At 34.8% G+C, this 72,089-nt stretch overlaps 4 protein-coding genes and 1 non-coding gene across 7 annotated transcripts; 4 read left to right on the top strand and 1 right to left on the bottom strand.

The window, feature by feature from the left end:
* Window positions 1-26,747: 26,747 nt before the first annotated feature.
* On the bottom strand, window positions 26,748-26,819 carry TRNAD-GUC. Its single transcript has one exon. It is a non-coding gene; the product is annotated as a tRNA-Asp (tRNA).
* A 5,752-nt stretch (window positions 26,820-32,571) lies between these two features.
* LOC116127805 (protein DEFECTIVE IN MERISTEM SILENCING 3-like) lies at window positions 32,572-35,429 on the top strand. Its single transcript, XM_031413466.1, has 3 exons — window positions 32,572-32,780; window positions 33,520-33,745; window positions 35,048-35,429. The coding sequence occupies exons 1-3, from the start codon at window positions 32,572-32,574 to the stop codon at window positions 35,081-35,083; spliced, it is 471 nt and encodes a 156-aa protein (XP_031269326.1). The 3' UTR covers window positions 35,084-35,429.
* A 4,748-nt stretch (window positions 35,430-40,177) lies between these two features.
* Window positions 40,178-42,252, top strand: LOC116127801. Its single transcript, XM_031413462.1, has 2 exons — window positions 40,178-40,234; window positions 41,634-42,252. The coding sequence occupies exon 2, from the start codon at window positions 41,646-41,648 to the stop codon at window positions 42,051-42,053; it is 408 nt and encodes a 135-aa protein (XP_031269322.1). The 5' UTR covers window positions 40,178-40,234; window positions 41,634-41,645; the 3' UTR covers window positions 42,054-42,252.
* Window positions 42,253-47,455: 5,203 nt separating this feature from the next.
* Window positions 47,456-58,279, top strand: LOC116127730. Of its 2 annotated transcripts, none has more exons than XM_031413374.1 (12): window positions 47,456-49,554; window positions 50,061-50,191; window positions 50,554-50,653; window positions 50,755-50,884; window positions 50,982-51,045; window positions 51,978-52,704; window positions 53,403-53,729; window positions 55,106-56,074; window positions 56,154-56,226; window positions 56,305-56,390; window positions 57,077-57,196; window positions 57,397-58,279. In XM_031413374.1, exons 1-12 carry the CDS (start codon window positions 47,626-47,628, stop codon window positions 57,469-57,471), a joined length of 4,731 nt encoding a protein of 1,576 aa, XP_031269234.1. In that variant the 5' UTR covers window positions 47,456-47,625; the 3' UTR covers window positions 57,472-58,279. The 2 variants fall into 2 exon arrangements, with proteins under 2 accessions (XP_031269234.1, XP_031269233.1); XM_031413373.1 differs by having other exon boundaries at window positions 50,755-50,887.
* Window positions 58,280-59,314: 1,035 nt separating this feature from the next.
* Window positions 59,315-67,500, top strand: LOC116127774 (CLP protease regulatory subunit CLPX1, mitochondrial). 2 transcript variants are annotated; one of them, XM_031413419.1, is made up of 15 exons: window positions 59,315-60,211; window positions 60,853-60,914; window positions 61,490-61,590; window positions 62,291-62,370; window positions 63,247-63,297; window positions 64,663-64,737; window positions 64,841-64,918; window positions 65,239-65,295; window positions 65,445-65,515; window positions 65,614-65,713; window positions 65,821-65,925; window positions 66,405-66,467; window positions 66,670-66,792; window positions 66,985-67,140; window positions 67,244-67,500. In XM_031413419.1, exons 1-15 carry the CDS (start codon window positions 59,702-59,704, stop codon window positions 67,316-67,318), a joined length of 1,707 nt encoding a protein of 568 aa, XP_031269279.1. In that variant the 5' UTR covers window positions 59,315-59,701; the 3' UTR covers window positions 67,319-67,500. The 2 variants fall into 2 exon arrangements, with proteins under 2 accessions (XP_031269279.1, XP_031269280.1); XM_031413420.1 differs by having other exon boundaries at window positions 60,078-60,211; window positions 61,486-61,590.
* The last annotated feature ends 4,589 nt before the right edge of the window (window positions 67,501-72,089 follow it).

The raw sequence follows: 72,089 nt of genomic DNA, 5'->3' as shown, positions 1-72,089 counted from the left end.
ATAGTGTTAGACATGGAGGAAGATAGGGAAATACCTTTAATTTTAGGACGACATTTTCTAGCCATGGGTAGAACATTGATTGATGTCCACCAAGGGAAATTAATCTTAAAGGTAGAAGATGAGCAAGTAGAATTTCATGTTTTTTAATCTATGAAGCGTCCATCTGAATTAGACTCATGTTTTAAGATTGATGTTCTCGACACCATAGTGGAGCAGAATTTTGAAAAGAGCTACCCCATTTTTCCTTTAGAGAATTGTTTGATGAATTCTAGAGATCAAGAGGATGAAGTTGATAGTGAAGAGATAAGGGAGTGTTTAAGATACTTAAATGCTCTACCACTCTTGGTTCGTCCTGAAGCTAATTCAATCAGAGAAATTATAGCTGTGGTGTCTCAGTCAACTTTACCAATTACAAAGGCACCTACACTTGAGCTCAAGCAACTACCATCTCATTTAAGGTATGCATTTTTAGAAGAGGGTAAATTTTTTCCAGTCATTATTAATGCTTCTTTGAGTGTTGTAGAGGAAGAAAGTTGTTGCGCATATTGAGAAAATACAAGAAGGCCATTGGATGGACAATTACGGATATAAAAGGTATCAGTCCTTCAATTTGCACGCACAAGATCCTAATGGAGGAAAGTTATAAGCCTACCGTCCAACCACAAAGAAGATTGAATCCATCAATTCAAGAAGTGGTCAAGAAGGAGGTGTTGAAGCTCTTAGATGCAGGAATTATATATCCAATTTCAGATAGTGCATGGGTAAGTCCAGTCCAAGTAGTGCCAAAGAAGGAAGGAATGACAGTGGTCTGTAATGATAACAATGAGCTAATTCCAACATGAACAGTCACGGGATGGAGAATATGTATCGACTATCACAAACTGAATTCCGTGACTCGTAAGGACCATTTTCCATTGCCATTCATCGATCAAATGTTGGAGAGGTTAGCTGGCCATGAGTTCTATTGTTTCTTAGACGGATATTCAGGCTACAATCAAATTGCTATAGCGCCAGAAGATCAAGAGTAAACGACTTTCACGTGCCCATACGGAACATTCACCTATCGAAGAATGCCTTTTGGCTTGTGCAACGCTCCTACAACTTTTCAACGTTGCATGATCTCAATATTCTCTAATATGGTTGAAAAGTCCATTGAAGTTTTCATGGACGATTTTTCTATTTTTGGAGATTCTTTTGATGATTATTTAACTAACTTACCTAATGTTTTGTAGAGATGTGTTGACACTAACTTAGTGCTAAATTGGAAAAAATGTCATTTCATGATACGAGATGGGATTGTGTTAGGTCATCGGATGTCCACGAATGAAATTGAGGTGGATCAAGCAAAGATTGAAGTTATTGGGAAACTACCACCTCCAAACTCAGTGAAGGTTGTCAGAAGTTTCCTTGGGCATGCGGTTTTTATAGGAGATTCATACAGGACTTCTCTAAAATCTCTAAACCTCTCTGTGATTTATTAGCTAAGGATGTTCCTTTTAATTTTAGTCAAGAGTGTTTAGGTGCATTTAAATGTTTAAAAGCAAAATTAATTTCTGCTTCTATTATTGTTGTGCCCGATTGGGAACTGCCTTTTGAACTCATTTGTGATGCAAGTGACTACGCTTTAGGGGCTGTTTTAGGACAGCAAAAAGGTAAGGTTTTGCATGTGATTTATTATGCCAGCAAGACTTTAACGGGACCACAGTTAAATTATGCTACTACTGAAAAAGAATTGTTAGCATTAGTATTCTCTACTGATAAATTTCGTTCTTATTTACTAGGTACCAAGGTTATTGTGTACACTGACCATGCTACATTGAAATGCCTCCTAGCAAAACGGGATTCCAAGCCAAGATTATTGCGATGGGTATTGCTTTTATAGGAATTTGACTTGGAGATTATGGACAAGAAAGGAATGAAAAATCAAGTGGCTGACTATTTATCCCAATTAGAGTCCAATGAAGAAGTTCGAGAGGAAGAAAAGCCAATCAACGAATACTTCCCGAATGAGCAATTGTTTGCTATTCAAGAAGGGTCGTGGTTTGTAGATATTGCTAATTATTTGGTGCAGAAAGTATTGCCTCCTGGAATGAACTCCCAAAAACGAAAGAAATTCTTTGCAGAGTTAAAGTACTACTTTTGGGAGGATCCATTTTTGTACAAGCATTACGCCGATCAAATGATAAGAAGACGTGTGCCAGAAGAATAGATGACAAATATTCTTCGTCATTGTCATTCAATGGAAGTTGGTGGTCATTTTGGTTCGACAAAGACCGCCGCTAAAGTTCTTCAATCAAGATTTTTGCGGCGACAAAGTCCATCACCGCAGTGACAAAGTCCATGGCCGTAGCAATTGCAACAGCCAACGCGATATTGCGTTTATAACAGATCTTCAATCACATTTCATCACTTCCCTTTTCTCTCTACAGTTCTTTGCCCTCTCACCAATTTCTCTTCCTCTCTATACAACAATCTAACCATCACCTCCTTCAACCAATTTTCATTTTTTTTTCTCTCAATTTCACATCATAATTCGCAGATCAAAGGAAACAAGTGGAATTTTCGCAAAAATCAAAGTTAGGGTTCCAAAAAGAGAAATTGGGGGTTTTCAAAAATTAAGCTAATCCATACCAATTCAAGCCACATTTGGACAGAATAAGGCTCAAATTGGTAGAAATTGATTTGAATTTCATGGGAGCTTGTGGTTATTTTCGTGGTTGTTGCTTGATTGAATAAGAGAAGTTATAGTTTTGTGGGAGTGTAGTGATTTTCGTTAGTTATTGAGATTGGTTTAATTGTTTGTTTGGGTTAAGTGAGAAACAGTTATAATGGCACCCAAAAGAAAGCCAGGAAGTGATAGGAGATAAAAAGGAAAAGGGCAGGCCTCCAGTGATATCCGGTTTATTAGTCAGGCTACCCAGGAAAGATATGAGAATTTTACAAAGAAACCGGGTGGATTTATTGAAGAAAGAGGGCTGGTGTTTACAAAAGATTTTAGGGGAATAATTGATGTAATTCAAGCTCTGGGTTGGGAGATATTTTGCAAAGAACCCCCGGCTCTTGTTGTTGCCTCTATGGTAAAAGAGTTTTATGCCAACGTTCCTGATAGCGTTGATGGGAGGACAATGATAAGAGGTAAAGAGGTAGTATTTACTGTAGCTACTATTAATCAGTTTTATGGGCTGTCGCAAGTTAAGATAGATGAGGATGCCTATGTCGCATACAAGCAAGAAGTGGATTATGACGCAGTGATTAATTTTCTGACTGAAGGGAAAGCTACATGGTTTATTGCGGCTAGGGAACACATCCGTTTTGAAAGTAAGTTTTTAGACTCAACTTCACGCATGTGATTGTATTTTGTGAGCTCTAGAATGATGCCCTCAAAGCACATGAGCACTGTTAGCAAAGCTAGGGCGATTTTGATGTACGCTATCCACCACAAGATGAGGATGAATATGGGTGAGATTATTTTTCAAGAGATTACCCATTTGGCAAAGCGTAACAAGACTGGTTTTTACTTCCCTCACATGATTACTGAATTATGTAAGCAAGCTCAAATGCCTTTGAATGCTGAAGAAGTTTTAATCCCGGAATGAGTGTGTCTTACAATGCAATTTATGCAAAATCTCACCAGTAGGGGTAGAGTAGAAGTATCCAGGACCAAAGCCTCTTCATCGATGAAGCTATCCCAAAGAGATCAATTGTCGAAGTTGAATGAAGATGTTGAAAAGTTGAAAAAGCAACAGAATCGTCAAGCAGCCTAGATGACATGGATGAGTGGGCAAATGAGGGTGCAATATGAGATGCAAAGATTGCAACTTGCCCATGCTGGGATAGCAGCACCAGGGTCTGAATGGACTGATTTTGTGTACCAAGCGAATGAGGAGCAAGGCGATGCTCCTAATGATGATTCTGAGGACAGTACGGAGGAGTAGATTGAAATTTCAGTTGTGTTTTTGTTTAATGTTGTCAGTGTAGTTTGTTTTGATGTACTTGCATTTTGTTACTGTGTGTTCATTAAGTCTTTGTGAACTGTTATTCCATCTTTATTGTTAATGCTCTTTATATCCATTATTTTTTTTGCATAACAATGATGGCCAACAAGGTCTGTTTAGTGTTTTTTTTTTTTTTAAGAACGAATTTGGCGTATACGACTGGACAGCCTTATTACATTGAGGAATGAGGTAACGTTCTCTTTCTCTTATTCCTACTCTTAACATTGAGGACAATGTTGACTTTATGGTTGGGGGTAGGAATTTAAGGAATTTAATTTGAGCAGAATTTTTTTATGGATTTAGAGAGCAGTTTTGTTTGTTCTTTTGTTTTATGTTGTGAGTTTTATTTTATTTTATTTTCTCTTGGATGAAGTCATATGTCTATGATAGGAATGTGATTGCAATAACATAGAACTAATGGAGGACATTAATTTTTACCTCTAATTACGGATGTTTGTGAAGGTTAATGACATTTAGTTTGAGACCCTAGTGAATTGTGGATTGAAAGTGGTTCAGTTTACCTACTTAAAGACATGTTATGTGTGAATTTTTCATGAACATTGTTGTGATCTCAACAAACTTTAGAACTCAGTTGACAATCACTCAAGGTGAAATCCTAAAGTTCACATCACTTAGGAAATGATTTAGGCTGTTTTTGGACCGATTGAGCCTTTCAAGCCAACCATTTTTAGTTAACCCTTTTGAGCCTTTAAACACAATTTTGCCCTGTTTTTCTTTCTTTGAACTAAATTTTTACCCTACCCTGAATATAAGCCTAAAACACAATCTTACTCATTTTTCCTTAAGAGACTTAATTGTTGTTCAAGCTTAACACGAGTGTTGGTAAGGAAGTGTAGTTTTGCCATAACCCAAATTTATGCGAAGAAATTGGTTGGAGGTTGTGGAGTGCTTGTAAGATTAGTGGGGCTATGTGTATGTTTTCTACTTTCTTATTATTTTCTTTTTTTAAAAAAAAAAAAAGTGGGCGTTGAAAAGCATTGTGAAGAGTTGGAATTATGAATGAGTATATTACTGTCAAAAAGAAAGAGCTCGATAAAGGTTGGGAAGCTACTAAGTGAAAAAGGGAAGTGTTGTGTGTGTTAGTAATAAGAATGAATAAAAATTAAGTCTCTTAATTTGATTTTTGTTAATTTCCCTTTTCATTCCTTCATGAACTCATACACTAGCCTAACGTTACAACCTTTACAAAAACCTATTGATCCAAGATAATGTGAAATTCTACATTAGTGGAAAGTGGTTTGAAAAGTGAGCCTATGGAGTTTGATTCCATGATTCACATATAAGTCATAACCTGAATACTGAGATCAAAATCTTGTTCATGAATGTTATGCATAAAACTATCCGAGTTTGTAGACTAATGGTTTGTGGTTGTATGGATGTTCTAGGGTCAATAACGAAAATGAAATTGATGTTTGTATTGTCTATGAGTTTAGGTGATTTTTAATTATTCTAGTTGTTTTGTGTATATGCGATTTTTGAGACACTTCTATGAATTGATCCAAGAAATTTTGTTAGTTTTTGTTCTTTTTATGTTTATGTTTAGCTTTGTTTTTGAAGTTTAGGATAAGTTTAGTGTGGATGTTTGTGGGTATCATCTCTGGAAACCCTCACGAGACTACAACTCGTCCAACTAGGGCCGCCTAGGGGTTTAAAGGCTTGTTGCATACACTAAATGCAATCATGTCAATCTACGAAAGTAATTTAGGATAGTTTAGATATAGGCTTTTAATTGGTTGTTTTATTTTCAAGCTTAGAGACTTATTTTATCGCTTAGTTTGCTAGAGACTAGCAAAAATTTGGTTGGGGGTTGTGATAAGAGCTTGAAAGTTTATATTTTGTTAGTGATGGAACTGGATTATTTATGGAAAAATGAGTTTAAATTGTGGAATTTCAATTAATTCTTTCATAAATGCCTTTTACGGGATCACGGGTGTATTTTGAGTGTTTTTAGGCTCAAACAGATATTTGAAGGAAAAGAATGATGTCGATGGAATTCATGACGCATAGGAACAAACGGTACAAGAATCGGAGTTGAACGAGAAAGTTGTGACGCGTCGAAGATATAACGTAAAATTTGGAAATCCTTCAAGATGAGCATGCTTCGATGTTTCTATCATAACTTAAGCTGTAGAAATCAGAATTCAACGATTCTGGTGGCGTTGGAAATATTATTCAGAGATCTACAAAGTTTATGTTGATGACTTTTTCAAATTCTAAATATCACGGATGCCTTGGACAAAAGGAATGATCGCCACAACTATTGTTCTTACCACCGCGGCGATTGGTCACGGGCTTGTTAGGTTAATGCATTATCCTAATCTGAATCTGAATGGGCTAAGGCATTTACTCTTTTCCTAAGTAAGATCAAAACCCTATGACTATAAAGAATGGTCTTTAAGAAGTTTTAAGGGAAATTCCATAGAACTTAATGGTCTCTTAGCTTCTAAATCCAACTTAGAGATATTTTGGGTTGTTGTTTAAGGGTTAATTCACTAATTGTTTGAGAGAAAATTAGGGGAATATTAAGGAGTTTGGCCTTTAGAATAAGCTTAATTAGGTTAGTAATAATCATCAATACATAGGATTAAATTGGTGTGAAATCTGTGCCCTAGGGTTTAGCCATATTGATTTTTATACCAAAGTCATTCTAAAATTCTGATTTCGTTTAGATTTTAATTTGTTTTCTTTTTCATTAAAGTCATTCATAAAATTTTGTTTCATCAAATAGCAATAAAATAGAATAGTTTGGTACTTGGTAGGTAGTTCTCTTGAGATTCGACACTCATTTACTTGAGCTTTATTACTTGCACGATTTCGTACACTTGCGAATAGCCTGTCACCTACTCTCATGTTCTATTAAAATTGTACGTTTTGATGGTGGTGGAGAGTTTGATAACAAACTGTTTCATTCACTTCTTAAGTCCTATGGTATTACCCATCAACTATCATGTCCTTACTCTCGTACCCAAAATGGTATCGTTGAGCAGAAACATCGTGATATAGTGGAAAAAGAAAGTTGCCTTTTATTACAAGTTGCCTACACCAGTGCTCAAGCATCACTGTCCTTTTGAAGTTCTCTTTCGGTGATCTCCTGACTATAGCTTCCTGCGGACTTTTGGTTGCACTAGTTATCCACTGCTCCCCCCGACTACTACTTACAAATTAGCCCTATGCTCTACTCTTTGCATTTTTCTGGGGTATGACTTGTCATATCGTGGGTACTAGTGCCTCCATATTCCTATTGGTCGTGTATATATTTCTCAACATGTGGTGTTTCATGAGACAACATTTCCTGGTTATGTCACTGCTACCATTTCAACGCCACTTCATTCAGATTTTTTACCTTTGTCTGTTCCATCCACAGTGCTCCAACCTTTCAATCTCTTAATTCTAGGTTTGTCTCTCCATCTGCACCAGCCAGGCCACCATCCTCTACCACTATAGATAAATCTTTCGATTCAGTTCCATCCTACTCCACTGGTCTTCCTCAATCCTCAGCTATTAGTCATTCTTCTTCCACCGAGGATTCCCAATCGTCTCTCTTGTCATCTCTCTTGACGCTTACAGATTATATGCCTCCCTGTTCTGCAACACCACTAGCACCCATCCGTCAAAGGTATTGTAGTCTCTATGATATTATGGCCTCCTTACCTCATGTGCTTCCGCATGCTCTTACTGTAGAGACACTGGATCCTATGTTGCATGAGCCAACATCCTCCAAGCAAGCACAATATGTTTGTCATTGCCGTCAACCAATGTGTGAAGAGTATAATGCCCTTCTATAGAATAATACTTGGGTCTTGTTCCACCTAGTCCTCATCAGAATCTTATTGGTTGTCGTTAGGTGTACAAAGTTAAATGTCAAGTTGATGGGTCTGTTGAATGATACAAGACTCGTCTAGTTGCGAAAGGTTTTCACCAATAGCCTGGTGTGGACTTTGCTGATACTTTCAATCTCGTTGTTAAGCCCATCACTATACGCACTTTTCTTGCTCTTGTCATAATGGATGGTTGGGCGCTTCGTCAACTTGATTGCAAGAACGTATTTCTCCAGGGTTATCCAACTAAAGAAGTATTCATGGAGCAACCTCCCAGTTTCATTGATTCGCAGCAACCGTCTCATGTCTGTCGACTCATTAAAGCTATCTATGGTCTTAAGCAAGCTCCTCGTGCATGGTACCATCATCTATACTCCTTTTTTGATTGATACCGGATTTACCAATAGCTACTCTGACTCCTCTCTCTTCATCCGCCGCACATCTGGATTGTTGTGATTTTTCTTGTCTATGTGGATGATCTGGTTGTCACTAGTTCAGACCCTCTACTATCACAGATTGTGTCTCTTCGTTATGCTCTGCATTTACATGCCGAGACTTGGGCTTCCTTGGCATGGAAGTTGTTTCGGATAATACTATCCTGTATCTATCTTAGTGACGTTATATGGTAGACTTACTTTGATGCTTCCAACTTGATTCTTGTGCTCAATGTTACACCCTTTGGCTCTTTCAAAGCATCCCAATCCCTGGATGATAACTATTTTCTGGATATGACTCTTTATCTCAATATGGTTGGTGGTCTTCAATATCTCACACTCACTAGGGCGAACATTTCCTTTGCTGTGAATCGGGTTGCTCAACAACTGTTTGCTCCCACTCAATGGGATATGTGTTCTGTCAAGCGAATTTTGTGTTCTGACTTTTCATCACGACCCTAGCCTTCATCTTCTTACATATTCTGATGTTGATTGGGCTGCTGATGTAGCTACTCATCGTTCTATCTTTGGTGGTTGTGTTTTTCTTGGTTGCAATCTGATATCTTGGACTGCTAAGAAGCAATCTAATGTGTCTCACTCCAGTGTTGAATCTAAGTATCATGCTCTTGCCCATGTTGCTGCTGATGTTCGGTGGTTTTGTTATTTACTGCGTGAGTTGGGCATTCCCTTGTATTCTTCTCCGTTGCTTCTCTATGACAATCAATCCACTCTACATATGGCAGCTAATTCTGTCTTTCATGCTTGCACTCGGCATATCGATATCGACCTGCACTTCATTTGTGAGTTGGTTGCCCGTGGAGCTTAGAGATGGGCACAGGCCGGGCTGGGCAGGGCCGGGTCGAGGCTGGAGACCCCATTCCCCATTCCTGTTACCCATTCCCATGACCGTCCCTGGCCCGTGGGGATGGAATCACTCCCATCCCCATCTTGGCCCGACCCGATGAATGGGGCTTCGCGGGGAATTTCCCCCCGCAGGGATTTTTGTCCCGTGTAGATTAAAACTTTCTACATGTTCTCACAACAATGATATTAAATTATTTTAATTGTGAGAAACTAACACGTTGGTAGGCACTATATTTGACTGCTTAATTTTAGTAGTTAATTCATTAAAAAGACTGAATTTAAGGTAAGAAAATATAAAATCAACAATTTCTTGTAAAATTTAAATTAAGATTTAAAAAGCAATACATAACTACCACCATAAACTAATTTAATTGTTACTAATTTAGTGACACCTTTTCTATACAGTATTAAATAGAGGAATTTATATTCCACATTGTAATGCTTTATGTTGCTGAGGCATTGTAATGTTCGACTGAAATAGTCTTATCTACTAAAATTCATAAATAAATACCTGAAAGAAAATTTCGCTGTGAATTGATACGAATATGGTGAATAACAAAAATTTCTTTGCAAAAATTCGAACATGCTCATGAATTTCAAAGCAATAAAATATAAATATCCTTCAGACTGCGACATAAACCTCATAATATGCTCAAATCATCCATTGTGACATAAACCTCATAATATATTGGTTTGGTAAATTGTAATAATCTAATCAAATTTATTTTTGGGCCATGTATTATTATTTTGTGAAATTCACAAAGTAATAATACATATATTTAATTATTAGACTCCCTCGTTTAAATTATTTTTCTATAAATTTAATACAAACATTAGAAAGTATTATAAAAGTAAATATCATAAATTTAGATATATTACCTAAAACCATGATTTAAACTCTAATTTTATATACAATCTCGCAAAGGGAACAAAAAAAAAACATAAAATTCTCAAAAAAGTGGGGTGGGGTGGGGTGGGCGGGGCTCCACGGGGATGGGGCGAGCTGGGGATTGCACTATCCCCTCTCCCGGCCCATCCCTGAGTGCGGGGATTGTTCTGAGGACCATTCCCGGCCCTATCCCTAAATTTTCTGGGGATTCCCCGCTCCACTCGGGCTGGATAGAGTCGGATCCCCGCGGGGCCAAGGCAAACGCCCATCTCTAGTGGGGCTTCGTCTTTGCCATGTCCCTAGGGGTGGAAAAAACCAATTAACTGAATCAGTTTACCCTAAACTTGAACCAAACCGGTTTTTCAGTTTTCTTAAAAAATTGAATCGAAACCAGTCTGGTTTTCTTTGTAAATTGGTTTCTAACCAGACCAAAAATTCGGTCTGGTTAACCGATTAACTCAAATGGGTTGGATAATTCGGCCTAATTCAATCAAACCCACCACTTTGGCCCAATTTTTTTTTTTTTTTTACAGGTTTATTCAAATGGACCACCTGCTGTTGTGTGTTCTCAAGTGAAGATTCACGAAGGGCAAGTGACGACGGTCAAAGGTAACTAGAACAACGGTAGACGGCAGTTGTACCTAAAATGAATTGAAATTCGGTTTAGGTTTTTAGCAAAAGAGACAAGGTTTCAGAGAGAAATGAGAATAAATCGGGAGTATTATTGCTGTAGTGCTGCTACTGTGTGTCACTGTATTGTCAAGTAAACACGGAGGGCGACCAATGACGGGAACTAGTGATTAGAAAGACGGCAACTGCAGCTTGCAGTGAACTGAGATGAAAATCAGTGGGCACAAACAACAGACCTCTAAGACAAAATGCAAAAATGGGAGAGGGTTAGACAATGTCAAGCGAAGGTTCACGCCTCACGGAGGTTGAGCAACGAAGGTGGACGGTGACTGGAAAGACGGCAACGGCAACTGGTAGTGAACTGAGATGCAAATGGGAGAGGGCTAGACAATGTCAACTAAAGGTTCAGTGGTTCATAGAGGTTGAGCGATGATGGTCGACAGTGACTGGAAATATGGGCGACAGTAGGCGGCAACTGGCAGTGAGCTAAAAATGGAATTATTTGGCAACAGCGCAAAAGAAGTTTTCTAAAAAGTGCCACTTGGAATGGAAAATGCACATTAGTGCAGACCTAGGGATAAATTTTTTAAAAATTAAAAAATATAAAATTATTTTTTATTCATTAAACCGGTTTAAAAATCCAGTTTCAGTTAATTGTTTTGGTTATTTCAAAAAACCTAAACCAAACCGAAACCCCAAAAAAAAGGAATTTTTGGTCCGGTTTTCGGTTTTCTTTTTCCACCCCTACATGTCCCTATTGCCTTTCAACTTGCGGATATATTCATGAAAGGCCTATCTCATGAGCGATTTTAGTCACTTTGTCTTCAATTGCAGCTCCGATATCTACCGCTTCAATTGCGAGAGACTATTAAGGAATAAAATTATTCTTATTTTCTTTCCTTATTATCATGATTATTATGATATTATCTTTTCTTATGGTCATGATTAATTGCATTATTAGGATGATTGTATTTCCTAGTACAGATTATGTTGAAGCTATATATTATACACTTTTCTCAATATTGAATATACAAGTAATTACACAATTCTACAGTATTCCCAGGACAATCGCCTAGTATTTTTTTTTCCCTTGAAGTATAAATATAAGGAACCGCGCCGAGCAATTTAATGACAAATCAGACATTGATTGTAAACTTGTTTCATTAACCACATTTACTTTATGTTTCAATAAATGAATTGACTTTCTGCGATAAACATGAATTGACTTTCTGTGATTGTAACAGAATCATAAATTCAAGTACTAGCTAGCATGGCTAGGAAATTCAAGATCTGCTTATTAAGAGAAAAAAACAGTCCCAAAATGCTCTGATGTGCTTTAGAAACTAACCAACCTGATCCTTGGGGCGTGAGATAAACCATGAGAGTTCTCTCTGGTCCTCTTCTGAATTCTGACACTATTCTTAACTGTCTGAAGGTCGATTTATCTGTTGGTGTCATTAGATACAACATTAGAGTAAAGTACTCCACTAAGGCAAGAGATACCTTTTTAGGTTGAAATTGAGAAAAAGAAACTTACACTTTAATGGTGCCTTAATGTTAGACAATCCTCCATGATAAAATCTTCTATAGATGGAATTTGATGTAAGAGAATAAAATAAGTTAATAAAAGAGAATAAAATAAGTTGACATGAGGCATCTTTTGATGGAGAAACGGGTATATTAAGAACCTTGATTCTGTCAGGCTTGTGTCACACTTTAGCTTTGACATTGACTTCGAAAAGAAATTCATGGCAAGTTAAACTTGTTAAATAATGAATATGTTTTGATATAAGGGAATCGTGCCGCAGCACAATGCCGCAACACACAAGTAGAAGGGAAGCATACCGCGGCACAGAAGAAGAAGCTGGAACTTAAAAATTCCAGAATGCTTGAAGCCTAGGCACGTTTTAATAAATTCAGTTACGTCCAGATTTGAGAAAACAGTTTGTTTTTAGTTTAAATTGCAAATGTCAAAACTGAGAATTTAAGTTATTTAATGTTATCTTGTTTAGTTATGTAAGTTGTTTAAAGTTATCCCTTTGCAAGTCTATAAAAGGGGAATTAGAGTTGTATTTTAATGTGAAGATTATATGAAGTTTATGTTGAAATAAAAGTTTTCTATCTGCAGTTCACAAGCGTTCATTTTTTTTAAGTCCAGATTTTATTTTTCACTTCTCCGATTTCTAACAACTGGTATCAGAGCAAAGTTTTCTTAAGGGATTTGTGGAAGTGTTTGTTATTTAGATTTGTGAGAATACACTAGAGAGAAAGAAAGGGTAGAAGAAAGCTTGAATTGCATAACGGCTTTATCAAATTCTTCATTGCCACTAGTTCTATTTTTTACAGGAATTCACTACCATATTTGGGCAGTGAAAAAGAAAGGTTTTTTACAAGCTACTTTGTGGGATGTCACCGAGACAGGAGGAGATTTTCCTGAAGAGCGAGAGGATCCAACAGTTGTGCAGTTACAATTGTATACAGCAGAAAGCAGGAAAAGATCAAGGGCCCTATCTCACTTGCATTATGTCATTTCAAACTCAATTTTCATGAAGATCATGGCCTGTACTACCGCTAAAGAAGTTTGGGATAAATTGCAGGCAGAGTATCACGGTCCTAAGAAGACAAGGAACATGAAGATCATCATGTTGAAAAGGCAACTTGAAAATATGAAAATGGAAGAGACGAAGAGTGTATTAAAGTATTTAGATCGGTTGATGAAGCTTGTGAACGAAATAAGGATCTTGGGAGAAGATCTTTCAGAAAAAAGGATTTTAGAGAAAGTCCTGGTAAGTTTGCCGGAGAAGTTCGAATCGAAGTTTCGTCTCTTGAAGATTCAAGAGATATTAAAGCCATGACGTTGGCTGATTTGATGAGTTCTCTTAAGGCGCAAGAGCAGAGAAGAAAAATAAGAGATGAGAGGGGTATTGAGATTGCTTTACAGACTAAGGCAGTGATCAACCCGAATTTCTCAAAAGAAGGAAGAAAATCGAGTTATGGTTCGAGAAAGACAAACTCCAAGAAGAAGGACTGAAGTCAATTCTCTTGTGGTAATTGCAAGTGAAAAATCATTCAAAGGTCGAATGCTGGTATAAGGGGAATACTCTACCACCCCAGAAATGCAAATTTTGTAATGAGGCCAGTCACTTTGATAGAAATTGTTACCAGAAGCAGTCGCAACACCAGCAACAACTACAAACTAATGTTGCTGAGAACGAAGAGTTTTTATTCTAGGCCTTGAAGAAAAGCCCACACTCAAAGCATGTAAGAGTGTTTGGTTGAATTTGTTGTAAAACATGCTTTTAAGACTTAAGTTGAAACTTGGAGGGTGATGAAGTTTGCAGCATGATTGTCTGCAAGGATGCCAGTGAGAGGACTCTAAAGATGTCCTGAGATTCCAGTTGAACCTTGGAGGTAGATGAAGAATTGCAGCATGATTGTTTGCAATGTTGCTAGCAAGAGGACTCTAATAATGTCCTGAAAGAAGCATGTAGTAGAACATGCTTTCAACAAATTGAAGTTGTGAGAGACTCCAATTGAAATTTGGAGAAGAAGAAACCAACACTTAAAGCATGTAAAAGTGTTTTGTTTTATGCTTACACGAGAGGAGTAAGCTTGATGAAGGCTGTAATCATGCCACTTCAGAATATGCTTTGAAATTGCTGCCAAAATGGTTCAAGGAGGAGTGTTAAATAAAGAAACGTTTTGCTAGAAGGGAATCGTGTCGCGACACAATTCTATAGCACACAAGTAGAAGGGAAGCATGCCACGACACAGAAGAAGAAGCTGGAACTTAAAAATTCCAGAATGCTTGATGCCTAGGCACGTTTTAAGAAATTCAGTTCCGTCCAGATTTGAGACAACAATTTGTATTTAGTTTAAATTGCAACTGTCAAAACTAACGATTTGAGTTATTTAATGTGATCTTGTTTAGTTATGTAAGTTGTTTTACACTCACGGACCAAGCATATTTCACTGAAGTTCTTTTACACTCACGAACTCCATAAAATCGAGAGATTGATATCAAACAAATACACTCAAGTGATAATCTTGTAGATTTATTCACTAAGGTCTTACCGACATCAACATTTAAAAAGTTAGTGTATAGCATCGGTAAGCGGCAACTCAATAAGTTACTAAATTAATTCTGCCATCATGACGGGTCATGACAGGGAACATTGATCCAGAAGAGCATCGATTAAAGAGAGTTTTTTAGAAAAGGTTTATTGTACTAGACAGATGTGCACTGTGTTTTTTTTTTTTTCCTTGATCAAATTTTGTCCCACTGGGTTTTCCTGACAAGGTTTTTAACGAGGCACTATTCCGTACGTTCAACACCATTATACAGTTCATCATGTAATTTTGTTTCTTTGCTTAAGGTTTTTGTCCCACTGAGTTTTTTCTAAGTAAAGTCAACTATAATCGTCTATAAGCAGTGGATTTTATTTGATGGAGATCCAAGGGAAAGTGTTGTAAAGAAATATGGATCTACCATAGTTTGACACCTTTCATACCATCGCCATCTCTAGACACATGGCAAAAGGTGGCAACAATTTGCGGCACCTAACTGCTAAATGACAAGTTTTGATTAGTTTGGGGGTAGCAAGAATTATTATATAAACCCTTCCCTCCTCTGTAATTTTATAGTACTAATATAAGAAGATAATAAATATCAACCCCTTTACTGTTCTTCTATTTCAATAGTCCCTTATCTTTCATTTGTTATGCATCAATCCTTGAGCCGACGGTGGGCCGTGTCGGCCCATGGCACAGCTCAGCACGATAAAAAGCACGGCAAAGCATGAAAATATGTGGGTCGTTCCGTGGGCCTTAAAAAAGCCCATGGGCCCCTCAATGCAAGGGGGTAACGGCTATTTTAAAATAATTGTTACCCCCCTACGCCCCGCCGGGGGGGAGGGGGGTTGTAACGGCTATTATAAGTTTAAAATAACCTCCCTGTGTAGTGGGGTAACAGCTATTTTAAAATAGTTGTTACCCCTTTGTGCAGGGGGGGTAGCAGCTATGAACGACTATTTCATATATTTTTTTATATTTTTATTTTTTCCTATAAATACCCTATTATTTCTCTAATTTTTTCACACTCAATTCCAATCTTCATTCTCCTTTCTCTCTCAACTCTCAAGCTCTCATAATCTCTCTCAAATTCTCAATTATTTTTTTCGTCGAATTTATTTTAATTTTTAGTCAAATTTCAAAATGGATCCAAATTCAAATAAATTTAATTATTTTGATTATTTTGATAATAAGTTACCACCACAAAATCTATCACAGCCACCCCCAGAAAATAAGCGAAAGCAAAAATCAATGGTATGGGAGCATTTTACTCAAACACAAGAAACAGTTTGTGGTGAAATCGTGCGACGTGCAGTGTGCAAATATTGTGGTTCTAATTTGGCTGGTTCGAGTACGGGTGGCACTGGGTATCTCCAGAGGCATATAAATGAACATTGCAAAAAGATGTCACAACATTTAAAAGGACAACAACAAATTTCATTTACATGGGCATTTGTTGCATCGGTATGTGATTCAATTGGTAGTCAATCAAATAGTATAATGGACGAGATTTCTAACTTCACATACAGTCAACAAAACATGAGAGATTATATGGCTAGGTACGTTGTCGCAACCGATCAACCTTTTTTATATAGTGATGATCCAATTTTAGAATGGTATATGCAAAATAGTGTACAACCTGCTTTTAGGAGAGTTCCTAGAAATACTTTAAGAGCTGATATTTTTAGAATTTACAATGAAATGAAAACAAATATTAAAAATGCACTTAGTAAATTTAATGGAGTTATTTCGTTTACTTCTGATTTATGGACAGCCACTAATCAAGATTTAGGATATATTTGTGCAATGGGTCATTTTATTAATTTAGATTGGCAACTAGAAAAAAAAAATAAAAAAAAATAAAAATTCTTGCATTTCGTGTATTAGAATATCCACATACTGGCGTAACTATTTATGAAGAATTAGCTAAAATTTTTATAGAATATGAAATAAATGATAAAAAAAATTCTCTCACATTTGATAATACATCATCAAATGATAGAGTTGTTGATTTTTTGTCAAAACAATTAAATCCACCTTATGAAGGTTAATTATTTCATATTAGATGTGCTTGTCACATAATCAATTTAATTGCAGAAGATGGAATAAAATCAATTGAAAATGAAATATCTTTAATTAGGCATGCAATTACATTTATTTCATCATCTCCTTCACGTTTACAACAATACCATAGTATGTGTAAGCAAATGGGGTTACAGAAGAGAAAATTGAAAACTGATATTAGGACTCGTTAGAACTCTACATATTTAATGTTAAAATCTTGTGAATCATATGAAAATGCTATTACACAATTTTTTAATACAAAACAATATGATCATTTATTGACTAGAAATCAATGGGAACTTGGTTTTCTTAATGAATATTTTAGAACCTTTAAATGATGCTACTGACCAATGTTCTGGTATTTATTATCCTACAACTTGTTTAGTCTTATATCATATACTAGATATTAATTCTATTTTTAAAGATTATAGATATCATGTAGTTTTTAGAAATATTGCAAAAAAAAAAAAAAAAGGAAATAAAATTTAGAAAATATTGGGAAAAAAATGCCTATATTGTTTGCTTTGGCTACTGTAATGGATCCTAGAGTAAAATTACTAGGAGTAAATAATATGATACAAGAAATTTCAGCAAATCTAGAGACCCCATTAAAAATTTCAGTAGAAGATGTTAGAACTTTATTACTTCAAATGTGTTCACATTATGAAGTCAGACATGGAAACACAACAAGTGTACAACCACCAATATCATCAATGTCAAGTTCCTCCAAAGGTAAAAAAGAGAGCGTATTTGGTCTATCATCACTAAAGGTAAACAACTGGTAGGTGCAAACTCTTCATATGGTAAAATTACAAATTATTTTAGCATGGATCATTTGGCTGAAATTACGATTCAAAGTGATCAATTTGATATTCTTTGATGGTGGAAAGCACATCAAAAGACTTATCCTATACTTTCCACTATTGCATGTGATTTACTAAAGCCTCTAGTTTCTACTGTAGCATCAGAATCAGCTTTTAGTGCAGGTGAGCGTGTATTGGATGAGAGAAGATCGAGTTTACATCCAAGTGTTGTTGAAGCCATTATGTGTATGAAAGATTGGGTGATGATAGATTTCAAGCTTCAAAATCGTGTTGTTGAAGATATATTTGAAGATTTTAAGAATTTAGAAATTAATAAAAATAAAGATGTATACTAATTTTTAATCCTAATTTCTAAGTTTGTATTTGTAATTTATAATTATAGCTTATAAGTAATAAAAAGTGTTGAAATTCAATTAATATTTCAATATCTCATTATTTTATTATATTTCATAGTGATTATATATTTTTAATTAATATAAATACAAAATGTCACTAAATATAACATATAAAATATTTTTATAATAATTATTAATAATAAATAAAAATTTCCATAATTTATAAATATTAAAATTAAATATTTTTACAAAACACGTGGGCCGGCCCATGGCACGGCCCAAGGCACGGCACGATATATAACAGGCCATGCTGTGGGCCTTCAAATTTTGTAGGCCGGCACGACACGAGAGGCCACAAAACTGTGCGAGCCTCAGCACGGCACGATGGGCCTTAAATTTTTAGGCACGGCCTACCGCCACCTCTGATTAATCCTTATAATTGTTTTATATTTCGTAAAAATAGTCTCTTTATCTTTCATTTGTTATGCATAATTCCTTATAATTGTTTTATATTTCGTAATTTGTTTACAACAGGGATGATTTTGATTTTTGACACTGACATTCCGGGTATAGCTTCAGTGCCATAACGACGCCAGTCACAACTCCGAAGAGTTACGAGTTCCATTTTGCCTTTGTGTACTTGCAAATGGCAATCAACAATATTTCTATTTCCATTGCTTTTACACTCCAATATTCTTCTACATTCGCAGAGCCCCAAGTCCACGTCTCCTTCAGCTTTGTCCAGCATGCTCTATCCACGAATTTGCTTTCATCCTCATAATTCAATTGCATTGCCAAACCCAAACCCTGAAACAAAGGCCAATAATCAGAACTAGCCAACAAAAGTTAGTGGAGTTTCAAGTTCCAACAATGTCTTTGAACTTCAACGGAGGAGCCTCTTCTTCACGAACTTCACTGATCATTTAGGCAGAGCTTTGGCCAAAAAGGTATAATTATTTTTTAGAGACGATGACAATCTTGAGAGGGGCAAACTCATTTCTCCAGAGCTCCTTAAAGCCATTGAAGAATCAAGATTTTCTGTTATTGTTTTTTCGAGTAACTATGCCACGTCGTCCTGTTGGTTGGACGAACTTGAAAATATTGTTGAGTGCATGAAAGAGATGGGACAAATTGTTGTCCCAGTTTTCTGTGAAAGCTTTGGGGAGACCTTTCATAAACATGAAGAAGCTAATTTTGGAAATGAGCAATTGCAAAAATTAGGGGTGAGTGGTTCCGGGTACCCTCTATTTTCCGAGGGAACCAGAACCGGAACTGCACAGTACAGGTTCCCAAAAAAAGGAACCGGAATCGAAACCACACAGTGCAGATTCTTCAATTCAAGGAACCGGAACCTAAAATGCAGGTTCCGGTTCCTTTCCGGGGTACCCTATAAAAAATCAATTACCCCCCTATTAGTTTAAAAAATGACAAAAATACCTTAAAAGTTTACAAATACACCCCTAACAAATATACTATTTAGGTTTAGGGTTTAATTATAATGTAATATTATAATTAATTAAATTGTTAATCATTTAATTAAGTATTGTAATATTGTTTATAATAGAATGTTATAATTAATTAAGTAATCATACCATAAATTTATAATGTAATGTTATAATTAATAAAATTCTAATCATTTAATTAAGTATTGTGTAAATTAGTAAATTACTAATGTTTATAATATAATGTCATAATCAATTAAGTAATCATTTAATTATGTAATGTTATATTAATTATATGATCATACTATAATAGTATAATGTAATGTTATAATGAATTAAGTAATCATACTATAAATCTATAATTTAATATTATAATTAATTAAATTTCAAATCATTTGATTAATATACTAATGTTTATAATGGAATGTTATAATTGATTAAGTAATCATATTATAAATATATAAGGTAATGTTATAATTAATTAAATTTTTAATCGTTTAATTAAGTAATGTAATAATATAGTAAATTAGTAAATTACTAATGTTTATAATGTAATGTTATAAATTCATAACTAATTATGTAATTATGTAATCATTTAACTATGTAATGCTATAATTAAGTAAGTGATCATAATATATAATGTAATATAATAATATTATAATTTAATTGAGTAATTATTTAACTATAATGTAATGTTTAATTAATGTTTATAATGAAATGTTTATAAGGTAATGTTATAATTAATTAAATTTCTTATCATTTAATTAAGTATTGTGCTAATGTTTATGTAGTAAATTAGTAATTACTAATATTTATAATATAATGTCATAATCAATTAAGTAATTATTTAATTATGTAATGTTATAATTAATTATATAATCATACTATAATGTAATGTTATAGTGAATTAACTATTAAGTAATCATACTATAAATTTATAATGTAATATTATAATTAATTAAATTTTTAATCATTTAATTAAGTTTGTACTAATGTTTATAATAAAATGTTATAATTGATTAAGTAATTATACTATAAATCTATAACGTAATGCTATAATTAATTAAATTTCTAATTATAAGTCAATTAATTAACTATTTAATTATGTTATAACTTATAAGTCAATTAATTAAGTAGTAATCAATTAATGTAATGCTATAATTAATTATACTATAAATCAATTAAGTAATGTTATAAAATTATAATTAATTAAGTAATCATTTAACTATAATGTAATGTTATAATTGATTAAGTATGATATTTAACTAGTAATTAAATTTATTAATGTTTATCAATTTATCATATATAATTAATTAATTACTAATTTATTATAGATATACTTAGAACTTGATAATTGAAGTAAATAACTAAATATATTATTACTCAATCAAATATACTATTTTATTCAAAAATAATTCTTTTAATAACATTAAAAATGTAAAACACTTTTAATTGGATCATAATTCCAATTATTCACTTAATTAATCAAAACTTTAATATTAATGTATTATAATATATTAAAGCTTTTAATATGGTGTAATTTATATGTAATAAGTATAATTGGATTCGTATATTTATTTAATTAAGTTATTCTAAAAATTTAACTTTTTCTATTTTAAATTTTTTTATATGTAAAATAATAGAAACCCTCCATTATTCACATTTCACAAATATTTCATTGTAGTCCAGGTTCTAAAACAGGTTTCAAACAGGTTCCAAAACAAGTTCCAAAGCAGGTTCCAAACAGATTCCAAAACAAGTTCCAAAATAGGTTTCAAAACAAGTTCCAAACAGGTTCTAAAACAAGTTCCATACAGGTTCCAAAATAGGTTCCAAAATAGGTTCCAAAATAGGTTCCAAACAGGTTCCAAAAATCGGTTCCAAACCGGGTACCCCCTACAGGTTCCAAACAAGGTACCCTTTTTACATGTTTCGGTTTCGGTTCCGTTTCCGATTCCTCCACACACAAGAACCGAAATCGAAACGGCACAGTATCGGTTCCAAAAAATTGGAACCGGAACCTACCTGCATAGTACCGGTTCCGGGTAGGTTCCGGTTCCGGTTCCGGGTAGGTTCCGGTTCCGGTTCTACCCGCTACCCGTGCTCACCCCTAGCAGAAATGCAAAGATGCTTTGACTGATGTGGGTTTTATCTGGTTGGCATTCGAAGGGATAGGTATTTTTAATTTCTTTTATAGAATTTTTAAGGGTAATTTGATTAATTTAGCAGAGGATATTATTTGTGCTAGATTTCAATATTCCTTTTTGTATTGCTTAAGCTTGTGGGTACTGAACAATATGATTAAAATAAACAAGTTCTACCACATTTCCCCCTAAATTTTTCTCAAGTTAATAAAGTTTGCAATCTTTATTCAACCTCTAGTTATGAATCGAAGTCATTTCATCATGTTTGAATTTGTGGATTTTGGATCAAAATTTATATTTATGGGTTGATCATAGATTCAAGAATTGGAATTCAACACACTGTTGTGAATAATATATTGCAACATTTTCAGATAACCGATATAATTAGACTTCTGTGTGTTTATGCATGTATATGTGTGTGTATTATTAGATGCATTATTGTACTACTTATTCTAACATTAACCTTGTGGATTCAGAATTACTGCCGAATATGAAATATAAATTATAGAAGGGTTGTCATTTTTCTAACTTCTTTGCAGAAGTGTGGTAACATTTATCCAAGAGATTGTTGAAGAAATATGAAGTAAGTTCATGTTCTTCTTCCCAAAGGTCTTGAATTTCTTCCCAACAAATTACAGATTCTTAAATGGCATGGACAGCCACTAAATTCTTTGACACGAGTTAAAAGCCCAGAAACTTGTTGAACTTGATATGTCACATAGTAGCATTGAACTACTTTGGAAGGATATAGTAGTATGATTATTTCCTGCCGAACATTATTTCATTGAAAATGTATTGAGTTTCAAGGATGATGTCCTTTCCTTTCTGTTTTCTATGTCTCAGAAAACATTTAGATAATTTGAGAATCTTCATAATGAGTCACACACAAAAACTGACCAGAACTCCAGATATCAGAGGAGTTCCAAATCTTGAGAAGCTTATTCTTGGAGGTTGTACGAATTTATATTGGCTTCATCCTTCTATTGGTGACCTCAAAAGGCTGTGTATTATATCTGAAAGACTGCAGAATCTCTGGATGGAGATCTCTTTAAAGTTCTTTTGCTCATTGGCTGCTCAAAAATTGACTAATTGCCAGAGAATTTGGGGGATTTCGAATGTTTGAAGGAGCTTGATGCTGGTAAAACTGCCATAACAAAAGCACCTTCATCCATAACTCTAAAAAGTCCAACTCTAACCACCCAATAATGTCTCTCTCACCGTTTACTACAATCCTCCATCCATGAAAGTTCCCTTCATATTCATCATTCAAATGCAATGCCAAACCCTGAAACTAAACACAATACTCTGAACAAGCTAGCCCAAATTTAGTAGAGTTTTGAACTTTCAACAATGGCTTTGAACTACAACGGAGGAGCCTCTTCGTCTTCTTCTTCTTCACGTCCGTCGTGGAAATACGACGTTTTTGTTAGTTTCAGAGGAAAGACACTCGAAAGAACTTCACCGATCATTTATGCCAAGCTTTGGATCAAAAGGGTATGATCGTTTGTAGAGATGATGACAAGCTTGAGAGAGGCTAACCCATTTCACCAGAGCTCGTTAAAGCCATTGAAGAATCAAGATTTTCCGTTATTGTTTTTTCGAGAAACTATGCGATGTCGTCCTGTTGCTTGGAAGAACTTGTGAAGATTGTTGAGTGCATGAAAGAGATGGGGCAAACTGTTGTCCCGGTTTTCTATGATGTGGATCTAAGCGATGTTCGTAAACAGACGGGGAGCTTTGGGGAGGCCTTTCATAAACATGAAGAAGCTAATTTTGGAGCTGAGAAGTTGCAGAAATGGAGAGATGCTTTGACTGATGTGGCTAATTTATCTGGTTGGCATTTGCAGGACAGGTATTTTTTTTTTTCTTGCTCTACAGATTGTTAATTTCTTCAAGGAATATATATGGGTGATTTGATTAATTTAGCAACAGCAGATTTTGTACGATAGATTTCAATGTTTTTGTTGGTATAGCTTAAGCATGTGGTTACAAAACAATGTGAATATCCCATAAACAAGTTCTCACTCAATTCCCCCTAAACTAACCTCTAGTTGTAAATCCAGGGCATTTCATCATGTTTAGCACAAATCTTGATTTAAATTTGTTGATTATGGATGAATAATCTGTATTTATCGGTTTATCCAGTGTCTTTAAGACATTCTCCTCCAAAATTGCAAGACAATAAAATCATAGATTCAAAATTGTAATATTTCCGGGAGATTTTCATTTCTGACGCCAGGTAATTCATTTTTGTACTTAAAATAATCGCATTTGTTTTAATCTTCGGGCTTGATTGTTCTTTTTTTCTAGTGGAATAACAGTTTAAACAATAACAGTTTCAAAGTTTCCTTAATGGTTGTAAAAGTTCATGCAATGCCAGGGCTGAACAATGTTCAATGTTCTTTATCCTTAGCTACTCGATCCCATTAGTGATCTCATGGTTCTACTTCTATTAAGACTGAACTTACTTCTATTAAACTGATCTCATGGTTCTACTTTTATTATGAATTTTTCATTTGAATGATTTCAAGTACAATATGAATATCTGAAATCTCTGATACTGTGTAGGTAAACTGATACTCTACCATGTCTTTGTGGCCACGCTGAGCTGCAATGTGAGTTGGTAGCATCCCTTTATCATTTCCTCGAATACTATGTAACTCATCATTCTTCTTCAACCTTGCCCTGACTGCTTCCACCCTTTCAGATGCAGCAGCAAGAGCAAAAGAAGTATCCCCATCAAAAAAATTTCTAGCCATTTGTTCTCTCGCCATATATTTTACCAGTTTCTGACAAACATAGAGGAACTTGCCATAGCTGCGATGTGGAGAGCGGCGTCGTTGTCTGATAGCCTAACTGTTTAATACATTTAAATTTTTAAGTGAATCTACCTCCAAAATATCCCAATAAACGATGAACCAACCATTGTTCAATTCAGCTCTATACAACTTTTTCAAGTCTTCATTCAATCAAAATTAGCCATTTATTTTACAGGGTAATCTTAATAAATAGATATCGATCTTAGCTGCTATATTCAATAAAAACTGCACGCCAAAAGAAGAACAAAGAAAGAAAGAAACGGATGGAAAGAGTTACCTCTTTTGGTACAGAGCATTCCTCCACCTCCTGGCCGTTTCTCCTCTGCCTTCTCACTGATTTTTGGAAATTGTGGGAAAGCTTCCTTAACGGGATATTTGAGAGGTACAGATTTAGAGAAAATTTGAAGGTATTAAATAGGTAAGATATCAAACAAGGACGACACCGCTCTCCACATTGCAGCTACGGCAGGTTACTTTCTCTATGTTTATCAGAAAATTTTGATGGGGATATTGCTTTTGTTGTTGCTGCTGCATCCGGAAAGGTGGAAGCTGCCAAGGTGATGTTGAAGAAGAATGAAGAATTACCAAGTATTCGCGGAAACAATAAGATGTTACCAATTCACAAAGCAGCTAAGCATGGCCACAAAAGACATGGTTAGGGGTTAAAGAGAGTGAGGGGTATGTTCCATAAACCAATGAATAAAGGGGATAACTCTCTGAAAGACTGAATCAACGTAGTCTCTTTTAAAGGAGTAAAGAGGTGAAGAAGATTTTGTAGTTCCCAGTGAAAAAAGTTTATTTTATTGCTGGTATTGGTGTTGATATGAAGATTCGTTTTGTAAAATATTAAAGCAAAAGCTGTGTAGATTAAATTTATTGGTCCCTTCATATCCCAACCCAAAGAAACATCTTTTATATATTCGTTTTGTAAAATATTAAAATGAAGGAGGGAAGATGATTTTCTCCATTTTTTATTAAAACCCTTTAATCTTTTATATATTCGTAGTATTTTAATTTCACATCCGTGTCAAGTCGGTGATATTTTAGTCGGTAATGTGATTGTGAGCACATGGATTAGGCATGTGGATGTGGTGGGAACTAGGAATATTGACCCAATTTTATGATTAATCTATACAACCTGAAAGACTTAAGAATATATTTAATAGTTTTCATGTTGATTAGCTCAACTAATTAATGAATTCAATAAAAAAAGACATTATTAGGTTGGACATGATCACTATTATTGGTTTTTAAAATGTAGGAAGTCGCATTCAGTAATGTCACGTCAATAACACATTCTTACAAACATCTTTTACAATTCCAACATAAAAATTGAGTTAGCCATGTCAGTTCCATCACGTCAGTTTCATCACTCCTTACGTTTCTTTATAAGGGACAGTCATTCCTTAAGGTCTTCTTTCATAGAGAGAACAGCCATTTATTTCTTGTAATGTCTTGGTGCCTTGGGTATGGTAGAAGTTGATATGACAGTGCTAATTTGTTGATACGTTAAGATTGTGAGATTATGTTATAGACTAAAGAAGAAATGTACATATTTTATTTAGGATATATTATGAAGAATTACATATTAAATAATTTTATGCAAAAACAAAATATTCTACAAATGGGGACTCATATTCACTTTACTCCTTGTCTTTGCTTATTTATCAAATTTTTTATCTTTATTACGTAGATGTTAGAGTTGTTGACTACTTCAGCATTAATGGGTAATGGAGACGCACTCGGGAGTCCAGATGGGTGCCCCGATCCCCGGTGAGCGGGCAGGGATTGTAGGGGCAGCGTCCCCGAGCCCCTAGGCGGTTTTGGGCTTTTTCATGTATAACCGCTGTAGGATTTCTTTTAAATTACTAATTCTTTATTGGGTTGGGCTTAGGAATATGAATCCTTATAAAACTAGTTTTAGTCTCTTAAACCTAGTATATAAACATATTTTTCTCTTGTTATGGGTGTGATTGCAAATCATAGGGCAATTCATTCATTATAAACGAGAGAGGTGAGACATATTACAATAATATTGACTCAGCTGGACGTAGCCTACATTGGGTGAACCAGGGTAAATCGCGCGTGTTATTTTCTTTGTTTACTGTTTGATTTGTTTTACTATTATATTTTGTTCTTGTTGTTGTCTCTATTTCGTTTAATAGATAAGTTAAAATTTAGATATTTGGGTAATTTTCATTTTGATCCAAATACGATTACAAAATGTTAAAAAAAAATAAAATGAAATGAAAATATTAAAAATATCCAAATAAATATTGAAGCCAATATTGAAATAAATAGATAAACAAAATTGAAAATGAAACGCAAATGTTGAAATAAATAAATAAAAATTTGAAAAAATGAAACGAAATATTAGAATAAATAAAAATGAATTTTCGCCGTTGCCGGGGATCGAACCCGGGTCACCCGCGTGACAGGCGGGAATACTCACCACTATACTACAACGACCTGTTGATAAAAGCATTACATTTATTGTATTTAACTTTTTCTCCAACGCTAGACCTCACATGATGAGGGTTTTCAGTGTACCCCCTGGAGAGATTAGTAAATATTAAATATCAACAACACGTCCAGGTTTTATCTCCCTAGATTTTCATAAGTATCAAAATCTCCCCTAATATATAGTAATACTTTTGAGAAACCATGGGGGCGTAGAATACTTTCATCTCTCAATGAGATGAGTGATAAAAACCTTCAAATGGTAACAAATTTTAGGGTTTTTATATTTTCATATCCACCTTGAGAGATGAGAAAATACATTATTACCAAAATAAATTTGACTGTCGCTAAAAGAAAAGAGATCATCAAGTTATTGTAATGACAATCCGCATAACAACTTTCTAGAAAGAAAAAAAAAAAAAAAAANTGATATAAAGATTCGTTTTATTATTTCATAAATTTCATGGAGATTTTTGTTATTTAATCTTTTTTTTTTTTCCTTATCATATTTGATATTTTATAATATGTCTGATGTTGTATATATATATATATATATATATATTCTCCAATTGGATTGGTAAATGATGATTAAATTATAATTCGTGAAACTTTTATTTTTAAATTATTTTTATTAATATATTGTGAGATGATGGAATCAAGTTTCTATTGTTAAAGACTTAAGACTAGGGGCGCATACGAGCCGAGCCGAATAGTGGCTGGCTCGAGCTCGGCTCGAATGTGTTGGAAGGAGGCTCAAGCTTGGCTTGTTTAAGAGAATGAATGGCTCAGCTCGGATGTTTATTAGATGAGCCGAGCCGAGCCGATTCAAGCCCATATTAAAACAAAATTACAACGTGCAGTATGCCTTCTGCCTTCTGTTTAGTTTAAATTGAATTCACCAAAATTGCATGATTCAAAGCAAAAAAAAATTCAACTGCACCTAAATCTCATAATTCAAACATGGGAAAATGAAACATTCATTCAAAAATCATCATTCAAAGTAAAAAATAAGCTCTAAATTCAACAAACATTCATCCAAATAACATCCAAAGCAAAACACAAACTGTAAATTTAACAATCCTTAATCCAAGAACAACATTCAAAGCAAAACAAAATAAAAGCAAACATTAAGCATATGGAATTTAGTCCATGGGAAACAAAAACATCATATTTTCTTCTACCGAATCATATAAACAACAAGACTAATAGCTTCTCTTCTCTTGCATCAACAACAAAACCAGCAATCAAAGATATTGCAGTCTCATTTGGCTACCAAATAAAAAAAAAAAAAAAAAAAATGGTATCAGAGAATGTGATTTATCAAGAGGTTTTTATGTCATAATAAAAGTTCATTCAAAGTGAATACAGCTTTTTGACTTTCCCCAGTTTGGCAGCAGCAAACCAGGTAATGGGAAGATGGAATCGACCCATATTGAAACTTTAATACTGGTTGAGATTACTTTAAATTAACATCATTTTAAGTAGCAAACTTATTTTCACAAAAAACATTCTCAAACAAATCTGGTGTAAAAATAAAGTACAATCGCTTTTCCTCCAATCATCTATAGAAGGTTCCTAAGAGCTGACATTCACAATAAAAAGAATAATAACTAATTGCTGCAAAACTAATCAAAATGATCTCTCCTACATCAGTTTTCTTTCTTTTTTCTTTTCAACCCATCTCTTCACTCACCAAACTCTAACAATTGCATGCAGCCAATATTAACTAGAACTTAAAATATGATAATGAGACAGTAGCCAAATGAAAACAATTTAAACAAGACAGGGGCAGCCAAATATGTAAATCAATGAGACAAAAAACAAATAATTTGAGAAGTATAACATTTACTATCACTAAAATGTCAAGATTCCACCAAAACTTCATAGGATCGGAAGCTCAAACTGCTCATTTATCTTCTCTTTCTAAACAACAAAGAGGAAAACCAATTGTTTTAGTTTGAATAATGTTAATAAATGACCAAATAATACCATTATTTTAATAAATTGGACTACGGAAGTATGAAACTTACTTTGTAACTTTTCTTGACTCCATAGCGATTGCATCATCAATCACCACCATAGAGTAGCACTTACGCGGTATTGGGAGACAACGATGATCGATAAGTGTCAATAACTCGACTCTCAACACTGAAAGTTGCCTTCGAAGCGACTGTGGTGATTGGAATGGCAAGTATTTCATGAGCCATCGTAGATAAAATATGATAGTTCATTTGATTAAGCGTCCACCAATCTAACGCATCAAACGAGGTATCATCCTCGTCCCATAACAAACACCTCTCTTCCAGATAACGATCTAACTCATATTTCTCATGTTGCACCATTTGAGTTATCCTAACAAACTCACAGAATCGTGAACTAGTACGTTTAGGGCGTTGTACAGGTGGTTCATTGGTGGAAGATTGACTTTTCGCCACATATTCCTCATAAATCTCATACAAGGCAGCTCGCACTTCATCAATTTTGTCTTGTGCTTCTTCATTAGGAAACAATTGTGGGTAGGCAAATTGTAGCAACCTCATTTTCATCTTGGATCCAATATAGCTGTAATTGCCATTAAGAAATTGCATTCCCCCCAATACTTGTCAAACTTTCCTTTCATCTTTCCCACCATTGATCGAATGAAATCGTCATCATCAAAACACTTTTCATCTAGCAACTCTTTTATTCACAAATTTCTTGCAAAAATAAGTTAGAAGTGGGGTACTCACTCCCCGAGATGACATTAGTTGTAGAGTTGAAGGCTTCTAAAATCTCACACACTTTCTCAAGTATTTCTCAATCTTCGTCTATTAGGGCACAAGTAAAGTTATTATCCAATTGAACTAACATTGGAAACACGTCTCTGTACTGAATTGCAAGTGCCAACATCTCATAAGTAGAATTTCACCTCATTTTGCTATCAAGTATGAGTTTTCGTTGTGGCAATTGCAATATCTAAACAATCTCTTTAAACATAATCACTCTTGTCTCTGATTTCTTGACATATAAAATACAATCATGTATATCTTGAATGATGGGCTTAATTTGGGAAAGCCCATCCTGAACCATAAGATTCAATATGTGTGTCACACACCGCATGTGAAACAACTTCCCACCACACATTAGCTTCTTGTTTCTTCCTAAATTTTCACTCAAAATCTTGATTGTCGCATCATTACTTGAAGCATTGTCAACCGAGATACTAAACACCTTGTTCTCAATCCCCAATTCTATTAGACACTTATGAATAGCAGCAGCAATCTCAACACTAGGTCGAGGAAGAAGTATACAAACAAAATTGAGCACACACTTCTATAACTTCCAATCATTATCTATAAAATGTTCGGTGAGAACCATGTACTCAAGCTTCTGATTAGAAGAATTTCATAGATCAGTTGTCAAACTAATCTTGTTGATACTCTTAAGCAAATTAAACAACTTCTTCTTTTGTATCTCATACACGGTCACACAATGTTGTTTCAAAGCAGTCCGCGTGATCTTCTCCCATAGTGGCATACCACATCTTTGCATCATGTTAAAACCCTCCTCCTCCACAATTGTAAATGGATGCTCATGCATGAGCACCCATTAGCAGCTAGTTCCCGCATCTTGGCCATATCAAACTTGGCATCTGAAAATGCAAGTGCAGATTGCATTGAGACTTCATCCATTGAACTAGCTGGACAGAAAAACAACTATGTTTGCCTTTGAGTAGCTATTCGCTTCAAACATGATTTCAAATGTCTTGCAAATTGAGTTATGCTCTTGGTCTCCATTATTGCCAGCTTTGCCTTACAATGAACACACTCTCCCTTTGTAGAATCATCCGGTAGAACTACCTCTTTAAATTCATTCCACACCACTGATGTCTTTGGTCTCTTTTTCCTCTGAAAATGATTAACTTGCTCCTCGCTGGTACAAGGGGTAGAAGCATCAACATCAATAACATTATGAGAAGTAGGTGTCGTTGTGGCTGTGGCTGTGGCTGTGGCTATGGGTGTGGCCTCGTCATTAGTCCAGGTTTCAAATATACCATCTATTGGTTGCATTCGTGAAGTGGAAGGCTATGTTCAATTGGGGGCGGATGACGACTCCATTAGAATTATCAAATCCCTCTGCAAAAACAATTTGAGATAAGCATCATGAACAGAGGTTTAAAATATTAGCAAACAAAGTAATTAAGAAATTTATATTAGCAAAAACAATCTAACATGGTCGAGAGAGTCAAGACATCATCAGATTAATAATCACATATCAATCAAATAGCAAACAAAGTAATTAGCAAACATCTTGTCACTAAGAAGACAAATTCAAAATAAACATATAATGACTAGGTCTAAGAAGCGCATTCAAATGATAATCACATATCTTGTACATATTATTTTGGAATTCCTTTGATCATTAAAAAAAAAAAAAAAACTATTATTTAGCACATCAGGCTTCCTCACACAAATCAATTTACAATGTCTCACACAGATCTAGCTTTTTCAACAATAAGAGTCAACACAAGGACATGGTCAAGAGTCGAGACACCATCAAATTCTTTGTTGGGAAGAAATATGATTACCACTCTAGACAACAAGTGAGTTTACTAATCTCATATTGTAATTGAAAAAACTAGCCTATGGCATATCAATTTACAATACCGCAAATAGAGTAATTAAGAAATGGAAGCTCACCTGAGAATCTGAGTTTGCAGCAGCTTCATCGTTGGATTCTACCTTGCAACAACTTCGATTGAAGGGCAAATGAAGGCTGGACAATAGTGGCGTCTCAAACTTTGCGGTGTGAAGAACCCAAGCTCAATAAAGGTCTCAAATTGAAGGGTGGACAGCGGTAGCTGAACAACGGTGGCATGACTGGCGTCTCAAATTTGCGGTCTGAAGAAGTGAAGACAATAATGGCAGAGGTGAAATAAGTTTAAAGGGTAGGGATTTTGGTATTGTTTGTCTTTGTTTTAGGGTAACTGCGATTTACGCAAGCTAAAATTCGCAATCGAGCTGCTGCCACTCGAATGACGATGCAAGTTGAGCCTGCGAGCAAATCGAATCGAGCCCAAAAAAGCTTGAAGAAGAGCTCGAACTTGCAAACTGCTCATCTTTTCGCAAGTCAAGTCCGAGTTCATCACCAGTCAAGCCCAAGTAGCTCACAAGCTACCCGATTCGACTACACCCCTAGTTAAGAGTATATCATAATATTATTAATAAACCTTGTAGTAGTTAGTATGTAATGTGACGTTGAGGAGAAGATTTGAAGCCCTTTAAAATTTGCTCTCTTTACAACATGTTATAGAATACTATAAATTTAAATGTTCTTCATTCTATTTTTTTTTTTTTTTTAAGATATATTTTAAAATTGTTAAGATTTCATTTCCTTGGCTTATACTATATATCCCTGACCATCAGTATTCCTAAATTAAAATTTAATAATTAAATTGAAAATTCAAAAAAAAAAATTAAAGTTAAAAAAAAAATCCTTACAAATAATCTTAAAAATACAATACAAGTAAACAACATAAAAATATATGTTTATAGATTAAAAAATATATGTAGTTAAAAATTTAATACCCTAAATTCAATTAACTAAACACCCAAGCCCAATTCCATTTGCGCCATCTCTCTCAAAGTCACAGACCGACGCCATTTCTCTCCATCTCTTCTCTCAATCTCTCAGACTCTCACGCAGCCATCTCTCTCAGACTCTCTCGCAGCCATCTCTCTCACGCTCATTTGGCCATTTCTCCTTCACGTAGCCNGTGAATATGATTGATGTGGAAAGCAAAAACTTATTTTGTGTAACTGCTAGTGGGTATGGCCTTAGAGAGACTCTATTTTATAATCTTTTTTCACGTCTGCAAGTATATAGAACAAGGGCCGAAATGTTACTTGCTCTTCCCTTAATAAGTGATGGAGCTCTTTCTTTGGATGGTGGAATCATCAGAAGCACTGGTGTCTTCTACCTTGGCAATCGGTAAGAAAGTCTGCCCCCATAACTGGGTTGGCAGATTTTTTTTTTTTTTATTTGGTGCTCTTCAGAATCCATTTTTTTTTTTTTTTTTTATCTTCTTTAGTACTTCCTATTAAGTTCTCTTAGATGCTGATTTTTATTTTGCGATGCTATTGCCTTTGGAGATGACAATCCTGCTCAATTTTGATGGACTATCAATTAAGCTTAACAATTGTCGTGGCATCAGCTATTGGACTGATGGACACACTTCCATTCCTCTTAAAAGTCTATATGTTAACTTGTGATTGTGACACATCTACATCCTTTGCTAGTATATTAATTATGAATCCCAGGATTTTTCAGTGATATCATTTTTTTTTTACCATGAAACAGAATTGGCCTGTATAACAGAAACGTTGTATTGTTAAAAGGACCAGCTTCCAATTGATTTTGATTAAAAAAAAAAAAAAATAGTTTCTGTTTGTTCATGAAAATAGCATTTGCAGTGTTATATACTTAATTTTCTATTAGCTTACTATAATAAGCTGATGAATCATGATTACCAGTTTTGTGATTTTTCCCTTTTGCCTTAATATGCTGTCATACTCTACTGAAAAGATTCAAACCTTTGTGCATGTTAATGCATTGACATAGCATCCAAAAAATTTGGTACTACTGTGGTTAATTTTGTTGACTAATAACAAGTGGGATTTTATTTGCCGTCATATTCTTGTTTCTGAAATTTGGACATATCTGATCTTAGGCAAGATATAGATGTGAGATTTGCAAAATCCTGTGGGATGTTAAACAAACCTGATTACTATGCTGCAACTGAGAAGCAGATCCAGGAGATGAAATGGAAAAAAGAAAATTTGATGGATGATTTGAAGAGAGAAACTTCACTATGGAAGGCTGCAAAAGATAGTTTTGAAAGAAAGAAGGAACAGTTGCTCAAGTTTTTGGCGGATAGCGCAACCTATGCAAGCCAGGTAATATGCTTATTTTATTTATTTATATATTTTTATAAAGGAAACAAGAAGAATTGCATTAAAACTAAAAGAAGATAAAAAAATGGACAAGCTAAACACAAAAAGGTGTAGCCTTCCGCATAGACCTTAGAGGGGTCATTCACTATGCTTATTTAATTTATAGTCTAACAAAGACTTATTTTGTAACTTAAATGGCCAATATCCAGGTTGGAAACAATTTGCTGATATATCTATCTTATTCCTGTTAAACTTTGTGAGCTAATTCATGATTGCAAGTAGCTCTCTCAATCACTTTATTGTTAGGCATTATTTTTCTAACAATCATCGTTTTTCTTTTTATATATTGTTCATAATCCCTCTCTTCAATTTTGTCTGCCATTTTTTCTTTTATTGTTTCCTAATCTGCTTTTCAAGAGAGTTTAATCCCATGGGTAAAGATTTAATGTAAAAGTGTTTAATCCCATGGGTAAAGATTTAATGTAAAAGTGTTTTTCTTCTGAAGCTTTTTGGCTCTACCAGTTCAGAAGCTCTTTATTTGTCCTCTGAAATTCAGATTCAAATGATCTGTTTTAAAATTTATGTTAGTTGGTCAACTCCTGTGACATTGAGGTTACTTTGTCAGTGGTGCTGCGACAAACTGCAAAAGTCTGCAAGGGCTTAGGAAACAAGGTTGGAGGATAGAGCTTGGCAGGCCAGGCAAAAAAAAAAAAATTGCTACGCAAGCAAGCCTTAAAATAATATTCTTACCAGGCTACCCACTTATTTTTAACAAACAGCCTTTTTTCACTGTCAACTTCCTTTTTATGTCTCATTTTTCATTATAAACTCTTGAAACTCTCACAAACTTTCACTACTATTTCTTAAACTTTCTGTAATTTTCTTTCCAATTCTTTTTCCCTTAATTCCAATTAATTATATTTCTATCCATCAAGTTTCTATTCGCAATTCATCTCAACTATCTCCTTAAACTCTAAATCTCTTGTATCATGTATATTTGGGTTGAATTTAATCTTTGCTTATCTTAAATATATTCGTAATTGGTTTAATAGTTTGATTTGATTTTATGTCAGGTTTGAATATCTTGTTATATTGTACTGTAGAACACAATTTTTTGAGTAACCTAGGTAGATGTACTCAATTCATACTTGAGCATTTTATTGAAAGCAAAAAGAAAGAAAGCACAGAAAAAAAGAGACAAGAAAGAAAGTCTGCTCTTGACATTTCGATTAGTTGTTTTTATCTTGCTCTGCCTGTGAGTAAATTCTAATTGTTTTTTTTTTTCTAAATAAATGGTGTAAACAGATGCAGGCTGCGCAAGGAAAGTTTACGCCGCGATGATTTTGACAACAAACAAAGTCTACTCTTTAGCAACATAAAAATGGGGTAATCTTTCAGATTTACTGTGAAGTTGAAATTTTTAATTAGATCATTGTACTCAATACTCATTGTATAGCGATGGGCAGAGTTTTGTCCCTAACCGAGCAAGATTGAGTAATGGCTTTTCTGGGATTCAAGTTGTGAAATGGGATTTAGGTGTTTTAGGTTTTGGTTGGCCTTCAGAATTTATGTAGGAAAACTACTACAATTCATGATTGTCCAATGATGGCAAATGTGCACTGAGGAAAAACCAAGAAATGAATTTTCAATTTTCTTTAATGGATGCACATTTTAGTTATTTTGTACAGTGAATGAAGGCTGTTTTTGTGTTGCAGTATTTGCCCTTTTCATGTACTCTGAAGTTTTAATCAAAAGAGGGGCTTGCTTTTTTTTTTTTTTTTTTTTAATAATTTCTGAACTTGGAAAATCATGTTTTATGGCTTAAAATGTTACACTTCTATATGTTGTCAGCCATATTTTATCAGAAAATAATGTTTATTTTAAGGTAAAGTTTATGGGGTCAGCAAACTTAGCCTAATGAATACAGATCACAGTTTCTAGTAAACTAATATATATGATGGGATAATTGTACTCAAGAATTATTCTTTGAATATATTCCTGCGTTTGGCACACTATTTTTACAATATCCTATTCTACTATCAAATCCTAAAAAATGAAAAATGCATTTGTTTTAATATTCTTTAAAATTTAGTTATGTTTTTTTAACTCAAAACATTAACAATTACTTTTCTCAACAAAAGTTTTACAATTAACAAAAACATCCTCACCCACCTAAGCCACTATCATTCGCCAATAGTCACCGTCGTTGCCAACGTTGATTGCTAGCATCATAATGATGTACGATCGGTTGGATGTGGTCGGACGTGCATCGATCTGTCTATTTCCGAAAATAGAAGATTTGGATTTGGTCGTTGACAACAGTCATATCTTGGCCATCAACGACGACCCGATCTGTGGTCGTAGATTTAGCCGTTTTCGGCTAGATCCACCATAAAAGGCTAGATCGACGCACGATCGGTCAGATCCAGCCAATCATGCACCATCCCGGTGGCTTCCAATCACCATCTAGTGGTGGTGGCCTGCTGTCGACAATAGTTGGGTGAGTGGGGGTGTTTTTGTTAATTTATAAACTTGTATTGTGGGAGTATTTAGTTAAATTAACAAACTTAAGGGATTAAAAATAATCTAAATATTTTTCAAAAATGTACCAAAAACATTCTCAGAATCCTATCCTATTTTCCAAAAATCTTATTCAGAATAGAATGCTATTCTAAAAAACTAAGGCTTCATTTGGCTCACATTTGGGAATACTACTATTAGTATTCCCAATAAAGTTAAACAGTAAAATTGTAAAAACTCACAATATTATTCAACTTTTTTTAAACCCCTTAAACTTGTTAATTTAATTAAATACCCCTAAATATTTTTTTAGAAATTGCAAAAAAAACCCCAGCAACCATATTTACCAGATTCCGGCCACCACCGCAGGAAAATGGCCGGAATCTGGTATAATGGCGCACTACCGGCTGAATCTAGCCGGTAGTGCGTGGATCTGACCAGAAAATGCCAGATCTTTGGTCGTAGTTAGTCGTCAACGACAACCAACACATGGTCGTCGTTGACCATCAACAATAGCCATATCTTTGGCCGTCGTTGACGAGCAAATACGGCCAAATCTGGTCGTCAATGGTCAGATCTAGTCGTAGATCTAGCCTTTGCCGGTCAGATCCACTGTAGATCTAGCCTTTGCCGGTCAGATCCACTGTAGATCTAGCCTTTGTCGGCCAGATCCACCGTAGTATTGGCCCAAAAATACCATATCGGCGCAAGACCGGCAAGATCCATCCTGTCATGCATCGATACAATGACTCCGGCCACCCTCCGGCGGTGGTGGCCAGCTGTCCATGTGTTGGCAGGTGGGTTGGGGGTGTTTTTGTTAACTTTTAATGTTGTATTATAGGGGTTTTTAGTAAATAAACAAACAAACATAGGGAGTGTTTAGTAAATAAACAAATATATAGGGTATTTTATTTATTTTCAAATCCTACATCGTAATACCCGCCCAATTCAACTTTTTTTAACTTTTTTCCAAAAACTTTTCTAAAAAGTGTAAAAAAGTAAACCAAACGGAGCCTAAACAAACAAAATTTTTTGTTACATTTAGGGTACGTTTGATTTAGGAAATGTTGTATTATTGAGAATGTTATATTTATGGGAAGATAGATTACTTTGAAGATTACTAGAAAAGTTTAGGGAAATGTGTTTTGTTATATTGGAATAAATTGGTAAGTATGTTATATTTATATATTTGGTTGGAAGGAATAAATTGGTGGGTATGTTATATAGATTACTGAATTACCCTTCTATTTTAATATTATTATTATGTTATTATATTATTATTATTTTAGATTATTTTAACCTCCTTCATTTGTTAATTTAGTTAAACACCCCCACAATAAAAGTTTAAAAATTAACTAAAGCATCCCAACCACCCAAGAGGACAGTCGGTCATCACCATCGGACGGCAACCAAAAGTCGTTGAAACAGTGCAAGACCGACTGGATCTGGCCAGTCGTGCATCGATATAGCCGTTTTCGGCTAGATCCACAATGGATCTGGCTAGAGACGGCTAGATCTACGACCAGATCTATCCAATCGTCGTTAACGGTCAGATCTTGACGACTACCAAAATCTAACAGTCAACAGCCAAATCTCTGGCCATAGATCTGGCCGGAAACAGTCAGATCGACGCATGACTGGTCAATTGTGCGCCATTTCGGCCACGTCGATTGCTAGAGGGTTGTGGTGGTCTTGGGTGGCCTGAATTTGTTTTAAATGCAAGGGCATTATTGTCCAAAAACTTAATAAATTATGGGTTAAATTGTAATGGTAGATTTATATAAATTAATTTCAAAATAAGGGTATTATTGTCCAAAAATTTTATTAAGGGGTAAAATTGTAACAAAATTAACATTATCAAGTAATCTTAAAATCCCTAAGAAAATGGAGGTAATCAAATTATCACATATATAACCAACAGTAATTACTATTGGTTTTGGAAGATTATCGGAATCTTATATTTCTTGACAACCAAACGTGGTAATCTAAGTTAATGTTTTGAAAACATGACCGAGCCTTGACCCCGTCAAGGGCTCGATTCACGGTTTAACCAGTCTGATCGACATTTTCTTGTGCTCCGAAAAGTTTGAAATCTTACAAAAACACCCCTAAAATTACATTTCAGTCCCTGCATGTTAGAAATCTAACAAATACACCAAGCAATCTATTTGGGTTTTGACTTTTTCAGCCAAATTCTAGCTGATTCTGACAGCCAAAATTCAATCCGACACTACCACCTGAACCATCATCATCCACTCTAGAAAACCCCTCTAACCATGAAACTTAGTAACCCCCGTTCGCCGACCATGACTCACGAACACCGTTGCGATTGGGTTGATTTTGCCGGCCAAATTCCAGTTGATTTTGGAGTAAAAAATTCAATCCAACACCACCACTTGAACCACCGACCTTTACTCTACAAAATCCATCTAACCTCGACACTTGGTAGCCCCCCATTCGTCGATCGTGACTCACGTATTAGGTTGATTTTTCCGACCAAATTTTGATCGATTTTAGCGTCCAAAATTCAATCCGACACCATCCCTTAAACCACTAACCTTCACTCTACAAAACCCCTCTAACCCCGACACTTGGTAGCCCCTTGTTCAATGGTGATAAGATTAGGGATTTGGGTGAACAATGAAATTAGAAATTTGGACCGGAAAGGATGTTAGTTGACGGTCCAACCAATCCGATCGACTGATCCAGTCCGATTTTCAAAACATTGATATAATTAATATAAAATGACATTACTTCAATAATAGGGGATAAGCCCCAAGCAAACGCCCCCTTATAGATAAAACTATAATAATAATATCCTTAATATACTTTGATGGGTGTTTATAAACCCTAAGGACACCTGTTTAGGTGGGGTATTAATATTATCATGGGTTATTTATTTCAAAAATTAACATAAAAACATTTAACTCCCGAAACGGGTTTTTTTTTATATACCTTTGTGGATTGTTTAATGTAAAGTATAACAAAACCTTATGAAAACCATTAAAAGTTCCCTTTATAAATCCCTTTCTAAATTATGAAAAATCCCCCCATGAAGGGGGGTTTTTCCATAATTATAAGAGAGATCTTAACAATTTACCATTTAACCTTAGAAAACTATAAAATAAAATTTATTTTTTAATGGATTTTATACAATGACTAAAGTTTGTCAGTTGGCTATTTTTGTGGGCTTGAGTTTGGTGTCTTTTGTCTATGAATTTCTGAAACAAATATTGAGTAAACGACTTTTTCCCACCCAAAGTTTGCCTTAATGACACTTTTCCACCCAAAATGTTTCAAAATGCTACTTTCCCACCCAAAGTTTATATTTCATTTACTATCTAGAATACACTTTCCGATTTGGTAGCCAACGGAAAGAAAACTCAGTCCAGACTATTAAGGATTTTTAATAGGGGATGCCAATGAATCTTTTGGTGGTAGCAGGTTGGATTTTAATAGTCAAAATTGGTCGGAATCTGACTTAGGAGGGACGATTGTGCGTTACATAAATCGCTCAATTATTGGCAATTGACGAGACTGGTAGGAGCAATATTTGAGAGGTTTTGATAAGTGGTGATCGGAAAAGAGAATGGAGATGGTGTGGGGTCACAAAAATGCAAGAATTAGTTGGCGATTAGTTTGAATATAAACTTTGAGTGAGAAAATGATATTTTGAAACTTTTTAGGTGGAAAAAAAGGTCATTAAGGCAAACCTTGGGTGGGAAAAAGTCGTTTACTCAGAAATATTCCTTAATTGATTAATAAAAGGATAAATAATTAATTATTTCTAATTCCTTTTCCAAGATTGGTTGAAAATTAAATTAAAAGAAAAATAATAATAATAATTCAAATGTGGCTATTTTAGTAAAAACCCTAAACCCCTCTTATTTGCCGTACCACTTTTAACCACCTTCAACTCAACAACTAGAGCGCGTTTCAGAAATCTCCACTGATCTGGATCTCCATACTTTTGTAAGTCTAATTACGTCTAGCATTTATCGTTTCATTTTATAAATTATTTTTTCTTCTAATTTTTTGGAGAATCTAACGGATAATTAGGCTGATGTTGCCTCAAGTTCGAACTTCCTTCTTGTGCAAATTGAGAATTTTAGGGATTTGTGTTTTAGTTTCATTATGAATATGAACTTGAGTGATTGCAGCCGATGAACTTTGTGGTTGTTATTAGATTGTATAATTTGGATTTATAGCCATTAGAAACACTGTTCGTTATTGATTTAGATACAAAGTTAACACTTGTGTTACAAGTGTTTGATGAAATGCCTGAGAGAGTTACAAGAGTTAGTTTGGTTTTGTGTGATGATTATAAGATTCTTGAAGCTTCTGAATTTATGTGAAAAATATTAATTATCTTGATTTTAGTGATGTATAAACTCATGCATTCTGTTCAGCTTTTCGAACTATTTATATTGGGGATAAAATGTAGTCAAAGTCTTATTTACGTTGCTTATTCACTGTTTAACATCTAGGTGTGGATTTGAATGTGAGATGGAGCAATCTAAGCACTTGTTTACAGGTTTCAGAGTTTCAAAGTACCCAATTTTTGTCCTTTAAGTTTTGCACGGCTCGAAATTCTCACCATTGATGTATTTTCAAATTACCAAGCACTAAATGCTTAATAGTTCATAATATGTGCAAGTGCTCTCATAAAACAAATGTCCTAGTGCCTATTATTTTAGTGAAAATGTTTTTTTAATGCATCAATAAGAAGTTGTTTCCCGTGAAATGCCAACAAGGAACGTAGCTCATCTGTGACCAGTGTCATTGGTATCTGGCTGTTGATATAGTTTATTAGTGCATATTGTTGCTACTGCATATGGTGATATATGTTTTGCTTTTAACTAACGAACAGGCCCTGGGTAAATATTTGAAGTTGAGTGAAATAGTTTTAAACTGCAGAGAACTTTTATTTACAACTAAAGGTCCTCATCAACATTCTGATAACTTGGCCTTTTTGTATCACTGATGTTTGTTTTGCTCTCTCTGAATTCTCAATGTCTTTCTTAAGACATAGAGTTAATTGAAATTTCAGGATAACTCCGACTTTGACAATTTATAGCACTATTGTTTTTTAATGAATGTTATGGTGGAGTATGTGTTGTTTGGACTGTGGGAGACATAAATGAGAATTAATGTTCTGTGGCATTTGTTTCTGGACTGAGTCAAGCCTAGTGATTACAAGGTCTCCAGGAATGGTTTTTACACTCTTGCGGAGAATTTCTTTTAATTTTTTTGGTTTACAGAGGATTTTTATGCTTTCCATCAGTAATTTTTCCCTTAAAAGTTTTTTTCTAAACAATAACAATTATGTTAAATGGACTAACCCATGTTTTTCCTCTCCTGTGGACAATAGGTTAGTAAGTTAATGGCAGGCAAAGCAGCAAGTTCTGCGGCAAAGGCAATTGGGGAGTATCAGTATCCTTGGCGTGAGAAATTGGCAAAATACAAAGATGAATTATCCAAGGGTGTGTGGGGTTACTGGCACCTAGGAGCATGGAAGCCACTTGGCATTAGTGCTCGTCGTAGAGCTAGACTTCGCAAGGAAGTTCTCGTGGCAGGGGAAAATTGGCCATATGATCCAGAGAGGAAAGAGATGAAAACCAAGAGGAAGGGACACAAAGTCGACAGGATAGCTGCAGAGAAACGAGAAAAAACCGCCAAGTTGATGGAGAAAATGCCGGAAATGTTGTTTGACTACAAGAAGCGCCGGTGGGAGAAGAAAATGAAGGAAGAGGAAAAAGCCAAAGAAGATAAAGCCAAAGAAGATAAGTAAAATTTCAATTGTTGGGTTGTTATTCCATTTCGATGAAATGTTGCTTCTGATGTGCTTTATGATCACTGAGTAATTTCGCATAATGTGCTGATGATTTTTCTTTCCATTCTTGCTTGGTTTAATTGGCATAAAATACTGGAAATGAGCTAAAGAACATTATAAGTAGACAAGAAATTTTAGCCTTCGTTACTCCTTGAAATTTGTATTCTTCAATAGATGTATGCAAATCTCTGACCTTATTTTCAAAATGTTACAAATTTATCATATTTTATATTAGGATTTGTGGTGGCTATATGCTTGATATATATGTTTAAATTGTGGGTAAATCCTTGTAAAAAAAAAAAAAAAATGTAAAGTAATTATTTTGGGATTTATGAAAATTTATATCCAAAAGGTTATTGTATTAAATTGGTTAATAAATCAATGGGCCTAATTGCCTCATATTAGTGACCATTAAATCTTCTAAATCTATCATGTTATATGTACCAAAGACTGAACTTCTATTTTCAAAGTATAAATAAAAAAAAGAAAAAGGTACTTCACAACAACATATAAATCATGGTATAATGTAATAGTTTTATCAAAGTGGTGGGGTATTTTCGATTGGAGACATTTTTTTTCAGAAACTTACAAAAATGTACATGAGTTTAAAATATACTAAAAAGCCTAAAAAAGATAGCTAATTTGTGTTAAATTTTGCATAATATAAATAAAATACGTAAATGTGACTCTTGGGTGTATTACTCAAGAGGTCTTGATTTTGAGTCTCTGTTTGGGTACTAGTAAGGGTAGTCATTAGAGTTTTTATCCGGTCGATAGTTTAAGGTCTTAAGAGATTAGTTGAGATATGTGTAAGTTGGTTTGGATATCCTGGTCATAAAAAAAAAAAAATAATAATAATAATAATAATTAAGGGAAATATTATGAATACATTGTTGGATATTTTTCCTTCAATTTGATATTAATTTACTTTTTTCTTTTTTCTTTTTTCTTTTTTCTTTTTTAAGATTTTTCAATCTAAGTTTCAAGTGTCCCAATCATTTTCAGAAAGTTAATATTCTTATGATAATTTTAAGGAGTTTTCTGATAATTTCAAGAGTATTAAATACTTTTTTGAAAAAATTCATTTCTAAATTTTATTGATGAGTGTACTTAAAAGTTAAAAGTATCTAAAAGCTGTTATATATTAACATTACATTAGATTATAATAATTATATTAAAAAAAAAAATCTATTTTTGGGTTGACCTCGTATATTTTTATTTATTTCTCATTTATTGTAATAACCAATATGATGGGTGTTTAAAACTACAGTAAACATGTTTTGACAAACTTCAAAAATATTCTCAGTTCGTTTAGTAATTTTTATAAGCCTTGGTCCAATTAATCTTACAAATCAAAATGTAAACTAAAAAAATGGTTAAGTTGTTTGTAATACCCGTAGGTGCTCAAGCGGGGCAAATAGAGGTGGCTACTGGAAGGTATATCCAGCTGTTAATTTTAGAGTCCTAAAAGATTATTCGAAGTACGCGTAAATTGACCTAATCATCATCGGTCGCAAAAAAAATAAAAAAATAATAATAAAAAAATAAAAAAAATTCAAACGGGTAATGTGTATTTCTAATAGCATAATTTTCTACAATTGTATTGTATTAGGTAAAGCTATTTGTACAAATTGACGTGGCATACTATGTGAGTGTCACATGGCATGAGAACTCACATGATATTAATGTGATATTAAGTTACATGGACCCCAATAGGACATAACATGCTTTGTGATGTATCACATCACTTTGTACAAACTCTGTTTCTGTTATATATTATAAATAAAGATTGTCATACTATAACTTAAATTTATTGACTTAATTTTTTGAACAATTAATGAGTTTAATTCAACAGTGTTAATGAATAAGCTATGGATAATTATTTTAAATGCCAAATTGACATCCATTTGCTAATGCAAAAAATGCATATTTTAAAATTAAAAAAGGAGTGATTTTACCATTTGCTATAACATTTTCGTTGTTTCAATGGCATTTTCCTATTCGACCATTTAAACTAGGAGAAATGGATTGTGCCCAGGCTTGTTCTATGAAAGAGTGTTTACATTATTATTATTAATTTTTTAAATATGGATGTTAGATTTAAAGGTAAAGATTATTAAAGCTATAGCATATTATTTCAACTAATATCTTAACAAAGAGCAATAATACAATAACATTATTGAGCCAACTTTATAGTATAGTACAACCCTTCAATTAATGTCCTTTTGAAGAGCATTATCACAATCAGGCTGCCCAATCTATAACATTATCGATTTGACTTAATCTTTGTATTAAAATTTAAAAATATAATATTTTTTTTTTATTTTTTATTTTATTTTAAGAATTAAAGTGGAAACCCCTTATGAATCCCTAATATACAATGAATCCCTTGAAGTATCTACTTAATAGCCTTAACCTCCCTACCGTTGGTAACTATTGATAATATTCATTGTCATTAGTGAGATTAGTTACATTTACTTAATCACGTTAATAGACTATTAATTATATACTTCAAAAGATTTATTAAGAGGGTCTTTCATAATTTTGTAAAAAGTGTTTGATATTTTTAAAGGGATTTTTTATATTTTTTAAGAAGATTTTTTATAATAAAATAAAACTTTTAATATTTTTATATAAAATAGATGAGTTTAATACTAAACGTTCTGGTGAGGAAAATGAAATAACCAGAGACCAAAAGAGATTTGTTTAAATGAAATTACCCCTTTTGTTAAATTAAAAGTAAATGTTTGTCTACCCAGTTTATTGGTACTGTTGTTTTTCCAAATAAAAGAATGAAAAAAACATTTTCCTTCATTAAGTTTGGAATAGCTTGGCTCCAGAAAATTCAAAAAGTGATGCTATCATCCCTTTAATAAATTGACGTATATTATCTCCCACCAAATAGGGTAAAAGACATTTTTGTCTTTTACATAAAATAAACACTATAACATTACAAAATAGTAAAACTGCCCCCACAAGTCATCACTATTGATTTCATTTTCTCACCCTTAAATTAACATAAAATTGTTTTATATAACTATCAAGAGATAAAGTGGTCATTTGCATTGCATTAAATTTGAAATGAAAATAAAAATTTAAAAGTAACCTCCACATCTCAAATTTCTCTCACAAGCACCCTCCGGCCCGACTTTTTCCTGATTGTGGGACTCTCATCTCAATCTCGATCTGCCCTGATTCCGGCGTCGTTGGCCTCCCTCGACACCACTACTAGCATCCCCGTCCTCCCTACACCAAAACCCCCATGATTTCCACCTGATTTCTCCCACCAATTGCTAGTTGTCGCTAGTTTAGTGTTTTGTCATTTCAAGCTGGATTCCAACTGATTCCGATGGCCAAAATCTCACTCGTCACCACCTCTAGCATCATTGGGCCTCCCTCATCAAAACCCTCATCAACCCAACGTTTGGTAGCTCGCCGAATGTCGTCTGCCACATGCAACTCTAGTGTGCGACATCGCGGCCCGTGCTCCCAAATGGTGCCGTTGTGCGACTTCTTCGTTTCCCTACCTTTTTCGCGTCATCTGACACTTGCCACTCCTAGTCTCCTTTACGCCGCTGCTGTCGTTGGCTTTGTGGTGCCGATTATGACGGCTAGGGTTTGCCCAGCTCATAGAGGAGTGATAGGCAGGCTTCCATCTTCCAATGAGGTTTTTGATATTTAGCTGCCCAATCAAAAGTAAAAGGTTTAAAGGCAATTTGGTAAAAGCACTCTCTATACTGTGTCAAAACCCAAAAATAACTAACATTGTTAATTTAAGGGTAAAAATTTAGAATTTATGAAACCAAGGGTGGGAACTTGCTATTTCAAATAAAAATTAGAGACAACAATCCCAATGTACTAACAACCAACTATCGTCACTCTTTTGTGGAGCGGCTATGAGGGGTGCGGTGACAAGTTGAACCAAGTGATTTGATAAGGTGGAGTATAATGGTGAAGAGATACTAGTATCTAATTTTTTTTTTTTTTTTAATTATTTCATGTTTCAAATTTTAGTTTTATAGAAAGAAAAAGTTCCATTATATTAAAATAGAAAAAGGGTATTATAGTATTTTCAGGTTGCGTTTGGTTCGGGGTGATATAAGATTAATCCTGTAATCTTTGTTTAATTTTTAAGATTCTCTCATTTGGTTGTCAAGTAATAAAATATTACGTAATCTTTTATTGCAAATAATATTTATTGTTGGTAATATTGGGGGTAATCAGATTACATTCCCAAGGGGTGTTAATATAAGATTACCGAGATAATCTTAATTTTGACCCTATCTTGCCCTTAACCTTTTATCATTTTGGGCACATTTACCCTTATATGTCTACCAAATAACAACTAGCCTAAACTTCCTACATTTGAGAATTTACCTAAAACACCCTAGTTACAAAAAAGTTTAAAAGTTAACAAAATACCCCTAACCACCCAAGACCACCGCCTGCCGCTAGCCACCACCGTTGGCCGCAGGTGAAAGTCATCATATCAGCACAAGACCGACAGGATCTTGTCGGTCCTGTGCCGATAAGGATGTTTTCGGCCATGGATTTGTGATCCATGGCTGGAAACAACCATATCTGACTATTTCAAGGCCAAAGATGTGGTCGTGAAATGCCATAGATCTGGCTGTAAAACGCCATAGATTTGGTTGTGAAAAGGCCAGATCTTTGGTCGTGAAATGGCCGCCGTTTCATGTTCACGGCTAGATGTAGCCGTTTTTTTGCCATGGATCTGTCGGATTAGGCCTTACTGACACACGACCAGTCAGATCCGATCGATTGTGCGCCATTACGGCGGCTACCGGTAGTGGCTTGGGGTGGATGGGGGTGATTTTGCTATAAATTAAAGTTTTATATGGTTTGGGTGTTTTAGCAAAATTTCAAATATAGGGGGTTAAAAGAATGATTTAAAAAATAATAAAATAAAATATTATTATATTATTATTTAAACAAGAAGGCAATTTAGTAATCCATATAACATACCCACTCATTTCTCCTCCCAACCAAATATATTATTATAATATATCCATCAATTTATTCTAACAGGCTAAACACACTCCTCTAAAGATTCTCTGGTAATCTATCTTTCCAGTAATACAATATTTCTTATTAATATAACATTTTCTGTACCAAACGCACTCTCAAAGTAAAGATTGAGTCCAAAACCAACAGGGATGACAATGTTATTTTCAGAATCTAGAGGACATACATATTTTTCTGAAATTGTAACGGTACATTACGTCAACATGTCCGCTCGTGTGTCCCACAACATAAAGAGCACTTTGATTTGCGTTTGCAACTGCATAGGTATCAACATGTCATTGGACACCTTCACTCTTTACAACATCATAAACCTAATTTTTATTATCAATTTGATGTTCATTTCTTTCAAATTTCAATTCCCCAGCTCAAAATGTAACTCAAAATATCCTCTTTTGCTGTAATTCACTCACTCACTAACCCTTTTGACATTCTCAAGAAATTCAGCAATTTCTTGATTTTCCTCTCATTTAACGGAAGGGGAAAGATGAATAAGGATGTTGATGAGGATGGGAGGTGCAGGAGAAGAGGCACACCGAAATGGAGGTGTGGTGAAAGAGCTTTGAAGGGCGAGCGCTATTGTGAGAAGCACTTTGCGTATATTGAGCAGTGGAAGGAGAAAATGAGGTTGAGGAAGAGGAGGAGTGAAAATGGGAGTGGAAGTGAAGTGGGTTTGGAGGGAAAGAAGCAAAAGAAGGAGGAGGAGGATGGGACTGAAGAAGAGAGTGCTGTGAAAAATGATGGTGATTTGAGTGTGGGAAATGAGTGTTTGGGTTTTGGTGGTGATGAAATTCAAGGGTTGTTTGGGGATGAAGCTGATAGTGCTCTGTGTTGGTTTGGGGAAGAAGGGAATGGTGGCCAAAGTTTGGAGCTTTTTGCTGGTGATGAGGTAAATCAGGGGAATGGAGTGTGTTTGGGTGAAGCTTCATGTAGATTTGCTGGTGGTGGCGAGGTTCTTGGTGGGAATGGTGAAGAAATTGGTGCAAGTAATAATGATGACCAACTTGATATCAAGGGCTTTGAGTCATGTGAGGATGAAGCTGAAATTGGTGGTGGGGGTTTTGATTGTAAGATGATTGAGGGCTTGTTTGATGAAGTGAGTGGTGGTATTGAGGGTTTTGGGTCTGGTGATAAAGAAATTGAGAGTCTTTTTACTGAAGTGAATGGTGGTGATGATGGAAATCTGGGTATGAATTTGTTTAATGAAGGGTTTGGTTTTGGAAGTCAGTGTTGGTGTGGGAAACCTGCATGTGTTAGTCTTGATGGTGTTGGAATTCAGGGCCTGTTTGGTGAATTATCATTTGGAAATGGAGGTGAAACTCCTTGCATAGAAGAAACTCAAGATGGGTGTCAACCTGTAAATGGAGTTGCAAATGGTGCTGAGAATGAAATGCTAAAGATAAAGCAAAAGCGTGGTCGGCCTAAGGGTTCTAAAAACAAGACTAAAGTTCCTGCTGCTCAAGAATGTATTGAAGGGGTGAGTAAAGCTGATGGTGATCCTAAGAGTGATGAGCTCGTGAGCCCGAAGAAGAAACTTGGTCGGCCAATTGGCTCAAAGAATAAGATAAAAAAAATTCTTGAAGGTCAAAATCAAGAAATGCCTGATCAAATTTTGAGTGGTAATAATGGTGGTGATAAAATTGATATGACACCAAAGAATGAGGGGAACAATGTTGGAGTTGTAGAAGTTAAGGTTATGACAGGTGAAGTCACTGTTGTTAATGAAGGTAGTCATGTGATTGTCCAGACAATGCCTACGGCTCCGCGTGGCCGGCCAAGGGGTTCCAAGAATAAGAAAATGATATTTTCAGGTGAAGATCTGGGAATGCTTAGTGAAATCATCGGCAGTAATGGTGGTGAAGAAGATAGGGGAAAGCATTATGAAGCAGAGGGTTCCAAGAATCAGAAGCAAGATCTTGTTGATAGTAATCTAGAAATGCCTGCTGAGGATAAGAAGAAAATTATTGGTGTTGAAGAAATTATTGAGCAGCCTTCCAGAGGGGATGAGATTGTGCAGTCAAAGAATAAGAGAGGAAGGCCGAAGGGCTCAAAAACCAAGAAAAAAAGCTCCACAGGTGAAGAAAGTCACAGAGTGAATGATTGTAGGGATGAGAGGCAAAATGGTAAGCGAGGCCGACCAAAGGGTGCTAAGAATAAGAGAACACTTCTTTTTGGCGAAGCTTTGAATAAGATTTTAGTGCAGAATAATCAAAAGCAGATGCCTCTTGTTAAGATAGAAGACAAAAAAGAAAAAGATTTGAAAATGGAGACGGATGTTCTGATTGGAGATGGAGCGGATGTCAACCATTTGGAAACAAAATCATTGATGTTAACTAATGATTCTGGCAATGCTCAAAAGCGGCCCAGAGGAAGGCCAAGGAAGGTCTGCAACCAATCAGAAAACTCGGAATCAATAGTGAGTTCTTCAAATTCATCGTTTCTTATAGTTCCATTGTGCTTTTGTACAGTCTATTGATATTCACTTATTACTACTAAAATTTATTGAGGTTAGGTCAGTTATTGCTGTTGGCAAATTATGTTTACAAATGAATTTAGCTTAAAAGAACATGGTAGACCTGATACTTAGCGTTCTAAATGACTTATTCGCTATGTAAATCTATTCTGGTCCTTGGTTTGTCAATCATGCAATTTAATCTTCTAAAACTTAGTATGCAACATTTTTCCTAGGACAGAATACTTTGAAATTAGCAACTACATGTTGTGATAACTTTATATTCCTAATTTGAAAAAAATTTAATGTGTTAAGGAGTTCTATTGTGTAGATGTAAAGAGGAAAAATACAGAAGTATGCTTGCTCTATTTACTTTAATGTATAAGACGGACTATCTGTGCAATTATATTGTCATGTTGTAATGCTTCTAATTTTCATTTGTAAACCATTCTGCTGGGGTTCTGCGTTAGGCTGCTGGGAGCTGCAACATGGAGCTGAGAAGTTTGATGTGCCACCAATGTTTGAGGAGTGATAGAAATGGTGTTGTCATTTGTTCCAGTTGCAAAAGGAAACGCTATTGCTATCAGTGTGTTGCAAAATGGTAATGAGATCTTACAAAGCCATGTTACTAATGAAAAAGTACAATTAAAAAATTCTGAGACAGTAGATTTAATTGATTTTCACAAAAATGTACCTTGCTTTTATGCAAACCATTAATGAGATCTTAAAAAATCTGTTTTGCCATGCTGAGTGCAGTTCATCAACCCTGACTTTTGTTAGTAGACTTATTGATTTATCATGAAAGTTTTTCCTACTTCTTCCTGCCAGAATAATAGTATTAATTTCAACTTCTCAACAAAGTTAAAAGTAGGAAAATCAAAACTGTTTTATTTGATGTTGATTTATGTTATTTTGCTGATTTATTGTGCAACTCCTGATAGTGTCTTTAAAGAACTAAATTAGGTACCCTGAGAAAACAAGAGAGGACATAGAGCTTGCATGTCCGTTTTGCCGGGGAAATTGCAATTGCAGAGTGTGCCTTAAGGAAGATTTGGCAGTGGTGGTGTGTGCCTTCTGATCTTTTTGTTTATTTTTCTGTTTACTTTGGTGTAGTTTGAGTGCAGTTCTTATTAATGCCTAGTACGTTGAATGGTTTTTTGACAGGCTGAATGCAAAGAAGCCGATACAAATGTCGAATTGGAAAGGTTGCTATACTTGTTAAATAAAACTCTGCCTCTCCTGAGGCACATCCAACAGGAGCAGAGCATTGAATTGGGAATAGAAGCCAAAATTCGTGGTATTATAATTGTATGAGATTACTGTGTAAAAGTTTTTGCAAGATAGATGTTTCAAAATGCTTAAATGTGGTTTTTCTTCTGCCTGTTTCATAGGCATGCGATTGACAGAGGACGACATAATGAGATCGATTCTGGACGATGATGACAGGGTATATTGGTATCATCTCATGCTCCCTGATGTTCATTAATACCTGGTATCTTCAGTCTATATTTTTTCTTTAGTAAGTTTATAATCATTGGAAAAATATGGTATCCAAGCGGAAACAACATTTTGTCTCCCTGATACTGTGTCAATATGAGTGGACATGGATCTGCCATGTCCTATGAGGTTCATGCTTTGACACTAAAAGAAACTAGTGACCTTTTGACCTTTTTGAATCTATGCAAAATCAGGAATGAAACTGTATTTGAGAGCCTTTAATATCTGTTAATTAGGAAAAAAGAAAAAAAGAATTCAGAAGAAATGTGTTTTGGGTAATGCATCAAAATTATCCCATCTTCATGCTCTGTCTACTTTGTGCATACTCTTTAGTGCCTATAATAATTTTTTTTTTTTCCCTCAGATGCATTTTGGTTTTTTGGGAAAAGAAACCTTGGTTGAAATTGATCTCTATATTTTTAAATATTGTGCAGAAACATATTATTGATTGTCGAAGATTGGATTTGAGTCATAGGACTGTTGACCATTGTTGAATGTTCTTACTTTCTGTTCTCATGCTGGCATATGCCCCTTTCTGTATCCCTTAGGATTGTGTGGCATTGTCTAATCTTAGTGCATATATTTGTGAATCTAAACTAGAAACACACTGGAAAATAGTGCAGACTTCTAAGAGATTTCTTTATTCATTAGTAGTTCTTTTAACCTAGGGACATATTCATGCATCAATAGGAGATTGGATGCTAGGGGTAGGTTCATCCATTGCTGTTGATATGCTTTCTCTTCTGATGCTGACAGCTGTGCCCATTTCTTTCTTGAATGGTTGTACTGTGAGTTCAAGATACCCTAATTCATAATTCTTTATATATAGTGGTTTAAATTATATGTATAATGGTAAAAGTTTTAACCATGAATCTTTTCTTATTCAACAGTGACAATTGCAGCACGTCTATTGTTAATTTCCACAGAAGCTGCCCCAATCCTGATTGTTCTTATGATCTCTGCCTCACTTGCTGTGGAGAAATAAGGAAAGGTTTTCAACAGGGACATATTGAAGAAGAACTTTCTGAAAAGCAGTTAGCCGAAAAAGCAAATGGTCAGGTTACAGATTTTGACAGCCAGATTTCTGCAGACAAGATAGCTAAGACGTCATGCAACTTTCCTGATTGGAGAGCTGAGGCTGATGGTAGAATTCCTTGTCCTCCCAAAGCACATGGAGGTTGTGGTACTCAGATACTTGCACTAAGACACATCTTTGATGCTAATTATATTGAAAAACTGATTAAGACTGCGGAGGACCTGACTATCAATTATAAGCCACTGGATATTGTTTCTCAAGGATGTTCTTTGTGCAATCATGTATATTCTGCTGAAGATGGAGTAAAAACTTTTGAAGTTAGGCAGGCAGCTTATAGGGACAACAGTCAGGATAATTATCTATACTGCCCAAATGGTACTCTATTGGGAAACAATGAAATCGAGCATTTTCAAATGCATTGGATGAGAGGTGAACCTGTGATAGTTACAAATGTGCTTGAAAAGACTTCTGGTCTTAGTTGGGACCCAATGGTCATGTGGAGGGCTTTTCGAGGGGCAGAAAAGATTTTAAAAGAGGAGGCTCATAAGGTTAAAGCCGTTGATTGTTTTGATTGGTGTGAGGTATGTGTTCATGTTTTTTACACCTTTCTGTAGTTGCTGATATGTTCATCTAGAGGCATACCTCCTCACTGGCCCAGTAAAGTATCATACTCAGTTCCTCTCTCATTACTTGTTACTTTTTCCTTTTTAATGGTAATTAGTTTTGTAAGCTTTAAATCTGCTCTGTATTTTTACTTTCATACTGTTATGTGCCTTCATATGCCCATTGCTTCACTCTAAACCAAAATCACAAGCTTCTCAATAAAAAACGAGCATTTAACTTAAATTCTTGACTTGAAGAGTTGACATAAATTCTCAACCATGCATTCTATTTGATCTAATGGTTGAGATAATAAAGTCAGAGTGGTTTAATGTTGCCAACTCAATATATTTCTGCACCTTTGGGTTAAGGCTGATTAATGGTTGGAAATTTATGTCAACTACAAAAGATCCTGACTGTCTCTATATATATATAGAGCCTTTCAATGTTAGATCTGTTTCGTGGATCTTTCACGTCTGTGTCTTCCTTATGTTAGACATATTTTAATAGTGATCTTGCATGAGTAGGGTGTTAAGGTATCTCGCAACAAATTTTTGGTTTGATAGTGTTTGCTTGTTGGTTGCCATCAGTTCTTAAGATTTTAAGCACTTTTCTGGCTGGCAGTAGGCTCCAATTTTCAGCTATGATCTAAGTAATGCATTTCCTCTTGATGATACAGGTTGAAATCAATATTTTCCAGTTCTTTAAGGGCTACTTAGAAGGTCGAAGATATAGGAATGGTTGGCCAGAAATGTTGAAGTTGAAAGATTGGCCTGCATCAAATTCATTTGAAGAGTGTTTGCCAAGGCATGGTGCTGAATTTATGGCTATGCTTCCATTTGCTGATTATACCCATCCAAAATCTGGTGTTCTGAATCTTGCTACAAAGCTTCCTTCTGTTCTGAAGCCAGACTTGGGACCCAAAACATACATTGCTTATGGGTCTTTAGAAGAACTTGGTAGGGGTGATTCAGTGACAAAACTACATTGTGATATTTCTGATGCGGTGAGCTATTTTGTCTATAAATTAGCAAATTGTTTTCAGTTTATGTTGTTCTGCTTTTCACAATTGCTCTGAATCTCTACATGCTATAATTTCATCCTGTACTGACCTCTAGCATCAGTAATTTATTGAAAATTTGACTTCTAAAACACTATTCTAAATTTTAATTATGTATTCTTGATCAGACTTAAATGTCCTAAAATTTGCTTTTAGTCACATTGCATTTAGAAATGTTTGTATAACAGAGGGTCCAAGTTCAAACAACTTTGAGAATCTGGTGTTATTGCTTATGAATGGGCTAAAAGTGGTATATGACTTCATATTGTGCTTAAAGGGGCGCACCACCAAGGTCTTGTTCCATGGTGAGGGATTACTGTAACAGCACCTTCCAATGTCCCAAGGTAGATTTCTCTGTATGAGAAGACACTTGCTCTAATGAGCCATGTTGAGATAAAAGAAATGTTCCTTGTCATAGCAAGAGGCCATGGGAAGACAGGTTCTATAAAACATTTTTTTCCCCAGTTTTATGTAGATTTCTTCCTAAAAGAAGTGTTCGATGGATAGGAAAAGTCACGAATGCCTTATACCACTAGAATAAGAGCCTAAACCCTAGAAACACTAGAAGGATAGAAAGAAAAATTGGATTATTCTTCTAGAAGGTGGCCTTCATTGAGAAAGAGAGAATCATAGAGAGTTGTGTTGAGTGAAAATTATAGATTCTCCACCACCAAGGGTTATTGAATTCACAATAAGTTAGGTATTTTCTCATACTTTGTACCTGTTGATCTACAGTGAAGAAACTTTGTTAAATTGGTGCCATTTACGTAACCAAAAACTAGGAGATGCGACGGACTTAGTTGCCGGAAGAAGAAACGTGAACAGACAACAGAGAAGAGTTTGCCGGACGAAGTAACACAGCCAGACAGTAGAAAACAGAAGAAACAATGTCGCCGTGAACAATGTCGTCAGCCACTAGAACAAAACCCTAAGACTGGTGCTCTGATACCATGTTATAAAATATTCTGCATACTCTCATTGATTAAATTTTAAAATAATGCACCCTAATATACATATTTACGCTACATTACAATTACACATATACCCTTAACTATATATATAACTTCTATCAAATTTGATAGAATTAGTTTAATAGGTGTTCCTCAGATCGGCCGATGAGAGAATTCAAACATGTACCCCTGTAATCCTAAGAAAAGACACCTTTCCTTTCTCTTTGTGCTCTATTTTTCTCACTATATATATGTTAGTGCTTAAATAATGATGTTGAACCTTTACCTAGTAACTTTAGTTTTTAAGTCAAATGAGCCTTTAACATAGTATCAGATCAAAGTTGACCAAGTGTACTTGTATTTTCCATATAGGTCAATATACTGACTCACACAGCTGAAGTGAAAATTCCCCAATGGCAAAAGAAAATCATAAAAAAGATACAGAAGAAATACAATGATGAAGATCTGTGCAAGCTTTATGGTACGGTAAAAAAGGCATCAGGTAAAGTTGGAAGGAAGCGGCCAAAAAAACAGAAGTCAAATACAAATTTGAATGAACAAACTGGATCTTGCAAATGCATACATTTTCAGAAGAGAGATTTCTCCTCAGATGAGAAATCTTCTCCTGCCTCGAAAGAGTCTTCTTGTTCCATATGCAAGAATGTGGATGGGAGAAATCTCCTGTTGCAGGATGAGACAAGTTCCAGTCACAGCCATCTTCATGATCCCTATGCTCAGAATGAAATGATTGAAAGTGATTCAGATCATCAAGAACATGTTCAATCTTCTGGATTCATGGTCACGAGTAAGCTTATAAAGGGGAAAGATGGCTCTGAGGTGACATTCTCCGGCAACTGTGGAGATCAAGGTACAAGGCCAGATCAAGCTGAGATGAATGCAACTCCCAACTGTTTTGCTAAAAGCATGGATGCTGCTGGGGGTAATCTATCCTTGCCAAATGGGGTTGATGCTGGGCAGAGCTACCCTAGAGTTGAAGAATTTCATTCTGGTCTTGTAATCAATGGTAATCAGGAAACAATTAAGAGAAGTATGTGTAATCAAGACTGTCATCCTTCTAATATGGCCGGGGAAACTGAACCTGCCAATTGTATAGATTCTATGGAGGCAACGTGTTTTGGCGATGGAGTTAATTGTTCAGGATCAGTCGCTCCAGGTATAAATGCAAATAGAGATTCTGTCGAAGACAATTACACTTCTGAGGTTGTATATGGTGGTGCTGTTTGGGACATTTTTCGTAGGCAAGATGTGCCCGATCTAATTAAGTACTTACAGAAGCATCAGAAAGAATTCCGTCACATCGATAATCTTCCTGTGAATTCTGTATGTATCATTACAAGCAATGCCTTCAATAATTCAATACCACTGTGAGTTATATTGTTTTATGTCTTGCTTGCCTCAGGTTATTCACCCCATCCATGACCAGACCCTATATCTTAATGAGAGACATAAAAGACAGCTGAAGGAGGAGTTCAGTAAGTATAACTTGTTTTTAGTGAGGCTATTATACAAAGATGCCACACTAGCTTGTGACCCTTTCAAATTATTTTCAGATGTTGAACCTTGGACATTTGAGCAACACCTTGGTGAAGCCGTTTTCATTCCTGCAGGATGCCCACATCAAGTAAGAAATAGACAGGTGAGGTGTCTGCTGTAATAATTATGCCTACTTATGGGAGTTTGGGAAAGCTAAGAAGATAAAATATTATTTCCCTTTTTCTTTCATTTCTTCAAGATGTGTTTGTGGCTTGCCATCCACTCAGGAAAATATCACGACTTAAAATGCTATATTAATGGTCAGGGTATGCAAATTATTATTGGATTAGTTTATGTGATCCTTTTAGCCCCTTTGGTATATGAAATTCCACTGAAGTTGGTTACCAAAAAAAAAAAAATTCCACTGAAGTTAGAGATCTTTCTTGTCAGAAGATATTCCAGTAATCAATATGCATATATTTTCAGACACTTTGGTCATAATATAATATAAATCTTTTAAGTCAGAAGTCCAGAAAAGGAAAAGTAAATGAAAGACTAAAAATTTTTAGGTTTAGCAAACCTGGCAAACATTGACTCCTTTCTGGCAAGAGATTGAGACAGCCTTCTACCAAGTGGAAAATGAATCAATAAAGCTATTACAGAGAGACATTAGGACTGCTTGAGATAGAGGTTCAAAGGTTTCTGTATTGCATTTTCTCAGGAAGTTTTTGTGATTTTGTTAGATAAGTCACGACCAGATCAGGCCAAATTGTAATTGAAGGCATTGCTTACCTCTGTCTGGGTTTCATACGTATTCTTAGTTTAACACCATCTAATAATCTTTTCCAGTCCTGCATTAAAGTTGCCCTTGACTTTGTATCTCCTGACAACGTTCAACAATGCATTCGGTTGACAGAAGAGTTCCGTCTGCTTCCTAAAGGTCATAGAGCTAAGGAGGACAAACTAGAGGTACATGCTTCTTTTATTCTTCTTTTTGCAACACCCTTGACCTCGGATTTTTACCTTCTAATTGATTGCATTATTGACAATTAAATCTTAGAGGTAGATTTTTTGGTCAAGTGCTCAAGTGCTTTTTATTGTGTATATAAACCAACAATGAGTTTTAACCAAAGATATTTCTTACACTTAACCGACTTTCTTGTTTACAGGTGAAGAAGATGACGCTTTATGCTGTAAGTGCTGCTGTTACTGAAGCTGAAAGTCTGGCTTATAAACTCGAGTAAGATTGGTTCAATCCCTGCCCTCATTACTGTCTGTCAACAATTTCAATTCCCTTGTTAAAGAGTCATGTGTTTGAAAGGTCGATTTTAACATAGGAATCAAATTTCTAGATAAAGTGTATTCCTTACAATAGCAACATCTGCACTTTTATTTACTTTCTAATTTTCATTTTAAAGGCTCCCAGCGATGTTTCAAAAGGTAACCTCTAGAATTAGCTTAGAGGGTATGCATCTTAATCGTCATTAAGGTCATTTAATTTCCATTACAATTATTATTTTCATGATATGGTGCCCAAGTTCTGGTAGCATTGTTACAATGATCGGAGAATCTTACTCAAGTTTTGGTCTTCTTTATTACTGTCATTATTATAGTTTACTCAAATGGTAAGGTTGGAGTTTGTTACATGGCAACAGTTCTCTTCATACATAGAACGCACCGAATCGATGTTTAATTATTCTTAGTCATATTGCAGTTCATCAAAAGGAGACAAGCAAGCCTAGAAGCAGCCATTTTAACAGAAGCTACTGGTGGTAAATTTGTCGCCACCGTGAACAATTACTGGTGATCAGCAGTTTTGGGTTAATTCAGTCCAGGTTATTATTCAACTGTATCTCTTAACTAATGATTTTCTAGGACTCTGATAGAGCTTCTGCTTCTTTGTACAGAGCAGTTTTTTTGTAAATCAGAAGAGTCTAAATATGAGCTTGTTCTATAGCATTTTATTTGTATTATTGACAGAAGGTAATATGCAAGCCCAAGCTCATTAATGATTTTGAAAACCATCTTAATAACATTTCCATTTTTTATTCCTTGCCCTGAAAATTTTGCTAGTTTTTAGCTTACTATAACTTTTGTTTTATGTTTATTTCATGTTAAAAATCAAAATGCCCTTCAGTGTTGTTCAGTTTGAGCTATACAATCAGTTAGTTTTTAGAGCTTTTCTCTGTGTTTGCTCTTGATTTTCTCTCATTTTCTTACATTCCAAACCTATCAAATCCACTGAAATTGATTAAAAAGAAGTGATATTGTTGTTTTTATAATTATGAATAAGAGTAATACTATATATCAAATTTATCATCATTTAAATATTAATGCTACACAATAAGTTTATTTAATTTAATTTGATGGATCATGTACTATTATATAATAATATCATGCAAAATGATTTATCATTTGGGATAAATAAGAAAAAAAAAACTGTTAAGTGATAAGTTGTTATATAATATTGATATTTTAATGATAAAATTAAGTGGTAAATTATATGATAATACCACAAAGTATCACTTAAATAAGAAATTTTGGATAACAATTGAATAGAATGTTCATTTTACTTCATTTGCTGTAGTTTTCATTCTCAATTAGTTTTATAGCAATTTAATAGCTTCCCCTACCATTGATTTCCACAATTCACAATTTTGATTGTGGGAAAATTATCTATTTCCAGATATTTGATTTAGAAAGTAAAATCAAATAGACCCAAATTTCAGCTAACTTACAAGATCTCATAGATATTTTTTTTGATATCATGACTAAGACTACTTGAACAAGCAAGGAATTTGAGATATAAAACAATTTACTACAAATTTAATTTTTCATTAAAAATAAATTAAAAAAAAAAAATCCTAGAAAGGACCAAAGACATCATCCAAATAGATTGTGACTAAAATCTACTTAGGATATTTTAGGTAAATGCCAAGCAGGAGAATATTGGTCTGCAATTAGCCAAGTCACAACGGTGTCGTTTTCCCTAATTACTGTCACAAAATTTATTTTATTACATTCTCAATCTCGAAACATTGAGAACTAATGAAAATAAATAAAAAAACTCCTGTTATCTTATCCAATTACAATAACAGCAGATATTTTTGTTTTATTTTATTTTATTTTATCTTCTTCTCTGCCGTTGAGTGTTGACGGTTGTTTGTTTCTGTTTATTTTCCTCCCACTCTCATGCTCATCTTCAAAATCTAACACCTACCCACTTCGATTCACCTCCAATTCTGTCAAACCCCTCAACAAATTTTCCATGTTTTCTTAACATTATTTTCCCTCGCTTTCCCGGGAATATTTGGTAGATTTAATTTTCCTTCAATTCTGGTTGTCATCTTCAAAATCTAACAGCTGCCCACTTGAATTCACCTACAATTATTTCAAACCCTCAACAAAAATTTCAATTTTTTGAAACCTGAATTTCCGTCTCTTTCCCGGGTAAATTTGTTAAAGTTTAATCCAATGGCTGCTTTAGCAGCAATCAGATCCAAATCCTCCAAGGCAACGGCTTGTTTGACGGTGTCTCAGTACAGGTACTTGATTTTCAATTACATGCACGCTGGCCGCGTGGCCGTGGCCAGTTCTTACTGTACGAACCGTACGAAATACGACGATCACTTCAACAACATGCCTTATCACTTCACTTCATTCAAACCCGTGTCTCTTCGTGGTGAATTGATTGAGAAGGGCTCTAATTTGAACGCGGTTAAAGGGTTTGATAGAAATAGTAGTAGCAGTAGTACTATGATGAACTCGTATGGGGAGCCACCAGAGGTGTGGCAGCCTCCCGGAGATGGAATTACGGTTCGGGGCAGTGGCCTGGGTCAGAATTTGGCCCGTGGAGGCGGAGGCGGGTCTGGTTCGAAGGATGGGTGCTGGGGGGGATCCAATTTGGGGCACAAGTTTCCAACTCCTAAGGAAATCTGTCAGGGGCTTGATAAGTTTGTGATTGGGCAGGAGAGGGCAAAAAAGGTAAATTTGTACGGCTCTGTGTGTGTGTAGTGTTTGTTAATTTGTTTTCGCATTGGTTAGTTGCTGTATTTGAGGTGTTTATTTTCTTTGTTAGAAAGTGTTATGCTTTGGTTTTGTGTGCTAAAGTCTTAAAAAGCAACAAGTGTGGTTAGTGCTAGTGTGCTATTTGCTTATTGAGTTTTTGAGTTTGAATGTAAAGTATTTTGTTTCATTGGGTTTTTTACATGCAAATTGCATGTTTGCATGCCTTTTGATGTAGTTTAAGTAGAGAATCTTGGGACATTTTCATTTTGTGGTGTTTCTTACTTTTGTTTTTTACGTGGCTATGTTAGTTGTAAATGTGGTTTCAATGATTTTGAATCGTCTGGATTTTGAGGAATATAGTGCAGATACTTGTTTTGCTTTATTGCCCTTTTCCAACCGCGGAACGCTTTGATTTCGCATATGGGTAAAAAATGGAAAGATGTTTTCATGTGCTTGTGTTTGTGATCATCTTTGTTGGAAGAGTGTGAAGTGTGGCATCTACATTTTTTGTTCTATGATTATCAGCCCTTGTTTATGATGCACACAACGTCCACATTATGTTGAGTAAAAACGATGTCATTTCTTCTTTTTCTTTAATACTTTTATCTTGAATACAGGTGCTCTCTGTGGCGGTTTACAATCACTATATGAGAATTTATAATGAGTCTTTGCAAAAACGGTTAGCTCTATACCCTCAACGCATACTCACTTGTTTTATTCTATTTTCTGTTTTCATTGCTTATTCTTATGTTGGGAAGTATGGAAGCTGGGTAATTCATCTGAAATACTTATAGAACACCTTTGAAAAAAGAAAAGAAAAGAAAAGAAGATAAATAGTTAAGGGCAATTCACTGCATTGCATGACTATAGATGTGGCCAATATCTTAGAAATTGAAGTCACACCAGGAAACCCAGTGTGGGTTAGGTTAACAATATTATGATTGAGAGAGCATGTATATAAAGCATATGATACTCAAACTTATAAAGGAAAGAAATATAACAACCCCTTTTAGCCTTTTTCAGCGTGCATAATAAATATTAAATATTAAACCTTATATTAGGTATGCATTATGTTACAATTACTAATGTCTTATTGTTGTTATGGTCAAAACTTGTATATTTCTGGGTAGATACAAGTGTTACTACATTTTTTGCGTGCATGCATGTTCCTGTGAGTTGCTTTTTCTTGCTTTGGTCATGTTCTTTGAGAGGAAGCTCAATTGTTAACATGCTTACAATCACTTGGGAAGTTAGGCCAGCCGGAGATTCTAGTAGCTACGTAGTAGAGACAGCAGATGACGATAATGTGGAACTGGAGAAAAGTAACATTCTGGTAATGGGGCCAACAGGCTCAGGTAATTTGTTGTTATCCTTGTTTTGACCATGTAGAGTGTACTTGTATATTTTTCAGTTAACTTCACTATTTTGAATCATCTGCAAGTTTGGACCATACCTCCTGATTCTAGAATTGCTGTATCTTATTCTAGAGGGATGAGTAATAGTTACTACTTCCTTGTCATGGGTTGCATACACCTTTTTCTCTCCTTTAGATGTATTACTTGTGGATTGCAGCTATCAGTGTTGGTGTATTTTGAATGCTTTACCAGTGCTATTGGTCCTTTGATACATTAGTTTCTCTACATTGTTGAATAGATACGTTTTTTTTTCTTGGGGGTGGTGAAAACCCTTATTCAACTTCTTCCTAATTTCTATTTATCTTTTTTCCTGCTCTATTAGCACAAGCAGCAATGTATCTAAGGAGTGTTTGTGAGAGCAGGACCGTTCTGAATTTACTATTCTAGAGCCTGCTTTTTTATTATGACCCGCATTAATCTTTGCGAATTTAATTGCTCTAAACTTTTGCTTGTCAACTTTTTTTTTCCTCAAAATTTTGTTGGGGCTTTTTTTCCCTTGAATTATATTGTGGCCCACTTTTTGCAGCCAAATTTTAACTGTGAAATAATCCAACATAGAATTTATGTTTAATTGATTATCACCATGCCACTGTCCGTTACTGGTCTCACTTGTTCTCTACTGATGTTGTTTCAAGGACAGGGAAGACTTTACTTGCCAAAACCTTGGCACGGTTTGTGAATGTTCCCTTTGTTATTGCAGATGCAACTACTTTGACACAGGCAAGTTGTATACTCTTTTTGTGTTTTACCTTTTTCTTCCTTTTTATTTTGTTTTTTTTTTATGATTGTTTTTTCCTCTTTGGGCATTTTTGCTAAAATTTGAAATAGTCATGCAATATTTAAAGTCCTGCTCTCTTGAGAAGAGTAGCATTCAAGGATTTGAGGAAAATTAGTTTTGGTTTTCAGTATCTTAATTCTTCAGGGAAGTGTAATTTAATACCTAACTTGCATCTATGTTTAGCTCTGTATCATTTGAGTCTTACAATTATTTGCTGTCGGGTGCTTTGCTTGATTCTTCTGGTTGGGTGAATATCTACAGCAAAAGAGCATTCACATTGGTAGTAGTGATATATGAGAAATGATGAATTTGTTTTATTCAAAAGCTCCTCATATTTTAGAAACCTTCCCCCACTTCTTCTGTTCTGGGTGGAATATGATTTCAGTTCAAAAAATAAAACATACTGTTGATGAAGAAAACAGACTTTATGGAAGTGGTTCAGGTAGCTCTGTTGGTTATAGCAAAGCTCTATCCTTTGTGTTACTGGTTATTTAGATTTTCTTTCAGTTATAGTATGATATTTGAGCTTTGGTTTATGCCAGAATTTAGTTCCCTGCCTTCTCTCTCACTCTCTCTCTCGGAGAATGTGTACATATGCATATTGGAGCACTCATACGTGCAGATACCATGTTTTACTTTCTATAAATGTATTTTTTTTTGGCATCTTTAGTTATATCAATAGCAAGTGATGCATATGCTTATGAAGATATTATTATTCTGCTCTTTATTTAATATTTGGTTGCTATGCTTGGGTTGGAAGTTCCACAAAATTTGTGACTGGGACTCATTTTGTTGTGGCAATTGTATGTTTTGTGCAGGCAGGATATGTTGGGGAAGATGTGGAGTCCATATTATACAAGCTCCTCACGGTAACTTTTAGAAACACAATTTATTACATACAACAATTAGAAATGTAGTGCGATTTGTTTAAGTGAATGTTACCTATGGTAACATGCGTCCAACCTTGCATCTTATCATAATTTATGATTTCACCATTGATATTTTTACCAAGTGAAATTTTTCTATAAAGTGCTCGCTTAATAGTTTTATGGTGTAAACTGTCTGGTGTTGTGATTTTAGGCATCCATGAGAGTGAAAGTTCAGTTTCTTGTAGATAGATCTAGTCACAGAGCGATGGAACTGTTGATCATTTTTTTAAAGGAGACAATGTCATTGTTTGTATGTTCACTTTGGTGCTTTCACTGCATAGGCAACCAGAATTTTGTAATCTTTTGAAGTCAAATGTCATTCTGAACTGAAATTGAATAAAAATTTAAAAAGGTTCTAAATTAATGTGGTGCATCCTCAGCTCAATAACATGGATTAGTTATGAGCTTATGGTATGACACCTCTGTGTCGAATGATACCAAGAAGAGGTATGGTCATGTTAGTTAATAAAATTAGTTATAGGTAAATGTAACTTTATTTAATATATTGTGTTTGTTTCATTGATTGTCATAGTTAAGAAGCGATATAAGGATTTATTTATTTATTTAATTGATTGTGTTTATATTAATTAAGTTGTTTTACTTGTGAATTGCATACTCTTAATTTGGTAGGACACAATAGGAGATAAGTGATATTAAAATTGAATGAGAGTTGTTAAGAAAAGTAGAGACAAGGAAGGTTTTAGTTGTAAAATGTCATAAGTAAATTTACTTGCCCAACCAAGTAATGCCATGTGGCAAACCTTATTTAGATAAAGCAAAAGGAAAAGAAGTAGAATAATGTTGTCTTCAAGAAGAAGCTTTTTTGGGTTAAATCCCAAAAACAAAACCATGAGGGTTGTGTGCCAAAACAGAGATATCATGCTTTGTGAACAAGGATCAGTACATTTAGTCTATTTTGTTCTTCATTTGCCTTTGTTGCTGTCATCTCAATGGTTCTCTGTTAGGCTTAGAAGAAATGTGGGTGCCGCAATATAACCTTATATATCAAAAGGAGAATCTTTACTGCTTGCGGTTGATTTCTGTTGGAGTCGTTTGGTTTTATCCAAATCTCTTAGATATGTAAAAGGGAGATAAAATTATTATTAGGTGGGCCTTGATGTGGTAATATTTAGGTTCGCATATGGAAGTTGATTTTGGTGAAGCCATCATACCTCTGGTACCTTTATTAGATAGACATGAAGTCTTTTGTGTTTTGGAAATTTGTTTGGAAGTGCAGTTTTCTTTCTACGTATAACGTGTAATGGAAATCTGATCTAAAGTTGTTCCTTATATTACAAATCTCAGGTTGCTGATTATAATGTTGCAGCTGCTCAGCAGGGCATTGTTTATATTGATGAAGTTGACAAGATCACCAAAAAGGTTCTCCTCACTTCTTCATATTCAAAACATTTTTGTTTGAACACTTCTTTATATATTTATTTAATTTTATACTCCCTACATGTTTTGCTTATTTATTTTGCAGGCTGAGAGCCTTAATATCAGTAGAGATGTGTCTGGAGAGGGTGTTCAACAAGCTTTACTAAAAATGCTGGAAGGAACAGTAAGTGACTTTATTTACATAAAATCAGACAAATTGCTTTATCATTCTCTTTCTTTATGATTTAGTCTATCAACTTGGACTGAGTCTCTTTACAATTCTTGGTACTTTTTTCTTAAAATCAATTAGTCTTGTTCTATTTTCAATTTCCCGGGTATTTTCAAAATTAACAGGTTTTTGAGTCCTATTTCCATTACAGCCTTAGGACAAGTCTTACACATTTTAATCTCTAGATGTAATGGATTTCCAACACTTGGTCATAGTTGAGTAAACCAACTTTGTTGATTTATTTATATTCTGATATGGAGTTTTTTATTATCTAGGTTGTCAATGTTCCTGAGAAAGGAGCTCGAAAGCATCCTAGAGGTGACAACATTCAGGTAAATGTGATGTGGTTTGGGACAACACTTCATGCTTTTATTCTTATTTAAGATGATAGAAATATGTTTGTGATACAAGGCATAGTGTAAACCATATTCGTTCATATTTGTTAAAACATCTCTCACTCAAGCGTTGGCCTTTTCTGCAGATTGACACAAAGGATATACTTTTCATATGTGGGGGCGCCTTTATTGACATAGAGAAAACAATATCAGAAAGGTTATACCAATACAGAAGCTACAATATCAAAGCTCTTCTGATATGTGTAATATTGGTTTATTTTATTTTATTGTAAATTGAAAGTGTACCCATTATAGGCGTCAAGATTCATCTATCGGATTTGGTGCCCCAGTACGGGCTAACATGAGGGCTAGCGGTGTTACAGATGCTGCTGTAGCTTCAACTTTGATGGAGACTGTAAGTGCACATACTAGTCTTAAATTAACAATTAACAGCTTTTTGGCTTTATTATTGCAAGCAGCATTTCAGAAACTCACTTTTCATAAGAACTCTCATGTTTGCAGGTAGAAAGTAGTGATCTCATTGCATATGGTCTGATACCAGAATTTGTTGGACGATTTCCTGTTCTTGTTAGCTTGTTGGCGCTAACAGAAAATCAACTTGTTCAGGTACTATCTTGCTGTTTCTTTAACAAAAAAATAATTGGCTGATGAACTTATCAATTTCAGGCATTTCCTCAGGTTGTTAGTTCTCTTTTAAATGAAAAATAGGATTGAATTTCTATAATTATTTAATACATTATGATAAACTAAAGGTGGACCTCTGGCACTTGAATTGAGATGTACTTATTTTTTATTGATAACATCTTAATTGAGTTTCTTATAAAAAACTTGAAAAGATATAAAGAAATGATGAAAACTCGGACATGCACCTTGCCTATAATAACTTGTATTGCTTTCTCAAATCCGCTGCTAAAACATTTTGATTGATGTGGTATGAAATCTTTGAGTGATTCCTTGTTGCTCCAGACTTCCAATGCAAATGCATATGGTGGAAATATATGATTGGTGTCATTCTTACCTTTTACAAGTTCACTATTGTTACATTAGCTTCCTATATGACTCCTTTTTGGTATTGATATGTGTAGGTCCTGACAGAGCCAAAGAATGCCCTCGGGAAGCAATACAAAAAGATGTTCCAAATGAACGGTGTAAGTTCTTTTCTGGGGCACCTATTTATTCCTAGATGGTTCATTTCCTTTCACAATGTTTATGATTTTTTAGTACTTTTTTCCATTTTCATGTGAGAATAGGAATCAATTGGTTTTCTCTAAGCCACCTTATATGCTACTGTTTTCTTAAAGCATGATTCCTTTTTAGTCTCTCTGATGTCACTTCGGTATTGCTTTTCAGGTCAAGCTGCATTTCACAGAAAGTGCATTGAGATTAATTGCTAAAAAGGCAATAAGCAAGAATACGGGAGCTCGGGGGTTAAGATCACTATTAGAAAGCATATTGATGGATGCCATGTATGAGGTATGTCATTTTACCTCTAGGATTAGAGCTCGCTGAAAAAGTTGCCAAAAAGTTGAATATATGTTTTTAACCGACCAGTTTTCAAATTTTTTTTTTTTTGACAAATCTCTTTGAAATCTTTCTCTTTATCTAAGATTTCGGCTGTGTCGGAGGGAAATTCAGTAGGTTACTGCTTTTACTATCTATTTGCAGATTCCTGATGTTAGGAGAGGAGACGATGTAATAGATGCTGTCGTAGTCGACGAAGAGGCTGTAGGATCAGAGGAACGCGGTTGTGGAGCTAAGATTCTTTACGGTAAGGGCGCATTGGATCGTTATCTTTCTCAAAACAAAAGGAAGGACTTAGAGGTGTGTATCTAACTATCTATCGCCCCCTCAAACAATATCTTTTTTTTCATCAGGTTTCTGTTTTGAGCTGATTATTCATAATGTTTCACATTGTGTTTTGCAGAAAAGTGTGGAGGGTACAACAGATGGAGAGGGCGAAGTGGATAGTGAGATTCCATCAATTGTTGCCAGCATGTGATAATGTTATGTTTTTATAGATGTTTTAGCTGTAACTCAATCTCTCTGTGTACATAATAAATTTAGTAAATTAATTTGTGCAATTATATTTATATATACAAATCTACAATTCATCGAAATTCTGTATTCATCATATTACCCTCCTTGGTGGCCAAAATTGAATTATAGTTATGTTATTATTTATTGGCAGAGTTTTAATGATTTCAACTTTCTTTTCAGATTTAATTGAATAATAAAAAAAATCTCCTTTCAGAGATAATAAAAGTTTTTGTTGTTAGGAAACCAGTGAGTTTATTTTATTATGAATTGATGAATATGCATTAAATTGACTTTTTGTTGTTTATTTTAACATTTAAAATGCTGCATCGATAAGGAAAGTTTATTGTTCATCGTTATTATCTTATTGGGATTTTTGTTATTCATTACTGGTTTTTTTCTTAGGTTAAATAAAATATCTAAATTATTCTCGAGATTTTATAAATAACATAAATTCTTTTACCATGAATGAGTCATTAGTGTATTTCTCGAATTTACAAGATGATGGGTTAGGCGAAATTACCTAATTGTTCTAATGTAGTTTATTTTTAACGCAAAAACTTTAATAATGAGGATTTATGTTATTATTATAATTATAGTGGAATTTTTATTATTAATAATACTATCTAAAAGAAGTTATTGTTATTAACCCTTCATTTAAACTTAAATTGATAATATTATCATTTTTTTTTTTTGGTTAACAATTTGGTAACAATAGACTTTTTAACATAACAATAAAATAACAACCCAGAAAAATTAAAATTAAAATAACAATAAAATAAATAGGTAAGACTAAAGTTTCAACGTAGACTTTTTAACATGAAAAATGCTAGCCTTATTCATTTTTTAACATGAAAAATGTTAGTTTTATTCACTCCCTCTACTCACTTCTCTTATTTACCTTTATTAAAATGACATATGATACCTGTACTATGCTTATGGTACTTGTACTATGCTTTATATTTACAAAGGTGAGTAAGAGAAGTGAGTAGGGGAAGTGAGTAAAGCTAGCATTACTCTTTTAACATCACTCAATGTTACGTGCTTTTGTTGTCAAATATTAAAATTAAAATTAAAATATTTGGATTTTATATTTTCAAATTTTGAGATATGTGATCGTTTCTTTATTTACTATTTGAAAAATGAAAACAATAAAAAAAAAGTTTCTTATTATTATTATGTGATAAATATGAAGTCCATGTTTGTTAATGCTTAATTTTGACACCAACAACCTCGCACGTGCAAAATACTAAGTAGGTCTTAGAAATTATACGTGATTAACTATAAGAATTGATTATAGTGCTGACATGATATATGTTTAAAGAAACATAAATAAAAGACTCACAAAAGAGATTTTTGTAGTGATTCGAATGCTTAAAGCCAATCTTACATCCACTTTTATTTTATTATTCTCTGACTATTTTTCTTATATAAGACGTACAAAAATGGAGAAATATTTTGTTTATAGAGAAAAAAATAATAAAGCTCAAAAGAATGTTTAGTTCTCATATGCCCAGCCAGCCCCTTCATGAAAAGAGGTGCCCTTTTATACACTTTTGAGCTTAACGTAATAAGTGCTTTTGCAAGTTGCTTTGACACATAGAGAGCTCTTATTCATCTTGATCTTTTATTTTTATAAAAGGTGGGACATGTATTATATAATATTTCTTTGAGACGGTTTGGGTTTTAACAGCTAATACACTTTGTCTTTTAGGCAGTGTTGACCTCATTGTGATTTTTTAGGCGTAACAGAATCCCCCCAAGTTTTTGGAGTGCGTAATTGCACGTAAAAAACTCAGGTCTTTGATTTGAATGGCTACCACACCATAGGCTGCAGTCTCGAATTGAAAAGCTCGAACTATGCCTAGCGTGATAGAGTGTTGAGAACTAGGACTGCAATCTGAGAGATTGGAGTGATCTGAAGCTGATCACGATCTAATAATTGATATAAAATGTCTAGTAGATGAATTCCTGGAGAAAGCTAAGTGTCAGAAGCCAAAACGCACGGTTCAAAGGTCCTAAACGAACATGCCAACTTAAAACAACCATAACTTTTGATCCAGGAGGAGTTTTGGTCCGTAAGATATCCACGGAAAGCTCATTCTAAGGTCTACTTCGTGGCAATTAGGAAACCCGATTAGCACCATTTTTAGGGCCAAAACCATTGTCTCAGCATGTTTTGGGGCTGTTTTGAGTTTTCTACACATTTTTTCTGACGCTGGCAACTGGTCATAATCTGAGAACTAAGAACTGAGAACTGATCGCAATCTGAGAGCTAAGAACACGATCTGAGGCTGTTTGCAATCTCAAAGCTAAGAGCTGATCACGATTTGAGAGCTAGGAGCTGATCGCGATCTGATAAAGGCTCGATCCAAGAGCTTGAGGAGTGCGATCTGAACGATCTAAGGTATGCGATCTGAACAATCTGATGCCCACGATCTAAGCAATCTGAAGCGCGCAATCTGAGAGTTTAATGAGCTCGATCAGAGAGCATAAGGAGTTCAATCAGAGAGTATAAGGAGTTTGATCAGAAAGCATAAAGAGTTTGATCAGAAAGAGCGAAACTTGATTTGAGAACACAAGGAGTTCGATCAAAAAAGGCGGAGTTTGATTTGAGAACACAAAGAGTTCGATCAGAAAACGCAGAGCTTGATCAAAGAACACAAGGAGTTCGATTAGAAAGCGTTGAGCTTGATCTAAGAACACAAGGAGTTTGATCAGAAGTGCGGAGCTTGATCTAAGAACACAAGGAGTTCAGTTAGAAAGTGTAGAGCTTGATTTGTGAACACAAGGAGTTCGATCAGAAAGTGTGGAGTTTGATCTGAGAACACAAGGAGTTTGGTCAGAAAGCGTGAAGCTTGATCTGAGAACACAAGAAGTTCAATCAGAAAGCATGAAGCTTGATCTGAGAACTGAGATTAGCGATCTGAGTGCTCGGAAGTATGAACTAGGTGCTCGGAAGCACGACCTGGCTGCTTGAAAGTGCGATTTGGGTGCTCGAAAGCACAATTTCGCTGCTCAGGAGCATGATTTGAGTGCTCAAAAGCATGATATGGCCGCTTGGGAGTTCGATCTAAGTGCAATCTGAGTGCATGAGAACGCGATCTGAGTGCTCAGAAGCACGATCTGGCCGCTTAGGAGTGCGATCTGAGTGCTCAAAAGCATGATCTGACCTCTCGGGAGTGTGATCTGAATGCTTAGAAGCATGATCTAGATGATCTAAACTCATGATCTCAAGAGCTTGGGAGCTCGATAGCTTGGGAGCTAGAGAGCTTGGGGGCTCATTCTGATCTGAGAGCTCTGATGCTTGTGATCCGAGAGATCTGGCCATACGATCTGAGAACTCTGGTGCATGTGATTTGGGAGATCTAGCCACGCGATCTGAAAGCTTTGATACGTGCAATCTAGGTGATCTGGCCACGCAATCAGAGAGTTCTTATGTGCGGGATCTGGCCACACGATTTGAGAGCTCTGATGCTTGCGATCTGGGCGATCTAGCCACGTGATCTGAGCCCTGATGTGTGTGATCTAGCCACGTGATCTGAGCTCTGATGCATGTGATCTGGCCACACGATTTGAGAGCTTTGATTAGTGCGATCTAGGCGATCTGGCCACGTGATCTGAGAGCTGTGATCTAAGAATAAACTCTAGTATTTTGACGATAACTTGAGTTGTAGACCTTGGATTTTGATGATTCTTGGACCATCGGAAAACTTACTCGAAGGGTTACAATTCTCATGTACCACTTTGCCAAATTCAAACTTTATCTAGAAAAATATTGAGAGCTGATGTGAATCATGCCCTTCCTCTAGCGTCAAACTGTTGATGCTTGATTTACACCAACAACCGCACACGTGCAAAGTGCTAAGCAGGTCTTAGAAATTACACATGATTGATTATGAGAGTTGATTAGGGTGCTGAGGTGATATATATCTGAAGAAACATAAATAAAAGACTGACAAGAGGGATGTTTATAGTGGTTCGGATGCTTAAAGTGGATCTTACATCCGTTGTTATTTTATTATTCTCTTTTCTGATATTGCCTATAAGGCGTACAAAAATAGAGAAATGCTTTGTTTATAGAGAAAAAATAATAAAGCTCAAACGTATGCCTAGCTCTCATATGCCCAACCCGCCCATTTTTCATGAAGAGAAGTGTCCATTTATATACCATTGAGCTCAACGTAATGAGTGTTTTTACAAGTTGCCTTGACACATGGAGAGTGAAAGTTGGAATACATGGAGAATGATACATGTGATACTATAATATGTATATTAGTATTTTGCAAAAAAATTCAATTAAATTGAAAATAAGTAAGGTATAGCTTGTTACCTTTAGTCCTTAGCAACCTTGGAGACTTTTAATTTCAAGAAAAATTAAACAAAAGAGTATCTACACCAAGGTAAAAGAAGAATTAGGCCAAGAGAGATATTTAAGGTTCTTAGAATTTTTTTATCTCTACACTAAAACTGATATATCTTTTTCTTTATATGTGTAGCCTTGTAAACAATTCAATAATTATTTTGGACTTCCTTAAACAATTCCATAATTATTTTTGGAGTTGTAAATAATTTCATAATTATTATGAAGTTATTAAACTTCTTTAAATAATAACATTGGATTAACATGTTGTAAAACCCCTCCCTAGTCAGGTACCCTTTGAATATCCCTTAATGAGAATCCAGAGAATTCATGTCTGGGGAACGAGTTGTATTTAGAAAACCTATGCAAGGAT

This window comes from Pistacia vera, unplaced genomic scaffold (assembly GCF_008641045.1).
Source record: "Pistacia vera cultivar Batoury unplaced genomic scaffold, PisVer_v2 Contig195, whole genome shotgun sequence".
NCBI classification, from domain to species: Eukaryota; Viridiplantae; Streptophyta; class Magnoliopsida; order Sapindales; family Anacardiaceae; genus Pistacia; species Pistacia vera.
The sequence above is the reverse complement of the archived record's forward strand: the minus strand, read 5'-3'. Positions and strand labels throughout refer to the sequence as shown.

Excerpts from the sequence above, each read along its gene's own strand:
- LOC116127805 (XM_031413466.1), top strand. The coding sequence starts at position 32,572 with ATGATTGATGTGGAAAGCAAAAACTTATTTTGTGTAACTGCTAGTGGG. Across the intron at positions 32,781-33,519 it reads GTCTTCTACCTTGGCAATCG|GCAAGATATAGATGTGAGAT; the intron begins GTAAGAAAGTCT and ends ATCTGATCTTAG. Across the intron at positions 33,746-35,047 it reads GCGCAACCTATGCAAGCCAG|ATGCAGGCTGCGCAAGGAAA; the intron begins GTAATATGCTTA and ends TGGTGTAAACAG.
- LOC116127774 (XM_031413419.1), top strand. The coding sequence starts at position 59,702 with ATGGCTGCTTTAGCAGCAATCAGATCCAAATCCTCCAAGGCAACGGCT. Across the intron at positions 65,296-65,444 it reads CTAGAGGTGACAACATTCAG|ATTGACACAAAGGATATACT; the intron begins GTAAATGTGATG and ends CCTTTTCTGCAG. Across the intron at positions 65,714-65,820 it reads CTTCAACTTTGATGGAGACT|GTAGAAAGTAGTGATCTCAT; the intron begins GTAAGTGCACAT and ends TCATGTTTGCAG.
- LOC116127801 (XM_031413462.1), top strand. The coding sequence starts at position 41,646 with ATGGCAGGCAAAGCAGCAAGTTCTGCGGCAAAGGCAATTGGGGAGTAT.
- LOC116127730 (XM_031413373.1), top strand. The coding sequence starts at position 47,626 with ATGAATAAGGATGTTGATGAGGATGGGAGGTGCAGGAGAAGAGGCACA. Across the intron at positions 49,555-50,060 it reads CAGAAAACTCGGAATCAATA|GCTGCTGGGAGCTGCAACAT; the intron begins GTGAGTTCTTCA and ends GTTCTGCGTTAG. Across the intron at positions 57,197-57,396 it reads CTAAGGAGGACAAACTAGAG|GTGAAGAAGATGACGCTTTA; the intron begins GTACATGCTTCT and ends TCTTGTTTACAG.